Source organism: Mesoplodon bidens, assembly GCF_964165515.1.
Source record: "Mesoplodon bidens genome assembly, chromosome: 8".
In the NCBI taxonomy this organism is placed as follows: Eukaryota; Metazoa; Chordata; class Mammalia; order Artiodactyla; family Ziphiidae; genus Mesoplodon; species Mesoplodon bidens.
In genome coordinates this window covers 90,050,818-90,122,906 of record NC_138165.1, presented here as the reverse complement: position 1 = coordinate 90,122,906, position 72,089 = coordinate 90,050,818, and the positions used below count along the sequence as shown (strand labels likewise).

Genomic DNA, 72,089 nt, shown 5'->3' with positions numbered 1-72,089 from the left:
CTTCGACATCCCAGTTCTACTCTAAAAACAACACCAAAAATTCTGTCCAGTTTTGTAGTTCATTACAGTGGACAGCTAGTCCAGTACCAGCTGGAGAGCTAGCTTTATACCACTTATTCTTATATGACTCAAAGCAGAAGTCTCCCAAAATAATTTTACATTTGTTTTTATTAAAAAATTAAAATAGTAGTCCTCATTTTATAAAATATTTTCATGAATATATTTATGAAAGCCATTGATTTATAAATCATATTTCTCAAGATAATTTTGATTATAATTCATTGATGGCAGTAATAAAACCTAAGCATTAAAGTTATGATATATATTTATATTATATTATATATAATAATATGTATTTTATATATATGTTATACTGAGTGTGTATTAATTTAGTCACACTCAGAAAAGCAAGAGAGAGTAATAAAATAAAAGATATAAGTAGTATATATAATTTCATTCCCTATTCTACTTAATGTACTTAGCATATATACATTTTGCTATATACTATACACTTCTAGGGATATTTATACATTTGTAAACACATACTCAGGTACAGAGTTATATACACAAAACATTGTGTGCTGAGTTTGTGAGCAATTGAAGTATAAACATTATTGATGATTTTGGCATCTACTCATTCATGAGACATGACTGGATTATCCTCTGTGCAAAGAATTAGCAACACATAAATACCAATAAGATATAACAAGGAAACAACATTCACAGAAATCTTCTGTTTAATCAGACTGAAGGAGTGTGACTGTTTTATAAATTCCATAAGAACCTCATAATTCATCCACTTATAAGTTCTAATTGTTAGTATTAAAAATTCTGAAAATAAGTACATTCATAATAAGTCACTCATGTTAAACAGGAAATTCTGAAAACTTGACAGGTAAAAGCAACAAATTACAAATTAGTTGAACAATTTAGAGAAAACATTAAGGTTAACATTTTGTGGTTTATGATAAAAAGACACATCATTGAAATATTTGGGTAAAATATGACACAGAGAACTCAGACCCTAACTTATACTGGAATCAAAAACCCTCTTCCCTATAGCTGATTTATTATGCAACGGTGCAATTACAAGAGAAGGTGTTCACTGCTGACTGATTAACTTCATTGGTGATTGATTAACTTCATGACTAGTTTTTTTGTGACTTTCAGGTCATCAATGAAATTTTGTTTTAGGTCCTTAGAAAAAATATATTAGTGATTTATCCAGATGGTTCAATGGAGACATTATTCTTACTGATTAAATATGGAAATAAAGGCTATCTGAATATACACTAAGTGTAGTTATATTCCAATGTAATGTGGATTTCTTCTGGGGCCCCTAAGGATTACAAAAAGTATAATCTGAAAATACTGAATTTTTACATGAAATAAATTATAATAGTATTCTCTTTAAACATTCTAGGAAATTTAACAAGCATGATATATTTTACACATAGGCTAGAAGTCTCAAAAAAATAATTTAAAACAAAAACTCAATTTACCATGAACAGAACATCAGCAACAGTGAAAAATCATATTTCAGCTGCCACAGCTGGATACAAAGGTGCTCTGAGACTGTTATCAACCCAAGTAACTGAAGTACTGAAGCCTGCTTGTATCAGCACAGAGGGTGAGAATGGACTCAAACCTGAGATCTTTCCCATGAAGAACGTACTGTGATTCAAACTCACGTATATGTATGTGTATATATGCACACACACACACACACACACACACAACTACTAAAATACCTTTGGGCTTTTCCTCTGGGCAAATGGGTACCTCACCCTGATGAAGGCACAGCAATTAGTTATCTTTTTTTTTTTTTTTTTTTTTGCGGTACGCGGCCCTCTCACTGTTGTGGCCTCTCCCATTGCGGAGCACAGGCTCTGGACGCGCAGGCTCAGCGGCCATGGCTCACGGGCCCAGCCACTCCGCAGCATGTGGGATCCTCCCAGACCGGGGCACAAACCCGTGTCCCCTGCATCGGCAGGCGGACTCTCAACCACTGCGCCACTAGGGAAGCCTCAATTAGTTATCTTTGTACAAGAAAAAGCTTCACTACCTTTATAGACTTCTACATGACTTCAGAAGAGCCACAGGCCTCTTTATTGTCCTGAGAGTAGAATAATTCCCAAATATAAAAGATATAAAATTAATTCCCAAATATTAAAATATAAAAATTTTTAAAACAAAATACATAATTCAAAAAGAGACAATAATTCAAAAAAAAAAAAGAGACATGTACCAAAATGTTCATTGCAGCTCTATTCACAATAGCCCGGAGCTGGAAACAACCTAAGTGTCCATCATCGGATGAATGGATAAAGAAGATGTGGCACATATATACAATGGAATATTACTCAGCCATAAAAAGAAACGAAACTGAGCTATTTGTAATGAGGTGGATAGACCTAGAGTCTGTCATACAGAGTGAAGTTAGTCAGAAAGAGAAAGACAAATACCGTATGCTAACACATATATACGGAATTTAAAAAAAAAAAATGTCATGAAGAACCTAGGGGCAAAACGGGAATGAAGACGCAGACCTACTTGAGAATGGACTTGAGGATATGGGGAGGGGGAAGGGTGGGCTGTGACAAGGCGAAAGAGAGGCATGGACGTGTATACACTACCAAACGTAAGGTAGATAGATAGTGGGAAGCAGCCGCAGAGCACAGGGAGATCAGCTCGGTGCTTTGTGACCGCCTGGAGGGGTGGGATGGGGAGGGTGGGAGGGAGGGAGATGCATGAGGGAAGGGATGTGGGAACAGATGTATATGTATGACTGATTCACTTTGTTATAAAGCAGAAACTAATTAAAAAAATAAATAAATAAACTTTATAAAAAAAAAAAAAATACAACATACAGTTCTAAAAAGAGACCTGTATAAAAATGCAAAAGGGAAATCTACATGAAATAGTATATATTTAGCACATACTTTCAATGTTAGGGTATGTGCAAAGTACTTACTATCTATTATGTTCCAGACACTATATTAGGTACTTTTCTTATGACAGTTTTTACAGATAAGAAACAGAATTACAATGAGCACACAAAGGTAAGTAGTGGAGCCAGGCTTCCAATGTTTAATTGACTCCAAAATCCAAGCTCTTTCCATTACATTGTACTGCTTTTCAATTAATGTTTTTGTTAAGAAGAAAACAAATCATTTCAAAGAGTTTTTTCTGAATTTTTCTGGACTTGGAACAATTTTATGAACAAAAAAATAATTTAGACCAAAATATGAAACCAAAAGCATTGATCAAAGGCAATGAATAAACACTCTCAAGGCCTTTTTTTCAAGTTAATGCAATCTCTCTTTCACTAAACTGGTGTTTGATTTCTATAGAGATTCAATTAAGAAAAATCAGAAAAACGCTAACTTCTAATATATTGCTAAGTTAGAAGGTACATTGATTCTTTCGAGACCGCCTATAATTAAGAAATCATAATAGCCATAATGACCATAATCACAACTAAAGACAGCAATTATCCTGACCACCCCTAAGCTATGTTGTTCAATACAGTAGCCACTAGCCAAATGTGGCTATTTAAATTTAAACTGAAATTAATTAAAATTAAATAAAATCAGCAATTTAATTCATCACTTGTACTAGCCACACTGAAAGTGCTTAGTAGAGGATGTGATGAATGGCTACCATATGGGGGAGTGCAGATATAAAATATTTATAACATTACAGAAAGTTCTATTGGGCAGCACTGCCCTAGAACAAGCAAAGGAGAATTTTAGTTAGAGATTATAAATTATTTTCTTACTTGGCGGGGAAGGGGAGGTCAGGGAGAGGAGGAGGGCAGAGGGAAGTGAATCTGAGTATCATTAGAGTAATTTCTAAAAGCCTTAGGATAAATTCAAGGTTATGCAGTATGTGGCGCCCTCCACCTTGCCCTTGTCAAGCTGCTTCTGCACTTTGCTCTCCATTCTTACAATTTGGTGAATATGTCTTGTTCCTCCAGTGACTTGGTGCCTTTGCACAGGATGCTGACCCCACTCCCTCACTCTGTTAACTCATACGTTAGAATTCATTTCCTTTACAAATAGGTCCCTGAACCATCTAACTCTCTAATCTGGTTGGGGTGACCACCTCTTGGCTTGCATAAATACAATGCAGTATATTTCACTATATTTCTGTTTAACTCCTCCCCCATCACACAACTTAATAGTCTCTGGGAACCTCAACAGCAAGGACCTAAACTTGCTCATCTTTGTATCAAACACATGGCACACAGTAGATGCTCAATAAATGCTGAGTGAATAACTTTACCTGGAACCTTCTTCCATGGCCAAATGGCTTAACACAAATTAAATAGGTCTTTAATAAATATGCCAACAAATACTAGCAGCTTACCCTTTGAGGTCATTAATTAACTTGTCTTTCTCCTGGACTGTTCTCTTGTGGTGCATTCGATGAAAATCACGTTCTTTCTGAGTTTTCAGCAGATCTTCTCTAGCCTTGCTGAAAAATAAAAATAACAACTTTAAAAATCACTGCTAATTATTTTCTGAAAAAAATATTTACTTATCAGTTCAAATCCAGTACTAAGCAATTCAAAAGATTATTGAAAAGCAAAGATTCCACTATAATTCTCATTGAAATATCCCAACCAACATAACATATATGGGGGTGGGGAATGAACAGGCTAAAACCTATAGTTTCAAAAATATCATTTATTCACGTTTCATTTAAATAAAGGAAAATTAAAGGTATGCTGCCACAATAACACATAATCCATCTATTTTCAAAGACAATTTGTTTATAAAATTGAAATACATATAAAATAGGATAATTCAAAATAATTACAAATAAAGAAAAAGACTTTACAAAATTTAATTCTGAACTTGCTTGAATATATGGTTAAGTGGGCTACTTAGTTCTGATAATCATAAAAAAGAAAGTGTATAAATTCTAGAAAACCAAGATTTCATTCTGGTAAGGCATGTGAAAAATATATACCACCTACAGATCATATTACTAAAATAATTGGTAACTTAATGAAAAAAGTCTTCAATATCAGTGTTGTGATACAGAAGCATTCTTCAACTGGATATATCTTCTGTAGATCCCCGGCATAAAGCAAGTGAGACTATTCTTTCTCAGCCTAAGTCGTATGTGAAAAATTAATGGGAATGTTTCCCCCACCTCTACAATGTAAGTTAGTTTCAATGTAATAATGTAAAATATAATTTATAATGTAAAAGTGGTTATCTACAGTCTTAGTTAACTGACAAAGTGCTACTGCACTGAGATTCTAACATTCTGAAGAATGGATGGACTAAATTAGAGTACTGACAGCTCGCAAAAAGATCAGAATGGAATAAATCTGCCTCTCATATTTCAAAATTCAGATTATATGAAATAAATGCATACAATAGATTTCTGCTTTAGGAGCTATGTCAGAGCAATCATTGAGGAATGGTGGCTGGGATACTGCCAGAGCAGTGGTATGAGTTTAGGTTTTCAGACTTCTGATGACACATGTTATGAGTAGTGAGACTTCTTGCTGCAAGATCAAGCCACACATGACATATGGTGAAAATGTCTTTTCCATTCTTCCAAGTTTCTTTCTTTCTCCCCACCATCTCCCACTTATTGTGGATGACCTGTGTTGTTCTTCATTCTACTGTCAATGTTGTAGTTTTGACCACATGTAAATAAACATTGTGTCACAGTACTTCATGGTCTAACCATCTAACCCTCAACTTCATTTCCATGCCAACAATCTTGAAGGCACAAGAAAATGTTGATTAAAATATTGAGACTTGAAAAATCAACTGTGGAATATTCCAACTATTAGATAAACAAACAGTTTATTCTTTCCAGGTTTTAACTCTGTGTGTATGTATGAGAGAAGATGGACCAAAAAACAGAGAGAACCCCTCTGCCACCAAAATGTGCCTAATGAGTGGAGAAGTGAGTGAAAAGGAGGAGAGAGTTTAAATAGAATGACTAGAAAAGATAAATGGCTGAGTTGGCAATTTGTTGTGAAAAAACAAGAACATCACTTGAATTCATATTCACTTATAAGAAAAGTATGTAAAGTGTCTTATATATTATCTTGCACATAGAAAATATTCAATAAATATTACTGTAATCATCATCATCATCATATTACTATTTAGTATAGTAGAACAGATATATTCAATTCCTCAAACACCTATATTTATCTATCTAAAATAGGGGGCATGCCAGTAGGTAAATATCCTCTAAGGGATCCAAAATATCAGGATACATGATTATTAGTAACACTGATCTTTATGTATATCTTTATAAAAGAATTTAAACTTTATGAACATCTATTTTGAGTCTACTAAAACTCCAGTTTGAGTCTACAACAACTTGACGAATTATTTCATGGGCTTATCTTTTATTTATCTTATCTGAAATGTAAACCCATAATAGGTTAAATAAAACTTAGAAAAATAATATTGCGGTTTCTTAAGCAGAACCACAAATGTACAGCACTGCATCAACTCACTTTTTAAATATACACTTTAAGTCCTATTTGTACTCATCCCAGGAAAGAAAGCATAGGAATTGATTGAAGTATTGTACTTTATAAAGTGTTTCTGACCATTAACTTGGTTTTCAGAGACTTGCTTTCTGTTTTCACAAATGAAGTCTACTCAGTGAAACAATTTAAATTCATTTCATGGTGATACATCTCCTATTATGACCTTCCTGACGCCCATTTGCTTAATAAAAGGAAAATAAAATTTGTACTAAAAAATAAAGTTTGAAATATTCATATAAGCAATTAATATTTAAACTATATAGTATTTTCTCATTATATTAGTAGAGCATCGTTTTCTTTAAGAAACACTTTTATTAAGACAGACACCAAATATATAAATTCTATTTCAAGTACAATGAAGTAAGTTATTCAGTGAAACATTCTATTTAGATTCGTATATCATAAAGAACACACTACTTAAATGCTTTTCCTTAATGAGATGGCAGAGCGACTAACTTCCCCATTTCAGGAAAGCAGCATATCAAAATATATAATTAAATTATAAAATATCAAGATACTCATATTTTTCATACTATAAAAGCACTGTCCCCAAAACTCCATGTTTAACGTATTAACATAATTTAATAATGTACTCTAAAAAATTATTTTTAACTGAATGCTCCAAGTAAAATAATTGTTATTAACTGAATAGTTTTTACTAAGCTTTTATAATAGATTTACTGAGTTATTCTGTTATCATAATTTGGCAAAAGGTATCATATAAACATTTTCTTGTTTACATGCACCAAAGTAGGCCATCTTTGTCATGTATTTTTTCGTGTGCAAACTTGAATCAAAGTAATTTCTGATAACAGTACTGTATAATTACCAACTATTTCATTCTCTTCAATTGGTTATAAATAAATTTGTTTAACCCACTACAATTATTATTGGAATAATTGTCAGATAGCCAAAATACTACTCAGCTAGATTAGATGCAAACTTTCATTATATTCTTAACCAAAAAAGAAAGGGGTATACCCATGTCTGGAAAAAAATACCTTCTTAATTTAACAAGCAATTACCTAAACACTAAAGCATGAAATTTTATGGGCCTCATTATTATCTTTATCCACAGTGTGTGTTTCTGAAAGTCATTAAATTAAATGGGTCTTTGGAAATGCTGGGTACTCTTTGACCTTTCATAGAAGTGAATTTTGTAAGTGAAATTAGGGCCTATTAGTAAAGCACCTAATTTTTTCTCAGTATTAACAGCCATTTAATTTTCGTTATGCCTATATTTTCCGGCAGGAGATAAAATTAAGTATTTCATTATTTTTAAGATGGTACACTTTAATCTTCTATTTAGTAATCCTAGTCAGTATTATTTCCTGCCTAATCTTCAGGACTCTCAATAAAACTTTTCTGGTCTGCATTACATTTATTTACTATAAAAGCTCAGCAAAGGAAGACAGTACTCTAAATGGGGCAAGACGGAGCTTCAGAGAAAATTATTTAAATTCCCATCATAAAAGGAAAACGATGCCTTATCCTAAGGAATACTATAAAAGAGGCAAAAATCATGAATTAACTACTCTAAAAATTATTAAAAGCTTAATTAAAGAGCCAAAATGGGTTTTTTATTAATTTTTATTGTAGTATAGTTGCTTTATAATAGTTTCTTGCAGTACAGCAAATTGAATCAGTCATATGTACACATATAACCACTCTTTCTTCCATTTCCTTCCAATTTAGGTCATCACAGAGCACTGAGTAGAGTTCCCTGTGCTATACAGTAGGTTCTCTTTAGTTATCTGTTTTATACACAGTAGTGTATATATGTCAGTCCCAATCTCCCAATTCATTCCAACCCCCCTTTCTCCCTTGGTAACCAAAAATTTGTTCTATACATCTGTGACTCTATTTCTGCTTTGCAATAAGTTCATCTCTACCATTTTTCAAGATTCCACATATAAGCAATATTATATTTGTTTTTCTCTTTCTGACTTACTTCACTCTGTATGACAGTTGCTAGGTCCATCCATGTCTCTGAAAATGAGACTATTTCACTCCTTTTTATGGCTGAGTAATATCCCATTGTATATATGTACTACATCTTCTTTACCCATTCCTCTGTCAATGGACATTTAGGTTGCTTCCATGTCCTGGCTATTGTAAATAGTGCCACAATGAACATCAGTGTGCATGCATCCTTTCTAATTACAGTTTTCTCCTGATATATGCCTAGCAGTGGGATTGCTGGGTCATATGGTAGCTCTATTTTTAGTTTTTTAAGGAACCTCCATACTCTTCTCATAGTGGCTGTACCAATTTACATTTCCACCAACAGTGTAGGAGTATTCCATTTTCTCCACACCCTCTCCAGCATTTATTGTTTCTAGATTTTTTTATGACGGCTATTCTGACTGGTGTGGAGTGATACTCATTGTAGTGTTGATTTGCATTTCTCTAATAATTAGTAATGTTGAGCATTTTTTCACGTGTTCGTTGGCCATCTGTATGTGTTCTTTGGAGAAATGTCTATTTAGGTCTTCTGCCCATTTTTTCATTGGGTGTTTTTTTTTTTTTTTTATATTGAGCTTCACAAGCTGCTTGTATATTTTGGAGATTAATCCCTGGTCAGTTGCTTCGTTTACAAATATTTTCTCCCATTCTGAGGTTGTCTTTTCAATTTGTTTATGGTTTCCTTTGCTGGAAAAAGCTAAAGTTTCATTAGGTCCCATTTGCTCATTTTTGTTTTTATTTTCATTACTCTAGGAGGTGGGTCAAAGAAGACCTTGCTGTGATTTATGTCAAAGAGTGTTCTGCCCATACTTTCCTCTAAGAGTTTTATAGTATCTGGCCTTACATTTAGGTCTTTAATCCATTTTGAGTTTATTTTTGTTTATGGTGTTAGGGAGTGTTCTAATTTCATTCTTTTACAGGTAGTTGTCCAATTTTCCCAGCAGCACTTATGGAAGAGACTGTCTTTTCTCCATTGTATATTCTCGCCCCCTTAGTCATAGATTAGGTGGCCATATGTGCATGGGTTTATCTCTGAACTTTCTATTCTGTTCCATTGATCTATAATTCTGTTTCTTTGCCAGTACTATACTGTTTTGATTACTGTAGATTTGCAGTATAGTCTGAAGTCTGAGAGCCTGATTCCTCCAGCTCCATTTTTCTTTCTCAAGATTGCTTTCAATCTCTGGAGTCTTTTGGTCAAAGTGTAAAAAATTTCATTCTAAGTCTGTGAAAATTACCCTTGGTAATTTGATAGGGATTGCATTGAATCTGTAGATTGCTTTGGGTAGTACAATCATTTTCACAATATTGATTCTTCCAATCCAAGAACATGGTATATTTCTCCAACTATTTGAGGTATCTTTGATTTCTTTCATCAGTATCTTATAGTTTTCTGCGTAGAGGTCTTTTGCCTCCTTAGGTAAGTTTATTCCTCAGAATTTTATTCTTTTGATGCGATGGTAAATGGGATTGTTTCCTTAATCTCTCTTTCTGATCTTTCATTGTTAGTGTATAGAAATGCAAGAGATTTCTGTGTATTAAAAAATAATGTACACACTGCTATATTTAAAATGTATAACCAACAAGGACCTACTGCATAACATAGGGAACCCTGCTCAATATTATGTAACAACCTAAATAGGAAAAGAATTTGGAAAAGAATAGATACATGTAAATGTATAACTGAATTACTTTGCTGTAAGCCTGAAACTATCAACACTGTTAAATCAACTATACTCCAATATAAAATAAAAAGTATTTTAAAAAACATATTTCTCTGTATTAATTTTGTATCCTGCAACTTTACCAAATTCTTTGATGAGCCTTAGTAGTTTTCTGGTAGCATCTTTAGGATTTTCTATGTATAGTATCATGTCATTTGCAAACAGTAACAGTTTACTTCTTTTTTTCCAATTTGGATTCCTTTTATTTCTTTTTCTTCTCCAACAGCCATGGCTAGGACTTCCAAAACTATGTTGAATAAAAGTGGTGAGAGTGGGCATCCTTGTCTTGTTCCTGATCTTAGAGGAAATGCTTTCAGCTTTTCACCATTGCGTATGATGTTAGCTGTAGGTTTGTCATATATGGCCTTTATTATGCTGAAGTAGGTTCCCTCTAAGCCCACTTTCTGAAGAGCTTTTATCATAAATGGGTGTTGAACTTTGTCAGAAGCTTTTTAAAAAGCCAAAATGTTAATAGCACACATTCACATAAGTCCCTCCTATTTGCCAGGCACAGCTACAGGCCCTGAGGATATACTGAACACAAGACAAGTCCCTATTATATGGAGTTCACAATGTAACAAAAATGTATACATTAGAAAATTAGATGTAAAGGGCACAAATTTCGAGCTCCTTCACAAATATACAGCATTAAATTAAAGATAACCTAATAACTGGAAAGAGATACCATACAAATAGAAGACTAAAACTTATAAATATATCAATCCTTCCCCCCAAAAAAAGTATGTATGTATAAATATATGTACACACACACACACACACAAACACACACATTCTTCCCAAATTGTTATAGATTCAACTCAATCTTAATTCTAATCCCACCCCTGTCTTTCTATAGAAATAGACAAAGTGATTCTTAAATTTGTATGAAAATGCAAAGGATCTAGGATAGTCAAACTGTCTTTAAAAAAGAAAAACAAAGCTGGAAGACTAACTCTATCCACTTTAAGGACTTAATTAAACTTACGGTAATCAAGAGTGTGGTATTAGTATAAGGATAAACAAATAGGTTAATGGAACAGAATAGAGTATAGAAATAGACCCACAATTACAGGGTCAATTGATTTTCAACAAAAATGCCAAAGAAATTCAATGAAGGATGAAAAATCTTTTTAAGAATGGTGCTGGAACAACTGACTATTCCTATAGGAAAGAAAATTAACCTCTAGCTCCTACCTCACACAGTATACAAAAATTAAAGATAGACCACAGGCTGAAATACAAATTCTAAATCTGTAAAGTTTTAGAAGAAAACAGAATATTTCTGTGACCTGGGAGTAGGCAATGGTATCTTAGCCAAAATATCAAAAGCAATATTGTAAAAAAGATACATTAGACTTCCTCAAAATTTAAAACTTCTGCTCACCCAAAGACACCATTAAGAAATTGAAGAATCAAGCCATAAACTGGAAGAAAATATTCACAATATTCTGACAAAGGATTTGTAACCAGAATATATAAAGAACTCTTACAACTCAAAAATAAGACAAATAATTCAACCAACAACAGGCAAAAGATTTAAACAGAAAGCAGGATCAATGAATGGCCAATAAGCACACACACACACACACAAAATGTTCACAATATCATTAGTTATCAGGAAAATGTATATCAAAACTACAAGAAGCTGCTACCATACAACCACTAAAATAGCTGAAATTTAAAAGACTAACAAAACTCAGTGATGGTGACAATATGGAGCAATTGGAACTCTCATATATTGCTCTTGAGATTGTAAAATGACTCAACTTGAATGTTAGAAAATGGACTAGCAGTTTCTTATACAACTACCCTTCATAAATTCCATTCCTAAGTTTTTATCCAAAAGAAAGAAAGCACATCCTCACAAAAAGACTTGTACACAAATGTTCATAGCAGTATCACTCATAATAACCACAGTTGGAAACAACTCAATAGAAAAAGGGTAAACAAATTGTGGTATACACTACACAATAGAGTACTACTTAGCAATAAAAGGGAACAAATTATTGATAAATGCAAAAATCACATATAAACTTTACAGATTTTAGCTGAGTGGAAGATGTCAAACACAAAGAAATGAATACTCTGTGATTCCATTTATGAAGTCCTCAAACTGGCAAAGCTAACCTAAGGTGGAAAATAAAATCAGAACAGTGATTGCCAGGGGAGGGAATGACTGAGAAGGGACACAAAAGAAATTCCTGGATAGATAGAAATGTTCTATAGTAACATGAGTATGGAGGTTACAAGACTTCATCTGTTTGTCAAAATTATGTAGCTAAGACTTGTACATTTCAAGTTATGTAAATTATAACACAAAAAAAGAACTGTAAAAAATAATATAAGGGCTTCTATTATGTCTCTTTGCCTCCAATATTAACAATTTCTAACCCATCCCCATTTCTAAAGTGTATGCCATCACATCAGTTCCTTTCTTAAAATCCATCAGTAACTCCAAGTTAAATTTACAAAGTTCAGGGCTTCCCTGGTGGCGCAGTGGTTGACAGTCTGCCTGCAGATGCAGGGAACACGGGATCATGTCCCGGTCTGGGAAGATCCCACATCCCACATGCCGTGGAGCGGCGGGGCCCGTGAGCTATGGCCGCTGAGCCTGCATGTCCGGAGCCTGTGCTCCGCAACGGGAGAGGCCACAACAGTGAGAGGCCCGCGTACCGCAAAAAAAAATAATAATAATATAATAGGGGCTTCCCCGGTGGCACAGTGGTTGAGAGTCCGCCTGCCGATGCAGGGGACACGGGTTCGTGCCCCGGTCTGGGAAGATCCCACATGCCGCAGAGTGGCTAGGCCCGTGAGCCATGGCCACTGAGCCTGCGCGTCCAGGGCCTGTGCTCCGCAATGGGAGAGACCACAACAGTGACAGGCCCGTGTACCGCAAAAAAATAAAATTAAAAAAATAATAATATAATAAACAGGATGTGGGGTAGGGTGTGGGTGGAGATAGAAATGAAATAAGAATGGCAGAAAGTTGATAAGTGTTGAAACTGTGTGACAGGCCCAAGAAGTTCATTATTTTATTTTGTTTACTTTCTATATGCTTGGTATTTGTTTAGAATTAAAAAGTTAAAAAGTTAAATATTTTTGGTTAAAATAACAATTGGTCTATATTTCAATATACAAGTACAGTTACATTCTAGTCTTCCAAGAAAGAATGTCAAACTACTACTTTTATCATTCCTCTCCAGTATCTAGTATGTATTGGGTTGGTCAAAAACTTCACTCAGGTTTTGCCATAAGATGTTCTGAACGAACTTTTTGGCCAACCCAATAATATATTTAATGTAACTATAAATCTTTTTAATAATGCCGTTTTTCCCTTAAAAACATCCATAAAGAAATTTTCCAAGCAGTTTTTTCCCAACCTTTTTTTAATCAAGATTTAATTGACATGTAACATTATATCAGTTTCAGGTGTACAACATACTGATTGGATGTATGTTTGTATATATTGCAAAATAATCACAATAAGTCTGGCTAACACCCATCACGAAACATACAGATATACCATACACTAAATTTTATATTTTAGAAGATAATCTACATTTGCAGCAAATATAGGGAAACCTCTGTTCTAAAATTGGCATTACTTACAGCAGAGAAAAAGACAATTTCTTTTTTAATTATAGCAATTCAGATATTTTATAGTGAAATATTTTCCCTTTTCATCTCTTCCTCATGCTTCATCATTGCTGAATTTCAAAAATAATGATATGATAATCTAGGGATGACAGCCTTTAGAGATATTGATAATAATAGCTGACATTTTCACAGCACTTTGTGATTTACACAGCTCTTTTTTTTTCTTTTTTTTCTTTCTTTTTTTTTTTTTTGCGGTACGCGGGCCTCTCACTGCTGTGGCCTCTCCCGTTGCGGAACACAGGCTCCCGATGCGCAGGCTCAGCGGCCATGGCTCACGGACCTAGCCACTCCGCGGCATGTGGGATCTTCCCGGACCGGGGCACAAACCCGTGTCCCCTGCATCGGCATGCGGACTCTCAAGCACTGCGCCACCAGGGAAGCCCTACACAGCTCTTTAATATAGATTGTCTTATTTAGTTATCACATCACTCCCTAGGAGTTAATAATATTATGCATAATTATTCCCAGTATAACAATAAGGGAACTGAGTGAATAAGTAGCAGAATATTGGAAGCTAGGTATTTGAACGTTAAGTTCAGTACTCTTTCCATGGCAAAGCTTCCCTATATAAATAATAAGCTTACAGCTATATGATTTCACTGATTTTTCTAGATTCATCACTAAATGCTACCAGTTTAATTAAGATTATATATAATACATCTGTAACCTGACTCTTTTTATGTATTAAATATTAATTATTATTAGAAAAGTATTTGACATCTACATTTATCTTGCTTTAAGAAACAGCCCTAATCCTAAAAAAGAAAACTTTAATGTAAATTCCTTAAAGGGAATCCCATGTTTATCACTAATTCCTACTGGGAAAATAACCTCACAAGTCAAATTGAAAAACCTGTGTGATGAAACTTACAATTTGGGGCAAACTTGTAGCATGACAGAGGTAGTTTGGGGAATTCTTTACAAAATTTCAGTCTCCATTTTCTGGGAATGTATCCAACAAAATTAGGCCACAGGGACATCCTTCATCAAAAGGGGCTGTGAAGCACAATTTGCTTAATATTCATTCAATGATATAAATATTAGGCATTTACTAAGGGTCAAGCAGCTTTCCTTCAAATTTTCCATGTCAGGTAGATTAAACTAAATAAATATTTTCCTTTTCTAATTTGTATAAGTTTAATTATATCAAGTAAGATAGATTTGAGAGCTACCATAAGCCCATTGAAACTAAAACTATATTTTAGTAAATACAGTAAATTTTAAAAACATTTAGTAATCTGATATTTTAGTAAACATGAACAAGAGACAGATTTCATTTGAGTGATATCTGTTTGAATTATGGTTTCTTTTAACATTAAGCTAATAATTTGCAACAGTTTATATGGTTTTGATTATAGTTATTAAATATAATATTCAATAAACAACCAGTAATAAAAATGATAATTTCATAGCACTGGAGCAAAACTCATTGCAGAAAGAGGCTCTACCTATTCAAAAGAAATTAGCAAACTCAAGCAATAATTCAAAGGAGATCAGGAACTGAAACAGTATGCCAGGCAGCACTCTGAAAAATTTGCTGTGTCAAATTCCCAGTGCATCCATTAGGTGTCTATACAAAATCACAGTGAGTGTCAGGGCCAACAGTGCAAACCACTTCTGAGAAATGGAACTGAGGATAAAGAGGATGCTGATTCTAGTACTATCATTCTGTGGATCATCATACACTTCCGTCTAAAATGTAAAATCCCAAATAGTACATCCATAGATAATATGAAAGTTGTATAACTTGCAAAATACATTTCTGTAAGTGCACATAGTAACTGAATAAACAATCGTACAAATTATTATTTATTTACCACCACCATTCAAAAGCAGAAGCTTATTTTAAATGTTTCCTTCACCTGGCAATACAGTCTCGTTTCTTTACATTAAAGTCTTTTACAAAGATCTTAGAAATATTATGTTCCTTTATGGTAGTTCTGTTTATCTAATTTTTGTTTTAATATGATTCTTTAACAGAGAAAGCCCCTCTTCAAATGTTTAATAAAAATTAATGAACAAAGCATAAACTGTCTACTCCATATCTACGCATTGATTTTTCATCTAACACTGTCTTAGGTGAGTATGTTCACCCCAAGTCAACACATTCACATATTTGTCTTTGCCAGAATGACACTGTCTATTTATCTAAATTTGTTTGCCAAAAATTGCATGTCTTTCATTAATTTAGAAAGAAAGAAACATGCAGAGATATTTGGTTTCTGTTACGTTTCTCTTCTGTGCATAAATTCATGCCATGAAATTATAAAATAACAGCTTTCTTTGGGCAACTTTCAAATACTGAAATTGCTCTACTAACAATATACTAGCTCCTTCCTTCCTCTAGCTTTCTATAATTTTATTATTATTTCAGAAATCAGCTTACTCTCATAGGGGAAGATTTCCACAAGCCATGATAAGACTATCAAAATACATAAGGAAGCGAATGTTACATAACAAATTAACAACCTCCTGCACAACCCCCTGCATTCCACTCTTGTTGGTGAATTACAGTTGTGAGTGGTCTGCTCATCTGTTCAATTAATTTGCTGGTGAAGCCTTTCGTATTCTTTCCAACTAGAACTGACATATAATTCATTTCTCCAGAGTTAAAGCTCTGTTGCATTAACCACCATCCACCTATTAGCTAATTCAATGCCTTACTTTTATTTAGTCCAAAATAAAAAGAAGTCATTAAAAAATAACATACTCAGCTGCTTGTTTACAGTGCTTCAAGTCTTTCTTCAAAATTTTGTTCTCATTTTCTAAAAGCATATTCTGGGTGTAGACATCTGGAACATGCCCACCACCTCTAAGTTCAGTTACTCCCTTCTGTATTAACTCATACCTAGGATAAAATCAAACAAAAGACTTTATATTGTTTCTTTCTACTACATTGGCTTAATTTATGTACATTTCAAAAAGTTAAATCACTTTTTAAAATTTTATTTATTTTTGGCTGCATCGGGTCTTCATTGCTGCACAGGGCTTTCTCCAGTTGCGACAAGTGGGGGCTACTTTTCATTGCGGTGTGCAGGCTTCTCATTGTGGTAGCTCCTCTTGCTGCTCTTGTTGCGGAACACGGGCTTTAGGCACGTGGGCTTCAGCAGTTGCAGCGCTCAGGCTTAGCTGCTCCACGGCATGTGGGGTCTTCCTGGACCAGGGCTCGAACCCATGTCTCCTGCATTGGCAGGCAGATTCTTAACCACTGCATCACCAGGGAAGCCCAAAAAGTTAAGTCTTAGGGAATGTTTATAGTGATAAGTTGCAATATAACTTTTTAAATTTAAAATGTCAATATTCATAAGATTTTTAAAATAAAATATTAATGAATTGCTAAGTACTAATATCATCATGGTGCATAAAATATAACTGAACATCTCCTATGCTCCAGGCACTAGTCCAGACACTGGTGAAATTAACCAAAATGTCCAAGTCCCTACCTATCTAATGGAATTTCCATTCTAGTGTGGATGGTGATATATTCTATGAAGTAAAATAAAGCAAGATAAGAGAAACAGAGAGACTGAAGAAGAGAATGATGGGGGGTGTTTGTGATATTTTATATAAGGTGGCCAGAGAAAGCATAACTGACAAAGTGATATTTGAGCACGGAACTGAAGGAAATGAGAGACTAAGCCATGTGGATATGTGGGAGAGGAGCATTCTTGGCTGATAGAAAAGTAAATGTAAAGGCTCTGAGACAAGGAGGCGTTTGACAAATACAATACAAAGCAAAAAGCCAGTACATCTGTAGTATTTGGGAATGGAGCCAACTAAGTGAGCAGGAAAGAGAAGGGTGAGAGATAAGTCAGGAAGACAGCAGGGAGCCAAAGAGAGGAATGGGATTTTACTCTGAATCAGAAGCCATCAGAATGCTTTAAGAGACAAGTGATGCTGATCAGATTTCTGTTTTAAAAGGATTAGTCTGGCATGTGTTTGAAGAAACTGACTCTAGAGAAGCAAGAGTAGAACCAGAGAGTCTAGTTAGGAGGCTGCTGCAATAGTTCAGGAGAGAAAGATTGGTGGCTTAGACAAAGTTGGGAACAGTAAAGATTGTGAGGAATGGGTATCTTCTGGACATGCTGTAAAGATGGAGCCAACAGGATTCTCCTACAGATCAGATGTCAGGTGTTGGTTAAAAAAGAAAAGCCAAGGATGACTCCAAGGATTTTGGCTGAGAAACAGACAGACATTTAGTGAAGTGGGGACAAATGCAGTAGGAATTGGGTGCTTAGAGAAATCATGGAACTGTTTCTATCCGTGTTAAATGCAATATGTCTGCTGGGCAATTAAGTGAAAATGAGCATTATAAGTACATGTCCAGAGTTCAGGGAAAAAGTTAGGACATGCAGTTTAAATCTGGGAATGATCAGTAAATAGATACACTTTCAAGTCACAAGATTGGATGAGGCCAGTTAGGAAGTGAATGTAAAGAGAGAAGTAAGGAAGACCTAGGACTGTTTCAAGATTGGGAAGAGAAGGAAATACTACCAAAGAGAGACTAAGAAAGAGAGGGGGCAGTGAAGTAGTGAAAGAATAGAAGAGTGCTTTGGTCAGGGACCAAGTGAAGAAAGTGTTGCAAGAAATAAGGAATGGGTAACAGTGACAAATGATGCAAGGAGAATGAATAGGAGGAGTACTGAGGATCGATCACTGAATTTGGCAATGTGAACTCACTGAAAAAAGTTTCAGTAGAGTCATGTATATGAAAGTGGAACTAGAGTAGGAATGAGAGAGTAGGAAATGAGGAAGTAGCAACAAACTCTTTCAAGGAGATAAGCTATAAAGCAGAGCCCAGGAAATCAAGATGAACCTAGAAGAGAAAGTGGAGTCCAGGGTGTTTTGTTTTCTTCTATTTTTTAGTATATGGCATATTATTGTACATCTCTATGCTTATGTGAGTGATTCAGCAGAGAAGGAAAAAGTTTACAGTGCAGGAAAGAGAGGGAACAATTGCAGGAGTCATGTGCTTGAGTAGGTGAGAGGAGCTGGGATCCAGTAGAGGAGAGCTGGCCTCAGCTGACAGTGTATATGGCTCAGCCACTGTGACAGGAGAGAGGGAGAATGTTGACAACAGAGGTGGCAGGTTGGTAGAGAGGAAGCAAGAGTTGTGGAACTTCCATTTTCTCAGTGAAATAAGACGGAACATCAGAAAATCATTTGTAAATCTGTAAATAAGTACAATTTTAATCATTATATGTAACAATTAATAAAGTTAAATAAAAAACAACCAGAGCATAGAAAAACATTTCAAGTAATATAGTTATTAACAAAGAAATCCCTACAAAGTTTGCTATAGATGAGCTAAATATTAGTTTAAAAATGTTTAATTTTCAGCATTTTCATATTTTAAATCTTAACTTTATTAATATATTACACATTAGTAGTCATATGTTTTGTGTTATATATATATATCTTATCTGATAGCAAAAAATAGCAAGAAAACCCCTGTAAAATATCCAAAAGTTTAAGATAATTGAATCAATATTAAATGATATTTGCCACAACTTACAAAACAACAAATAGATAACCATTTAAGCATAAAATCACTTTTCTATGCATATTTGGAATGTGGTTTATACTTATCTCAAAAGAGAAGACATAAGGATTGACTTAAGTATTGGACCATAAAGTTTTTCTGACCATAAAATTGGTTTTCAGTAACTTGCTTTATTTAATGCACAAAAAAAAATCACTAAAGAAATTATTTCGGGCTTCCCTGGTGGCGCAGTGGTTGACAGTCCGCCTGCCAATGCAGAGGACACGGGTTCGTGCCCCAGTCTGGGAAGATCCCACATGCCGCAGAGCGACTGGGCCCGTGAGCCATGGCAATTGAGCCTGCGTGTCTGGAGCCTGTGCTCCGCGACAGGAGAGGCCACAACAGTGAGAGGCCCACATACTGCAAAAAAAAAAAAAAAAAAAAAGGAAATTATTTCAAGCAGAAAAAAAAAGTGATATGAAGGCCACTAAAATAAATGCTATGTAAATAAATTAATATGTGGTAAAAGTTTTAACTGCACTACCCACATTTTTTTTTTTTTTACTTTTTATTTTATATTGGAGTATAGCCGATTAACAATGTTGTGATAGTTTCAGATGCACAGCAAAGGGACTCGGCTATACATATGCATGTACCCATTCACTACCCACATTTGAGTAATTATGTATTATGCCAAATTTTACTGGCTAAAAGCAGCGATATTTACACTTTTGTGAAAATTAAAGGAATATACTAATTTATAATTTCTTCTAAAATTAAGAAAAAATTAAAATAGCAATTAAGTATTATAAATAATTGCACTATTACATTTGATGGCATTTTTACTACCATCCAACCTTCAGCAGAATGGTAGGAACAGAAGCCAAACTGGAGAGAACCAAGGATGTAAAAGAGTAAAGAAAGAAAGAAAATAAAGAGCCTGTTTGCAAAACATTTGGCTGTAAAGGGAAGAAGAGTTGGAGTGAGTTACAGATAAAAAGAGGAAAAGGCAAAGAGCAAGAATGTACATTTCGCGTGAGTCCGGACCTTGTTAAGAGCCAGAAAAACAATCCAGTGGAGGAAAGGAGATGGTTGATGTATGCTCAGTAAGGGTATATAAAATGCACTACCATAATTTCTCCATTTTAACCCTTTTTTAAATTTTGCCCCCAGGGAAATTATAATTGTCCACAGAGCACTTCTAAAGGGTCATAAAATATCATTGACTAAAGCAGACTTTTTGTGGTTCATAGAATATTATGAATATGTATAATCTTTTCTGTGTGTGTTAATGGTCAGAAAATAAATATTTAGAATTTGGAGAAAAAAAAAAGGTTTCTGGGCCATATGGTCTCTGCTGTGACTAATTAACGTTGCCATTAAATGTAATAGTGTGAAAGCAACCAGAGACAAATAGACAATACCTAAAAGATAGATCATGGCTGTGTTCCAATAAAATTTTATTTACCAGAATAGGAGACATGTTAGATTTGGCCCCAGAGCCTTAGTTTGCTGACCCCAGATTCAATGGATTTACTGCAATTACTGTTTGAGGAATGAAAGAACATAAGTCAAATTTTACTGCCCAGGTTTTTTGGTTTTTGGAGTTTTTGTTTGTTTTTTGTGGGTTGTTTTGTTTTTTTTTTTACAACCCAACAATAGAGAAACCTTGCTTCACCCCCTTTTGTAAAATTAAATCAATTTACAGCAATTATATATTACAAGTGTTTTTCTCTATAATAAGAAATTATAAAAATAATATATATAATATTCCTACAGTCTTACTATGCATAATAAGTAAAGGTTTCTGATCAAAGTAAAAAATGTTTCATTTGAAATAAAAATATCCAATACAGTATAATCTCATTACAAATTATTTGTAATCTCATTACAAACTGGCTGCTAGGGATAAGGATAAAATAATTTGAACCACAGTATTACTAAGCTCATATAATGAAGAGTTATTTATACAAATTTTACATTATGATTATAATATTATGCTAAATGGAATGCTTACTTAGGGGTTCTATAAATCTTAATACTATTGTACTTTTCTGAAATTTCATCTCAATTCAAATTGCTAAATCTAAAAGGATAATACGGCAACAAGCACCTAATTAAGAGCATACTTGGTTCCAGATTTCTCTAAGGGGATCATTTCATACTTTGGACTGCCAAACATTTAAGCACTACATGTCCTAACACATATCTTTAGAAGCAAAAAAGGAAACTGAACCACATTAATCTTTCATTAGCACTGCAAATTAACCAACTACCTACTTTTATAAAAATGTATTTTCTAATACATTTGTAATTATTTCTTAGGGACATTTTTATAAAAATTATTCACACAACTTCCAGATTTCATAGGAAGAGTATTATTTTTTCTACCATCAAACTTGTTCTTTTTCCTAAACCATATTAATCAAAAATGGTTCTCCAGGGCTTCCCTGGTGGCACAGTGGTTGAGAGTCCGCCTGCCGATGCAGGGGACACGGGTTCGCGCCCCGGTCCGGGAGGATACCACATGCCGCGGAGCAGCTGGGCCCGTGAGCCATGGCTGCTGAGCCTGTGCATCCGGAGCCTGTGCTCCGCAACGGGAGAGGCCACAACAGTGAGAAGCGGGCATATCACAAAAAAAAAAAAAAAAAAAAAAGGTTCTCCTAGTTAAATTTATTAATATTAGACATGCAATTTAAAATAATGAAACTGATTTCTTCTATGTGCATGGTCTCTGTAGATGAGAATGAAAAAAAGCAGAATATAAAAATTAAATCAAAGTTGGATTAGTAGAAATTACAAATCGCACCTATATTTAAAATTAGGATTGAACTCCAAAACACTATAAACAACTTTATATATCATATTATTCCTTCTTTCTATAATATCAATGGCTTTTAAAAATCAAACATTTTATTATCCAATTATTTAATAATATTTTGTTAACAAATGTTAGGACTCTGAAAACGTGCCTGGTGACATTACCACCACAGCAAAGGAATAAAGACAGTATGCCTGCTGATTTTCATAACCAATAAGCTATTAAATTTTCAATTATAACAAGAAAAAGGTATCGTTTGACAATGTAATTCCACTTACTTCTAAATGAAGGGATATTTGTAGAAAAAAAATTAGTTGTGTGAGTAGAGAAAAGCAGGTCATTACACTCTAAGTAAAACAAGCAAAGTAGTACTGTTAGTAGGATGTCTTAATACAGGAAATTATACCATTATAATTATTCAAAAGACATTTTAAAAATATTTTATCAAATAGCTTCAATTATATAACTACAGGAGACATTCCATTTTATTGATTCTTGAAAATCACCTAAACTTGTATATTTAGAAAAGATATTTATTAAAAATTTCTTTGAAATTGATATCCTGATTGTGTGTGTATGTGTGTTGTGGTTTCAGTGGTGGTGATGGGAAAAGTTTCTATCCAGTTCATTCATTTTACATAAGCCGAGTCACTCAAAGTCTTTTAAGATGATTAAAAGTACACATGTTAAATAATGTTAGTATTTCCAGAGAACTATTTACTTAATTGTTTACCATTCAGACTGAAAGCAATCAAGAGTTCTGGTCATTCCCATTTTGATCAGAAAATTGCAGAGAAAGTCTTCTATTGCTTCAGGTACTGCATGCTTTGAAGATAGGACTGTTTTCTGCTCCTAAAATTTAAATGTGTAATTACTTATTTTGAAAATATCAAAGCTTTCATTAATTGTACACATAGGCCTTACATTCATTCATTCATTCATTCACTTTTTAAAGAATTTTGTTGACTATTATGTCCAGGAACTATTTTAATCACTAGGGATAAAGCAGTGATGAAAACAGACAAAACTCAGTCCTCATAACTAATAGTCAAGAATGTGGGGACAGAAAATGAATAACTAAATTAAAAATATATAGTATGGTAGATGGTACTAAGTGCCTGGGGGTACAAACAGAGGGTTGAAGTGAGCGAAAGCCAGGTAGGGAGCAGATATGTGTGTGGAGCTGGGCTGCTATGTACATAGGGTGATGAAGGAAGATTTCATTGAGAAAGCGGCATCTGAACATAAATCTAGAGAAGAGGGAGAGTCATGTTCCAGATACAGCATTAGCAAGTACAAAGGCAGGCAAGACTGTGATTGGATTGTTTGAAAAACAATAAGGAGGTCAGCTTGCCCTAACAATAGTATATAACAAATTTTAAAAAAGAAAAAAAAATATGTATAGATCGTTTAATTATTTTAATTTTTATCATTATAAAAAGAAATGTGGTTTGGGTGCCTTGATTTCTAGAAACACTATGGAAGAAATTATGTGCAATAGAGGGCTCTTGTACTACTATTTCATAATGGAAATAAATAAGTCTATCAACTAGATTAGGGGTCAGCTAACTGTTCTCATAAACAAAGTTTATTAGAACCCCACCATGCCCACTTATTTACATATTGTCTATGGCTGTTTTTGCACTACACTTGAGCAGTTGCAACAGAGAACTTATGCCCTTCAAAACACAAAATATTTTCTATGTGACCCTTGTGAGAACAAGTTTAGAGATCCTTAAACTAAATGGGGATATTTCAGCAAGTGAGATATGAAATTAGGACAGTCATAACAACTACCATATCACATATCACTGTATAAAATAAATCAAGTAACGGGTAGATTCTTAATATCAACAGCATCATTGTCTCCAGAGTACATTCATTTTCTTCTCATTGGTAAGAACTCAGTAATCTCACTGCAGAATATTTGGATAGTCAGATCTATTTTCACCTATAGAAACCCAGCAATGGACTTTTCTTCCTACTTCTCCTTCCCAACTTGGTAATGGTTACAGACAGGTTATAAAGAATGTACACAACGGTTACACAGAAATGCACTGAAGAAAAAATCTTTCTTGCTACAAAAAGTCCTTTAAAAGTTCTATAAATACTTTAATACTGGTGTTAATTACTAGTGGCTATTATGACAATCAAAATAGTGATGAGTTTAAGCAAATTTAGGGGGCTACAGAAAATTCCTAACAAGTGATGGGGTTTTAAAATAAAATTTTTTAAAGCTCATGCAGAATAACTTCTCTTTCCTAAGATCATTAAAAAAGATATCATATAACAATGATGATTATGTGTAGGACCCTATATCAAACATCATGGGAGATGTCAAAGTAGCAGAGTACAGCATGCCTGTCATCCATGAAGTTGTTGAATTTTGGTAGAAGATTTTATATTTATAACTGTTAGGTAAGGGCATAATATAGCTCAAAGCAAACATTCATTATACTTAATAAATGCTACCTCTGATTTTGGGTCAGTAAATTTGAACATGATATTTTAAGACGAGAAGGGTGATAGTTGAAGGAATCAGGAACATAGGAGAAAAGGGAAGACAGACTGTACCTACTCTACTTTCTAAAGATGCTTATGCACTGCTTGCTTACAAGATGCTTGTGTGTATGGTTGCAACACACAAGATTCCTGCCTTCTCAAATAAATGTTTTCTCTTCCTGAATGCATCTTGTACACACACCTTGAAGCATCCAAAACAGAAATCCAACCACTTTAAACTGCCATAGTTCTTACTTATACATTGAGATTTATAATCCTGACAATATATTTATGTATCTATAGTCCTTCAGCATTATACACCACACACACACACACACACACACACACACACACACACGTTCCAAGCTGTAATGTGATCATTAATGTCTCTTTTATCTTTACAAATAATATTAACTTAACATATATTTGCTGAATATCACCCATATGCCAGGCACTGTGTGAAAAGTGCTAGGAATTAAATATGAATAAGACACCATCTCTGTCTCAAGGAACTGAAAGATCAGTTGAGTAAAAAACAAAACATGTAAACAAATAACAGTATAGAAGCTCTACTATTTGTGATTAGTTTTGATTATAAAGGCCTGTTTTTAAGTCTACACAGAACATCATACATACAGACAATAGGTACATTTATGTAATTTTAAGTTGTATTTTTATCTCAATTATACAATAGATACAACTCTCATTACAGCTTTAAAACTAATTTAATGATGGTGTTAATAAAGCACCTCAGAATAAGGACAAAAAGAACCAAGGCTCTAAAAACTAGCAAATATGCCTCACTTTACAAAATGCTGAATTATTAAAAAATCCATCCACATGTGACCCAGAAATCTGTTGGAGACAAAAGTGGCTCTACCACGTTGCTTAGTTTTCTCTATGAAAGTTATAAAGGTGAAATTTTCTAATTAGAGAGGTTTCTAAATAGTGTCCTGTGTAAAAAAATAGAGGTCGTCTTGGTAAAGTGATAGATAAAGGTGGAAAGTATTTCACTTGTCTTGGGTAGGTAAAAGGCTTTGTTAAGACTCTTAAGTTGGAATTTATAGAAGAGGAAGTTCAATGGGTGAAGAAGGATGGAAGGAAATTCAAGGCAAGAAAAACATCAGAGACAAAGACAAGGAACGAGAGTTCAGTCCATTCAAGCTCAAGGTCTTATGGAGAAAGGACCAAAGAGAAAGTTGGAAAGCCAGACAGAAAGCACATCAAGAAGGTCAAGGCAGATGGAAGAATGGAGACATTGCTGATTTAAGTAGAGGAGTGATAAATTCAAATTTGTGTTTAAAATCTCCTTTACATGCAAGTAGAAGGAGGCACAGTATCAGCAGCATGACAGTAGCTCTGATGAGAGAAGACAGAAGGTGAAACTGAGATGAACTAAGTAAGGGATGAAAGCAAAGAGAAGGATATGAGATATGTTGAGAACAAAATCAGAGAGGACTTAAGAATTAATTAAATGTTGAATAGCAAAGAATTACTGGACCATATATCAAAACTGTCTTGATATAGTTTGAACTATTCCAGTCAGTGAGTTCCTTTGAAAACTGTTTTTTTGACTCCTGAGAATCAACTCTTTAATTCAAATTAAGTCAAAGATACTAGTTTGGAGAATGTATAGGCAAGGCTCGGGGTAAAAGTAGCCTGGTTCTTTAACTGAAATTAAATGTGTACATCAAGGGACTAGGAACTCAATAATGGCAAACAGCTCTTTTTATTGTGATTTAATCATTGAACGTGTAAAAGTAATGAAAATTATTTTATGTATTTATTTCATTAGCATTTATGATATGTAAGATTTAAAATGAACTTTAATGAAACCAAAGTCTAAATAAAAGGAGGAGACCTTCAAGATGGCAGAAGAGTAAGACGTGGAGATCACCTTCCTCCCCACAAATACATCAGAAATAACATCTACATGTGGAACAGCTCCTAGAGAACATCTACTGAACGCTGGCAGAAGACCTCAGACCTCTCAAAAGGCAAGAAACTCCCCACATACCTGGGTAGGGAAAAAGAAAAAAGAAAAAACAGACATAAAAGAATAGGGACGGGACCTGTACCAGTGGGAGGGAGCTGTGAAGAAGGAAAAGTTTCCACACAAAAGGAAGCCCCTAAACTGGCGGAGACGGGAGGTGGCGTGGGGGAGCTTTGGAGCCACTGAGGAGAGCGCAGCAACAGGGGTGTGGAGGGCAAAGCGGAGAGATTCCCACACAGAGGATCGGTGCCAACCAGCACTCACCAGACCGAGAGGCTTGTCTGCTCACCCGCCGGGGCAGGCGGGGGCTGGGAGCTGAGGCTCGGGCTTCGGGGGGCGGATCCCAGGGAGAGGACTGGGGTTGGCTGCGTGAACACAGCCTGCTGGGGGTTAGTGCCCCACGGCTAGCCGGGAGGGAGTCCGGGAAAAAGTCTGGACCTGCCGAAGAGGCAAGAGACTTTTTGTAGCCTCTTTGTTTCCTGGTGTGTGAGGAGAGGGGATTAAGAGCGCTGCTTAAAGGAGCTCCAGAGACGGGCGCGAGCTGCGGCTAAAAGCGCGGACCCCAGAGACGGGCATGAGACGCTAAGGCTGCTGCTGCCGCCACCAAGAAGCCTGTGTGCAAGCACAGGTCACTATTCACACCTCCCCTCCCAGGAGCCTGTGCATCTCACCACCGCCAGGGTACCGTGATCCAGGGACAACTTCCCTGGGAGAACACAAGGCACCTCGGGCTGGTGCAACGTCACGCTGGCCTCTGCCGCCGCAGGCTCGCCCCGCATCCATACCCCTGCCTTCCCCTGGCCTGAGTGAGCCAGAGCCCCCCGAATCACCTGCTCCTTTAACCCTGTCCTGTCTGAGCGGGAAGAGACGCCCTCAGGTGACCTACATGCAGAGGCGGGGCCAAATCCAAAGCTGAACCCCAGGAGCTGTGCAAACAAAGAAGAGAAAGGGAAATTTCTCCCAGCAGCCTCAGGAGCAGTGGAGTAAATCTCCACAATCAACTTGATGTACCCTGCATCTGTGGAATACCTGAGTAGACAATGAATCATCCCAAAATTGAGGCGGTGGACTTTCGGAGCAACAATATATATTTTTTTCCTTTTTCTCTTTTTGTGACTGTGTATGTGTATGCTTCTTTGTTTGATCTTGTCTATAGCTTTGTTTTTACCATTTGTCCTAGGGTCCTGTCCTTTATTTTTTTTTAGTATAGTTTTTAGTACTTGTTATCATTGGTGGATTTGTTTTTTGGTTTGGTTGTTCTCTTCTTTCTTTCTTTCCTTTTTTTTTCTTTTTTTTATTACTTTTTAAATTTATTTTATTGTCAATACTTATTTATTATTTTTAAAACTTTATTTTATTTTATTTTTTTCTTTCTGTCTTTCATTTATTCTTCCATTTCTTTTAAGCCATGTGGCTGACAGGGTCTCGGTGCTCCGGCCCGGTATCAGGCCTGTGCCTCTGAGGTGGGAGAGCCAAGTTCAGGACATTGATCCACCAGAGACCTTAGGCCCCATGTAATATCAAACAGCAGAAGCTCTCCCAGAGATCTCCATCTCAATGTTAAGACCCAGCTCCACTCAACGACCAGCAAGCTACAGTGCTGGACACCCTATGCCAAACAACTAGCAAGACAGGAACACAACACCACCCATTAGCAGAGAGGCTGTCTAAAATCATAATAAGGCCACAAACATCCCAAAACACACCAACAGATGTAGTCCTGCCCGCCAGAAAGACAAGATCCAGCCTCATCCACCAGAACACAGGCACTAGTCCCCTCCACCAGGAAGCCTATAAAACCCACTGAACCAACCTTAGCCATGGGGGGCAGACACCAAAAACAATGGGGACTATGAACCTGCAGCCTATGGAAAGGAGACCCCTAACACAGTAAGTTAAGCAAAATGAGAAGACACAGAAACACAGAGCAGATGAAGGAGCAAGGTAAAAATGCACCAGATGAAACAAATGAAGAGGACATAGGCAGTCTCCCTGAAAAAGAATTCAGAGTAATGATAGTAAAGGTGTTCCAAAATCTTGGAAATAGAATGAAGAAAATACAAAAAATGTTTCATAAGGACCTGGAAGAACTAAACAGCAAACAAACAATGATGAACAACACAATAAATGAAATTTAAAATTCTCAGGAAGGAATCAATAGCTGAATACTTGAGGCAGAAGAACAGATAAGTGACCTGGAAGATAAAATAGTGGAAATAACTACTGCAGAGCAGAATAAAGAAAAAACAATGAAAAGATTGAGGACAGTGTCAGAGGAATCTGCGACAACATTAAACTCACCAAGATTCAAATAATAGGGGTCCCAGAAGAAGAAGTGAAAAAGAAAGGGACTGAGAAAATATTTGAAGAAATTATAGTTGAAAACTTCCCTAAAATGGGAAAGGGAATAGTCAGTCAACTCCAGGAAGTGCAGAGAGTCCCATATAGGATAAAAACAAGGAAAAACATGCCAAGACACATATTAATCAAACTATCGAAACATAAATACAAAGAAAGAATATTAAAAGCAGCAAGGGTAAAACAACAAATATCATACAGGGGAATCCCCATAAGGTTAACAGCTGATATTTCAGCAGAAACTCTGCAAGGCAGAAGGGTGTGGCAGGACATATTTTAAGTGATGAAAGGGAAAAACTACAACCAAGATTACTCTACCCAGAAAGTATCTCATTCAGATTTGACAGGGAAATTAAAACCTTTACAGACAAGCAAAAGGTAAGAGAATTCAGCACTACCAAACCAGCTTTACAACAAATGCTAAAGGAACTTCTCTAGGCAGGAAACCCAAGAGAAGAAAAGATCTACAATAACAAACCCAAAACAATTAAGAAAATGGAAATAGGAGCATACATATTGATAACAACCTTAAATGTAAATGGATTAAATGCTCCAACCAAAAGACATAGACTGGCTGAATGGATATAAAAACAAGACCCGTATATATGCTGTCTACAAAATACACACTTCAGACCTAGGGACACATACAGACTGAAAGTGAGGGGATGGAAAAAGATATTCCATGCAAATGGAAAGCAAAAGAAAGCTGCAGTAGAGTAGCAATTCTCATATCAGACAAAATAGACTTTAAAATAAAGACTATTACAAGAGACAAAGAAGGACACTACATAATGATCAAGGGATCAAACCAAGAAGAAAATATAACAATTGTAAATATTTATGCACCCAACATAGGAGCACCTCAATACATAAAGCAAATGCTAACAGCCATAAAAGGGGAAATGGACATTAACACAGTCATAGTAGGGAACCCTAACACCCCACTTTCACCAGGGGACAGATCATCCAAAATGAAAATAAATAAGGAAACACAAGTTTAAATGACACATTAAACGAGAGAGACTTAATTGATATTTATAGGACATTCCATGCAAAAACAACAGAATACACTTTCTTCTCAAGTGCTCATGGAACATTCTCCAGGATAGATCATATCTTGGGTCACAAATCAAGCCTTTGTAAATTTAAGAAAATTGAAATCATATCAAGTATCTTTTCTGACCACATCGCTATGAGATTAGATATCAATTACAAGAAAAAATCTGGAAAAATATAAACACATGGAGGCTAAACAATATACTACTTAATAACCAAGAGATCACTGAAGAAATCAAAAAGGAAATAAAAAAATACCTAGAAACAAATGACAATGAAAACATGATGACCCAAAACCTATGGGATGCAGCAAAAGCAGTTCTAAGAGGGAAGTTTATAGCAATAAAATCCTACCTCAAGAAACAAGAAACATATCAAATAAACAACCTAACCTTACACCTAAAGCAATTAGAGAAAGAAGAACAAAAACACCCCAAAGTTAGCAGAGGGAAAGAAATCATAAGATCAGATCAGAAATAAATGAAATGAAGGAAACAGTAGCTAAGCTCAATAAAACTAAAAGCTGGTTCTTTGAAAAGATAAACAAAATTGATAAACCACTAGCCAGACTCATCAAGAAAAAAAGGGTGAAGACTCAAATCAACTGAGAGAGAAATGAAAAAGGAGAAATTACAGCTAACACTGCAGAAATAAAAAGAATCATGAGACATTACTACAAGCAACTATATGCCAATGAAATGGACAACCTGGAAGAGATGGACACATTCTTAGAAAAGCACAACCTCCCGAAACTGAACCAGGATGAAATAGAAAATATAAACAGACCTATCACAATCACTGCAATTGAGACTGTGTTTAAAAATCTTCCAACAAACAAAAGCCCAGGGCCATATAGCTTCACAATTGAATTCTATCAAACATTTAGAGAAGAGCTAACACCTATCCTTCTCAAACTCTTCCAAAATACAGCAGAGAGAGGAACACTCCCCATCTCATTCTAAAAGGCAACCATCAAAACCAGATACAAAAACCAGACAAAGATGTCACAAAGAAAGAAAACTACAGGCCAATTTCACTGAAGAACATAGATGCAAAACTCCTCAACAAAATACTAGCAAACAGAATCCAACAACACATTAAAAGGATCATACACCATGATCAAGTGGGGTTTAACCCAGGAATGCAAGGATTCTTTAATATACGCAAATCAATCAATGTGATATACCATATTAACAAATTGAAGGATAAAATCCATATGATCATCTCAATAGATGCAGAAAAAGCTTATGACAAAATTCAACACCCATTTATGATAAATAAAAAACCCAGAAAGTAGGCATAGAGGGAACTCACCTTAACATAATAAAGACCATATATAACAAACCCACAGCCAACATCGTTCTCAATGGTGAAAAACTGAAACCATTTCCACTAACATCAGGAACAAGACAAGGTTGCCCACTCTCACTACGATTATTCAACATAGTTTGGAAGGTTTTATCCACAGCAATCATAGAAGAAAAAGAAATAAAAGGAATCCAAATTGGAAAAGAAGAAGTAAAACTGTAACTATACATAATACTATACATAGAGACATGATACTATATATGATAGTATATATGGAGACATGCAGATGACATAATACTATACACAGAGAATCCTAAAGACTCTACCAGAAAACTACAAGAGCTAATCAATGAATTTGGTAAAGTAACAGCGTACAAAATTAATGCACAGAAATCTCCTGCATTCCTATACACTAATGATTAAAAATCTGAAAGAGAAATTAAGGAAACACTCCCATTTACCACTGCAACAAAAAGAATAAAATACCTAAGAATAAACCTACCTAAGGAGACAAAAGACCTGTATGCAGAAAACTATAAAACACTGATGACAGAAATTAAAGATGATACAAAGAGATGGAGACATATACCATGTTCTTGGATTGGAAGAATCAACATTGTGAAAATGACTATAGTACCCAAAGTAATCTACAGATTCAGTGCAATCGCTATCAAACTATCAATGGCATTTATCACAGAACTAGAGCAAAAAATTTCACAATTTGTATGGAAACACAAAAGACCCCGAAAGGCCAAAACAATCTTGAGAAAGAAAAACGGAGTTGGAGGAATCAGGTTCCCTGAATTCAGGCTGTACTACAAAGCTACACTAATCAAGACAGTATGGTACTTTCACAAAAACAGAAATATTGATCAATGGAGCAGGATAGAAAGCCCAGAGATAAACCTATGGACATATGGTCATCTTATTTTTGATAAAGGAGGAAAGAATATACAATGAAGAAAAGACAGCCTCTTCAATAAGTGGTGCTGGAAAAACTGGACAGCTAAAAGTAAAAGAATGAAATTACAACACTCCCTGGCACCATACACAAAAATAAACTCCAAATGGATTAAAGACTTAAATGTAATGCCAGAAATTATAAAACTCTTAGAGGAAAACATAGGCAGAACACTCTATGACATAAATGACAGCAAGATTCTTTTTGACCCACCTCCTAGAGAAATGGAAATAAAAACAAAAAATAAACAAATGGGACCTAATGAAACTTCAAAGCTTTTGCATAGCAAAGGAAACCATAAACAAGACGAAAAGACAACCCTCAGAATGGGAGAAAATATTTGCAAATGAAGTAACTGACAAAGGATTAATCTCCAATATTTACAAGCAGCTCAATATAAAAAAAACAAACAATCCAATCCAAAAATGGGCAGAAGGCCTAAATAGACATTTCTCCAAAGAAGATATACATATTGCCAACAAACACATGAAAGAATACTCAATATCACTTATCTTTAGAGAAATGCAAAGCAAAACTACAATGAGGTATCATCTCACACCAGTCAGAAGGGCCATCATCAAAAAATCTACAAACAATAAATGCTGGAGAGGGTGTGGAGAAAAGGGAACCCTCTTGCACTCTTGGTGGGAATGTAAATTGATACAGCCACTATGGAGAACAGTATGAAGTTTCCTTAAAAAACTAAAAATAGAATTACCATACGACCCAGAAATCCCACTACTGGGCATGTACCCTGAGAAAACCATAATTCAAAAAGAGTCATGTACCACAATGTTCATTGCAGCTCTATCTGCAATAGCCAGGACATGGAAGCAACCTAAGTGTCCACTGACAGATGAATGGATAAAGAAGATGTGTCACATATATACAATGGAACATTACTCAGCCATAAAAAGAAACGAAACTGAGTTATTTGTAGTGAGTGGATGGACGTAGAGTCTGTCATACAGGATGAAGTAAGTCAGAAAGAGAAAAACAAATAACATATTGTAACAAATATATATGGAATCTAAAAAAAAGAAAATGATTCTGAAGAACCTAGGGGCAGGACAGGAATAAAGACGGAGACGTAGAGAATGGACACAGGGAGGGGGTAGGGTAAACTGGGACAAAGTGAGAAAGTGGCATGGACTTATATATAGTACCAAATGTAAAATAGGTAGCTAGTGGGAAGCAGCTGCATAGCACAGGGAGATCAGCTCGGTGCTTTGTGACCACCTAGAGGGGTGGGATAGGGAGGATCGGAGGGAGACGCAAGAGGGAGGAGATATGGGGATATATGTATATGTATAGCTGATTCACTTTGTTATAAAGCAGAAACTAACACACCACTGCAAAGCATTATACTCCAATAAAGATGTTAAAAATAAATAAATAAATGAAAGGAATACAAACTTACTAATCCTGAGCTACTTTTTTCTTATAAGAACATAACTTTAATATGAAAATATTTGATAGTACTTCTTAATAAATATGTAGGAAAATATCTTAGAGTAAAATTCTTTGAGAACTACTGATTAATACGTTAAACAGTATGGTAGTTTTGTTCAGTTATCAATTCATCTTCTCCAGAAACACCTGACTATTTCAAAGAAATGCCTTACATTCTTAGAGGAGGAGGTGGAGAGAAGATGTCAGGAAATTTAACAGTTATATGATTTAGGTACTCTGCTACTGTTATCTTTAAAGATCAAACTTATAAGTTTATTAATATTATATTATTATGGCAATACATGGACCTTTAAGATTGCACCTCCAAAATTTGCAAAACAAAAAAAACACAAACCAAAACAGCTAAAGAATTACCTCCCAAAATGGCAATAATATGCTCACAGTGTAGAGGGGAAAACCCAGCTTGAATATAAGTAGACTTTTTTTCATAAAATTACATACAAGTATTTCTAAGGAATATGTGTGTGTATATGTGTCTGTGCCTGTATTCCTATTTATACTTACATTTATACTTAGAAAAAAGACTTCAGTTTCAAGAAACAATGGACAGTACAACCAAACCACACATTTGTCACAGATTAATAACATTTCCTACATTAATTTTTTCATTAATCACTTTAAATATGATAAAACTATATTTTATTTCAGAGTTCTGAAACATTGCACCTATCAAGGAAACATATTTTACAGCATAAAAAGTTTAAAATTTATGAAATAAAACATGCATCAATTCTCAGATTTTTCATATATATTATCAAGGTTTAAAGAAAATTATAAAAATTCATTTAAATGTCAACTCTTATATAAATAGTCCTTGTTAATTTTTTAACCAATAAAACTACTTACATTATTTCTAACTTTCAACTTTTCAATAATTTCAACTATATTCAACATTCCTAATGTAATGATGATCTTTTTTACTTGCAGTCTTTAATGAATTTTCTAAAAGTCCCTGTTCAATTGAGACTATTACTATCCTCTAACATAGAAGAAAATATATCTTGCTCATAAACAGATGTAATAAAATCATAACAAAAGGAAGTGGGTTTCATAAGTAATAAATATTCTTAAAACAGAAAGCCCATGGCACAACTCAAAGCTAGATTTGGAAGATAAAAATACTATAGAAACAAAAACCAAATTAGAAATACATAACTGAAATGCTTATTATAAAATGAATTCATATTTAATTTTAAAAGCTAAAGGGAAACTTTTGTGAATTTTCTGCATAGCACTGTTCCTCCAAAGAACTCAAAAAACAGATAAAAACTTAAATGAGAGTCAACAAGCTATAAATATGTCATAAATCTAGAAAGTTAACTCTCGCGAGCTTATGATAAAAGAAAGCTTCGAGAAACTGATGAGAGAAGAATTACTGATACTTGGTTCAGAAGATATGACTGCTACTATGTTGAATTTATTCACCAATTGCCCTTCTTGGATTTATCTTTGGATTTACAAGCACCTTCTAGCATGATACCACATACAAAGATGCAATTACAGTTTGGTCATAATTTTTTCATTCAATGATTCATTTATCCACTCATTTATTTAACTGCTATTCATTTAGTGCCTACTATGTGCCAAGCATTGTGTTAGGCATATCTATGTTACCAAGAACCAATATAAATGAGTGGTACATAAAGTATTTTTTTAATCCTCTTTACTTAATGATGTAAAACAAGAAGGAAGATGATGAGTAATACATGTAATGCAACTGATACGTTTATTCACTGCTCATCATTCAAAATGCTATGTTTTAAAACCTTCCTATAAATTACTGCATTGAGATATCCAACAGACTAATAAAGTCTGCATGGTAGACTTCACTTTACGTCTACGTAGAAGGAACTATATCCATAGGATATATTAGAGAATAGAGTTTACTATGAGCTAAAGTCCTCCACTTAGAATATAATCAATTCTGAATTCAAAAAATCCTCGTCTTCAGCATTTTTCAATTTTGAATGGACAGATATTTTGGAAAGGAGTAACTAGATTTCTGAACCAAGGAAATCTGCAAAATATGGAAAGACTGACAAAGGGCAGAATATGGAGTGAAGTCTATCACATACTATTTTGCACTGAGGAAGCCAAATCTGCACCTAAATAAGAGTATAATAATTTCCTTCATATTTCACAGTAAAGGTTTCATTTTTGAAGAAAAGCAACCTTTTTAAGTAGTATTGGTATGACTTCAGTGTTAATTAGTATTGGCAGCACTTTAAAAATATTTTTGCTATCATCATTATTGTCAATTTTTAATTGAGCTTGCAATTTTACAGGAATGCCATCATTCCATGTACTGTTAATTGGTGGTATTATAATCAGAAAGCATCCCCACCATATTTTCTAGTGAAATTAGTTAATTAGCCTCACAAGAAAAAAGCATAATATATTAAGCATTTCCTGTGATGTAAATACTTCCATGAAAAACAAAAAACACAGATGCTTACAAAACAGACTGTAGAATATGCATACAATACCAAGTTCTGTACAAGTACTGAAAATCCTTGTTTAAACTCCATTGAGATTAAAGAGAGTTCTGAGAGAAAGTGTCATCTGTTGCAAAGTCATGCAAAAGTGAACACCATGTGGAAAATGATGATCCAAGGCAAGGTAAATATGACTACTTACTAAAAGTGAAGGATAGATGATAAACAAATAGAAGCGAAAAAGACGTCAAGTGATAGAGCTGCATCTAGTAAGTGAAGTACTTATAGTTTAAATGACTTTTAAAACTTCGTATAGAAAGTATCACTGTTAAACTATAGGCTACGGCTGTGTTCAAAATTCTCACCAAAATTTGAGTATCTGTAGCCTGTTCTTGGACCATCTGAACTGCTTTTGCCAGATCTTCTTCACCTTCTGGAATGCTATAATTGTCATCTGGTATCTAAATCACAGAGAAAGAGAATGATAGGAAGAGTTAGCAGGAATACAAAAATACCTTATTTCATTTCAGAAATAAATTTTCCTCACAAAACAAAGGACAAAGAAATACACTTTATGTAAGACACCATGTCATTCTGAGATCTATGAAACATAAACTAACAAGTAGGCAGCCCTCTGACTTCCTTATAAACATCACTCAATGTTACTACTGATGAACTTGAGGTTAGCTTACGGGCAACTGCTTTTACCTATACTGACAAATGTAGTCTAACAACTCTGCTGAAAAAAAAAGAATGTTAGGCCATCTAAATGTCACCATTCTCTCCGCATCCCAGATTTTCTCCACTATTACTTTTCATAACTACTAGCAACTGCAAATATCTAATAAATTATGTCTAATATTAAAAAGCAAAACAAAACTCATTGCCTGAACGTTAAGTTCTTGGAAGAATGCAACTGACTCTAGTTATGACATTAATGAGAGTGAACACTTACTGCATGCTTCTTATGTGCTGATCACAGCTTTAAGCCTGTTACATTTATTAACTCATTTCATGTGGTATGTATTAATATTATCTCCATTTTACCAGTAGTAATACAAAGCCTATCTTCTGTGTTTGTCCTGTCTCTTGTTTGCCTAGGCCACAAATGCCAGGCTTGCTTCCACAGTTTCATTCACAGCTTCTGTCATCTTGGAATGACTCTGCCTTCCAAGTCTCAGATGTAATGATAGGTTCCCTTGGAACAATGAATTAAAGGACAGGTTTGAGACAGTAACTATATTAGACTAAAGTATTGCTAAGTTGAAGGGAACCATAGGATCTGAGCTCCAGCTAGGTAGTAGGAATCTGGGCAACCTAGACTGGATGATTGGGAACACCTGTTGGACAGAGACGACAGACTATAGTGTGGATCCACAAGACAGGTGATGAGAAGCTGACTCTGAAGGACAATTAACAAGAAAATCAAAAGATCCAGATGTGTTAACCAATCTAAATTTTTAAATAGAATTTTCAAACCTCACTCTTAACCAGCTGATTAGCTAAATTCAGTTGAAAAAGTAGCATCACTTAAGAAAAAAATTTTTAAGAAAAAATAAAATGAATATTTCACAGGAATGACTGTAATGAATTCATAGAATACGTAAAATGAAATTACCTCTTCATATTCATAACCATCTTCAGATGCTTCAGTTATGGTGACCTCTAAATGTACTGTTAAGTTTGAATCTCAAAATAATGGAATAACATTATTATATTTAAAAATTGAGATAACCTTAAAATACAGTATTATATCCAAGAATCTCACCAAGTTAGTAAATACATGTAAATTAAGCTGTTTTTTAAAATTTCTCTTCCTCATACAGCCTACAATTATAGATGTTTTAAGACAAAATATCTTAATTGTTATTTTAAATGATTATTCAAACAACCCAAACTCATGAAAAACTTTTTTAATATATTTACTATCTAATGATTTCCAGTTTGATTCTAAGAAGGCTTACAAAAATGTACATGGTATCATAACATAAATTAGAAAGAGATAAGAAAAATGATGGACAGGAAAACTATGACAGTAAATTTTCAAACACATCTCAAACCACAGTGAATTTTCCGGAGTTTCTTAGTCATTCACAATGCAGTGTGACTTCTTTATTTGGTTTAAAGTATTGTGAATGAAAAAAACAAAGCACAGTAAGATTTAAATATAAGTAAAATATAGATTTCAATGTTTTCATCAATAAAAGATACTTACATCTCCACTCTCTTTCTTACATATCTCAATTTTAAAATTAAATTATCTTCTCAGAAAAAGCAGCCTAATGTTTAAGCAAATATAAACTACTTAATAATCATAACTCAGCAGTTCATAAATTATCAAGATATATCAGTATTAAAATATCAGTGGAAATGATTCTAATAAAAATTCTAATAGCATTGCTCTAAGACCTTCAAAAATTACAAGTTAGTCTAATTACAAATGAAAACTTCAAGACAACATTTAATTTTAAAAGAAATCAAAATACATGCCAGTAATGCTATTTTGTTGATTGGTCAGTAGGTTTACATTTTTTTTCAAATGCACAGACTTTATTAGGCCAAGTTTAAAAGGTATAAAATTAAACACTTTAGTGCACAGCAATGGTTATGAAAATCAAAGATTAGATTATCCTAGTTTTCATTTTGCTGCTGGTTATAAGAAATTTTTCTGTCATCCCATCCTGCAAGAGTAACCTGACAGTGTGTATAACAAATTATTTTGCTTGTAATAAGAACTGATAACACACACATAGTATTTAACAGGAGCCAGGCACTGTCCTAAGGGTTTTACATGTATTAACTCATTTCATCCTCATCCTACCAATGAGGCTGGACTATTATTATCTCTGTTAGACAGATCAGGACTCAAATGCACAGTTACACAATCAGGACATAACAGAGTTGGGAATCAGCCCCAGAAGCTTAGGTTCCACTATACTATACTACCTCTCTTGTTAACACAAATTAACATATGTAAATCATTTAGAATGGTGCCTGGCTTATAATAAATATTATACAAGTGTTTGTTGTTATCTTCCCTGTTCTGGAAAGAGATGAGTACCTGTGGAGAAGTCTCCTAAGTCTCCCATGATCTAGTGTTAAGATGAATGGATACATAAAAGACATTCTGAATCTTCCTCCTTTTCTAGATTTATATTTTTCTGACACATGTTCACTTAATGATATAAAATTTCCTTAGGTTCAGCTACAGGAAGTTCAGCCTCTTTTTTATGGAAAAATATGTCCCCTTCTGAGAAACAACTATTAGAAGTTGATTTTGTAGGCAGTCACTGGCCTGTAAGTCTCCAGAAAAGTAATGCTATCCTTCATCCCTTCTTATACCATAATAAATTTCACAAAGAAGTTAACATTCTAAAATGATCTGGATAGAGTTTATAATTGTAAATAAACCAACTGCTTATTTATTGTGAGGAAGAAACATCAAAGCAAAGCTTCTTGAACATGGCTCTATAGAGGAAAAAGTGATTTGTCCTCAAAGCTTTGGAAATATAAAACAATACTTGTATACTGCTACCAAAAAAAAAATATTCTAGGGAACGGATTATAATCACTAATAATATATTCTGTTTCCCTTAATCAAAAAAGAGTAAAAGAAAAATAACTACCATTTTATAAAGCTTAAAGAGTATTGTCACATGGATCATAACCATATGTACTCTTAAAACCCTGTGAGATTGAATGGCACAGATACAGTAATCTCTAAATTGAAAAAAATAAAGGAAACTAAGTCAGGAAGATGAATAGATTTGGCCAAAATCAAAGATATGAGTGACAAAGACAAGTTTCTTAAATATAAATGCCATGAATTTTCAACTACACAGTGCTGTTTCTAGTGACACAATAGCAATGTGCAATTTTTACCAATATCCTCAATAATGAATTCTCATCTATTTGTTTTCCAAACTCTCGTGTCATATTACAAACAGATAAATCAAATCCTTTAAACAGCTCAATCTGAAGACCCTAAAGGAAGGAGAAATACAAAAGAGCTACAGGGCTATTGACCCAAAGATTCAATAAACCAAGGGCAAGAGATTAACCAAACAAAAGACCAGGAAGAGTACAAATACCCAAAACAGGAACCAGGATCCTCCTTAATTGATACTGTTAGTACCCACAATATGATGTGAACAGAAAATCTTCCTTTTCAGAAGCAACTTAGTTGAAATGTGATGTTGCAGCATTACTAAAGAAGGAGATGTACTTTCGCATGTATCTGTCTAGCTGCCTAGCCGGCTCGCAACACATGGACAAATGCACAAACAAATCCCAAAACAATTCTGTGGCAGTTTACAGACATGCATACAGCTACAGGGAGATAAAAATAAATGAATATGGAAATTAGCGGAGAAAGGGAAACAGTAGAAGTAAGGTACAGTACAGGCCATAAGGTCTCATGAGCTTTGTTATATGTCACAGGTTTGACTCTAAGCTTCCCAGCAGTCAGGGTAAAAAGGGAAATGTAATCAGATACCAATTCAGTATCCATCCAATGAAAACAGATGAGTTTCTCAGCAGGTGTACAGCAATCTCTGATTCTGAAGCCTGAGAGAAATCACGCTCTTAGGTTTTCATAAAGAGGACACTCTACAGATATTGATCTCCTTGGCCCTTGGGACAGCCAGAAAGACAGAAAGACAGAGTGAAGCAGGATCTGATGGAGCATCGTGTGTGAAAAAGGTTGGAAGGCACTGCTTTAGAAGCAATATTGGTAGGGTAGAAATGCACAGTTCGTCAAGAATTGCCTGAAAAATAAAACCTTTAATTTTGATTCTACTTTTACTGGGCAACTTTCTCATCTGTAATTTAATCTCTTAGGTGATCCTATTCTCCAGGAAATGTTCATACAATTAAGCTGGTCACAATTTTCATACAAAGTTATTTTTCCACTGCAGAATAATAAACTGGCATTCTGGCTTAATATCAGTTTCTTCTTGCCAAGCTGACTCTGAGCCCCTACAAAACTCCCTTCCCATTACCTGCCTAGTTTTCCTTCAAAAAGCATCATTGAACTCCAGTTCCAAAATTCATTTTTTTCTACTCTGACTATTCCACTCAGGTATGGTCCTACATTTCTAGAGCTTGAGCTTGACTTGACACTTAATTTTGTGCCTGGTTTTCTAGTCTGATCTTGCCCAGGGTACTATCTGTGGCCCTCTTTTCTCCCTGGCCTGTACCCACAGTCCACAGCACCGCCCCCTTCCAGGCCAGGTACTATATCCTATAGTCATGGCCTGGTCTCAGACTAAGGGTCATTCTCCACATCTCCACTTGCTGAGTTTGCATACTATGAATTAGTTCCCTGGTACTTCATCACCACCAGTGCACTAGTGGTTTCTACACGAACAGAATCTGCACCAGATCCTGACCCTGCAGATCTTGTCAGAAAACAGGCCAATATACACCCACAATGAAACTGCCAGGAAGCCCTAAATCCACCAAGTACTACAGAAGATACAACTGCAAGAAGCTTCAGAGAAGCATTTCAGCTGGCCTAATGGAGCAGTTTGATGTGACAGCTGGTATGATGGGGTCACAAACAAGGTTGTGCAAATGGACCACAGCCAGAAGGAAGTGAACAATTTTCAGATGAGAGCAGCATACAAAGTTCCTCACACACTGGTCTCCTCCACTACTGCATCTGTAGGTAGTGATCACTGCCAGTAGCACCAGCTTTATAAAGAACTGGAGTGAAACATAAAGCTAATTATATTTTACATGATTTCCCAAAGCTAATATAGACAGAAATTGCTTTGTAATCTTTGATATCACTGCAGAATCAATGTACACAAAGGCAATCTAAAGTCTAGCCTGGATCCTCCATGATCAACATTTTACTCACTAAATTGAAATAAAAGAAATGTATTGTAAATACCAAACATTATAGTCATGTTCCCTTTCTTAGGAAAGCCAGTTTAGATACAGTAAGTTAACTGAAAATAGACCAAAGATGGCAAATAACTGGCACACTTGCTGTCATAATCCCCTTTGCAGTTTGCTTCCTTCAGTCTTTCCTACCAAGTCTTAATACCACATACCACAGAACCACTACCAATTCAATAGAATTGGCAAATGTGGAAATTTATTGGCCACTCCTGCCTAAGACAGCTGTTGCCCATCTTCTGCCTCAGAACCTGGAAAATAATTTTCTTTCAACGTATAAGACTGATGGTTCTCATAGTGGATGGTGGTGTAAGTTTTTCCAACTTCTAAACCAGGAGACCCAAAGATATGGGGTCTATATATTATACTTCTATCTGAAAACATAAAGGCTAGAGGTTAAGATATTTGTCTACAGCCTTGCTGCTCCAATTATAGTCCTTAGATCAGCCACACCAGCAGCACCTGGGAGCCTGTTAATGATGCAGAATCTCAACCCCTGAAACCCGCACTTACTGAATTAGAATCTTCATTTCAAGATCCATATCTTGGATTCATATACACAGTAACATCTGCCTAGTCTAGAAGACACAGAACAAAATATAATTTTTTCTCTCCAAATAATCTATGACTTTTGTGTATGTAAAATTCAGCACTCCAGGTTTAGTAACATGCCTCTACATTCTACATTCAAATTGTCTGTCCTTTTTATTTGAATATATGTAGGATGCAATTAAGCACCCATGAGCAAATCCAGTTTTCCAATGATAATAAGAAATACACTACTTGAGAACATATGATTATTAAGGATTTTAATAACATCTTCTTACTTAATATGATAAATATTCTAGAGAAGTAACATCTTAGAGGAAAAAAAATAACTAAGTGTTAAAAGCAATAAATAACAAAATAACTTTTAAAAATAACAAAAGTTCTGCTTTAATTAAACAAAGTTATCAGGAAACATTACCACTGCAGTGAGATACTGGCTAAGGATATTACTTAAGATGAAAAGCATGCATCTTAGATGGGGTATTGGTTTAGTGTGACCACCATATTTCAGGGTCTGGAATCCTTAATTTGCATTTTTGAAACAGTTGACTTTGGGACTGCATCCAGAGTTGGTTAGCCTCAAAGGACTGGCTTAAACTCAGTCAACCCTCACAAACTGCTGTTGGGGCCAAAGGAGACCTGTTCAGGGGTCAGCAAATGTATGTCCATGATCTAAGTCAAATTCTTAGCATTAAAATGTCTAGAAAGTTAAAATAATAATCAAAAGCCAGTTAGGGGAGCAGAGAATCAGCACAAAGGGAGGTAGGTATCAAAAACAATACTACTTTGGGGGCTCTACTTCCCTGGAGTCCATGCATTTCATTACTCTTCCTTGAATAAGGTCTTTCTTTAGACAAGTAGCAAAAAAATCAATTAAGCATTAGCTTTCTTAATACAATTCATTCCAGCCTGCATCTCTCAGCTGGAATAGGCACTCTTAAATGTCTGCAGCCACACATTAAAAGGCAACCCCTGATCACTACTATGAGTGAAAACCTCTCTCAAGTTGTATTGATTTTTAATAGAGCATTCATTCACGAAAGACGACCAATCTTCTTTACAATTACTAGAGATACCTACTTGCCCATTTACAGATCACATAGTTAAAATCTAGCCTTATATTTTACAAAGCTGCAAATATCTTTCTAAAAAAGAGTTCACTAGAGGATTCATATATTCCATGATTAGATTTCTTAAAGTTCTGGATATAGCTAAGTAAGATAAGAACTATGTCGTGTAAGTGTGCATCTCGCCCTATACAAGTTTAAAAATTAAAAGCAGTGATATCATGGAGTGCTTCAGAAGAGATACAGGTGGCACCACTATAGCTAGGAGGTTACAAGGGAGGGGTGTTTCAAGGGTAATAATTCTATTTCCTGGACACATTCTCTAAACTGTCATAAAGAATGTGAGGTTTCTCTTAATGAAGCCACTCACCCTCATGGTGGATCCTGGATATGTTTCTGGTTCGGACCACACTAACCTTTACATGTTCTTTATGTCTGAATGTTTAAGAGCAAAGAAACGGGTGATTTCCTGGAGAATTTGAGTCAAGCCCTTTCATAAGCCTTGCTCAATATTAACAGCTCATTGTCTAGTGTTCTGGGAGCATCTATTCAGTCATAAATAAGGGAAGTCCAGGACCAAATGGATTAGAAATGATTAAGTATATGTGCAAAGTACAGATCAGATTTCTGATTCATTAGTGCATATTATAATTTTTATTTATCCACTGCAATAGCTCAATTAAATTACCTGAAAACTAAAGACTTTAAACCCAAGAAAGTCTCACTTCAGCAACTATCATAATCACCTTGAGAAACAATGTCAAATAAAACTACACAGTCAACTCGTAATAATGCATGTTAAGAGAGCTCAGGATACAGGGATAATTGTCATTCAAAAGTAATCCTCAAACTTCATTTAACTAAGAGTTAAAGGCTCTCACATGACTAAATCTCTTACCTGAAGACTGAATGTAGGAAAACTGATTGGTTAAATGCTTAGTAACTACTGACTACCCTGTGGTTGAAACCAAAAATAGTCAACAAAATACAAAAGGAGGAAAAGCAGAGTGACTAGATAATTCACAAAGAGGATAATAAAATCCTCAAAGAAGGGTGGGATCAAAATGGCAGAGTAAGAAGAACTTGAGCTCACCTCCTCCCATGGACACACCAAAACTACAACTACATATAAAGCAACTCTCTCTGAGAACGCCCTGAAGACTAGTAAGATGGGTAGGAGGGGTAGAGGTGTGATCTGGTCACCCACATCCCCAGTGTGGCGACCCACAAGCAAGAGGGGATATCATAACCATGGAAGCCCTTGCTAAAGAGCAAGGGGTTCAAGTCCCACATTGGTAACCCCAGGCCAGGGGACCTACATGAGAAATATGAGCCCCCATAAGGTCTGACTTTGAAAACCAGTGGGGCTTACATACCGTAGAGCTAGAGAGCTCTTACAAGAAACAAAAACTCTACCCTTAAAGGGCTCATGCACAAACTCACTCACTCTGAGTCCCAGCACATAGACAGAAGACTGAATAATGCCTGGCTTCTAGCTGACCTACCAAAGCCACCCCAGCATGTCTCTGGCCTGTGCCCACTTCACCTCTAGCTTCCCTGACAAGGCAGCCCTCACTGAGCATGGCCCAGGACCCTCCCTCTTTCCCAGCCCATGCCATTTCAGTTCCAGCCAGCCTACCAAAGCGAACCAGCACATGCAATCTATAGAGGGAATGCTCCTACACAAGGCCATGATGTCAATACTAGGGAAAATGACTGTTTTGCCTAATTCATAGAAACAAACACAGAAAGTAAAACAAAATGAGGATGCAGATAAATATGTTCCATATGAAAGAACTTGATAAAACCTCAGAAAAAAAAACAACTAATGAAATGGAGATAAATAATTTGCCTGATAAAGACTTCAAAGTAATGGTCATAAAAATGCTCACCGAATTCAAAAGAATGGATGAACACAGTGAGAACTTCAATAAAGAGTTAGAAAATATAAGAAAGACCCAACCAGAGCTGAAGAATAAAATAACTGAAATGAAAAATACACTATAGGGAATAACAACAGGTTGGATGATACAGAAGAATACATAAGCAATCTGGAAAACAGAATAGTGGAAATTACCCAATCTAAACAGCAAAAATAAACGAAGAACTAAAAAATGAGGATAATTTAAGGAACCTCTAAAACAACATCAAGCATGCTAATATTCATATTATAGGGGCCCCAGAAGGAAAAAAGCAAGAAGGATGGGTCAAAAAACCTATTTGAAGAAATAATAACTGAAAACTTCCCTAACTTGGAAATGGAAACATATCTAAGTCCAGGAAGCACAAAGAATCCCAAATAAGATAAACCCAGAGACAGCCACACCAAGACACACTATAACTAAGATGGAAAAATTTAAAGATAAAGAGAGAATTTTAAAGGCAGCAAGAAAAAAACAACTAGTCACATACAAGGAAGCCCCTATAAGACTATAGGCTAATTTTTTCAGCAGAAACTTTGCAGGCCAGAAGAGAGTGGCATGATGTGTTAAAAGAAAAAACTTACAACCAAGAATACTCTAGCTGGCAAGGTTATCATTCAGAATTGGAAGAGAGATAAAGAATTTCCCAGACAAGCAAAAACTAAGAGTTCACCACTACTAAACCAGTTTTACAAGAAATGTTAAAGGGGCTTCTTTAAGTGGAATAAAAGGCCATAACTAGAAATAAGAAAATATACAAAAGAAAAAATTTCACTGGTAAAAGCAAATATATAGTAAAGCCAGTGGATCAGACATTTAAAAAGTTAGTATGAAGGTTAAAGACAAAAGTCATAAAGTCAACTATAACTACAATAAGCAGTTAAGGAATACACAAAGTAAAAAGATGTAAACTATGTCATCGAAAACATAAAACATTGGGGGGGGGAGTATAAATGTAGTGCTTTTACAATGCATTCAAACTTAAGCAACTTTCAAGTATACTGCTGTATAGCTGTCACCTACAAGAGACTCACTTCAGATCTAAAGACACATACAGACTGAAAGTGAGGGGATAGAAAAAGATATTCCATGCAAAAAGAAAAAAAAAGAAAGAAAGCTGGCTTAGCAACACTCATATCAGACAAAATAGACTTTAAAATAAAGACTGTAACAGAAGACACAAAAGGGCATCATATAATTCTAAAGATGTCAATCCAAGAAGAGGATATAACATTCATAAATATTTATGCACCCAATAAAGGAGCACCTAAATATATAAAGCAAATAATAACAGACATAAAGGGATAAATTGACAGTAGTAAAATAATAGTAGGGAACTTTAGCACACCACTAACATCACTGGATAGATCATCCTGATAGAAAAACCAATAAAGAAACATTGACCTTAAATGGCACATTAGGCCAGATAAACTTTATACAAATATACAGTACATTCCACCCATAACCTGCAGAATACACATTATCTTCAAGCACTCTTGGAACATTCTCAATGAAAGATCATGTACGGCCACAAAGCCAGTCTCAATAAATTTAAGAATACTAAAATCATAGAAAGCATCTTTTCCAACCGCAACAGTATGCAACTAGATACCAATAACAAAAAGAAAACTGGAAAAAAACTCAAAAACACATGGAGGCTAAACAACACACTACTAATCAACCAATGGGCCAATGAAGAAATCAAAGAGGAAATTAAAATATACCTTGAGACAAATGAAAATAGAAATACAATCTTCCAAAATCAATGGGCTGTAGCAAAAGCAATTCTAAGAGGGAAGTTTCCACTGATACAGGCCTCCCTCAAGAAACTAGAAAAATCTCAAATAAACAACCTAAATTATACCTAAAGGACTAGAAAAAGAAGAACAAACAAAGCCTAAAATTAGTAGAAAGAAGTAAATGAGAAAGATCAGAACAGAAATAAATGAAATAGAGACTAAAAAAAACAATAGAAAAGATCACTGAAACAAAGAGCTGTTTCTTTGAAAAGGTAAACAAGATTGATAAAACTTCAGCCTGACTATTCAAGAAAAAAAGAGAGTGCCCAAATAAATAAAATCAGAAATGAAAGCATAGTTACAACCAATACCACAGAAATACAATCAAAATAGACTACTACAATTATATACCAACAAACTAGATAACCTGGAAGAAATATACAAATCTCTAGAAACATATAATCTTCTGTGACTGAATAAGGAAGAAATAGGTAATCTGAACAGACTGATTATTAATAACAAAAATTGAATCAGCAATCAAAAAACTCCCAGCAAACAAAAGTACAGGACCAGACAGCTTCGCATGGTGATTTACCAAACATTTATACAAAAGTTAATACCAATTCCAAAAAATTGAAGAAGGAACACATCCAAACTCATTCTATGAGGCCAGGGATATCATGATACCAAAACCAGACAAAGACACTACAAAAAATGAAAGTACAGGCCAATATCCCTGATTAACATAGATGCAAAAATCCTTAACAAAATATTAGCAAACCAAATTCAACAATACATTTAAAGGGATCATATATCATAATCAACTGGAACTTATTCCAGGAATGTAAGGATGGTTCAATATCCATAAATCAATCAATGTGATACACCACATTAACAAAAAATAAAAATCACATCATGATCTCAATAGATGCAGAAAAAGCATTTGACAAATTTCAATATAAACCTATGATAAAAACTCTCAACAAAGTGAGTATAGAGGGAATACACCTCAGCACAATAAAGGCCATAGATCACAAACACACAGCTAACACCAAGCTCAATGGTGAAAAGCTTGAGGCTTTTCCTCTAAGATTAGAAACAAGATAAGGATTCCCAATCTCACCACTTTTATTCAACATATTACTGGAAGTTCTAGCCACAGCAATCAAACAAGAAAAAGAAAAGACATACAAATCAGAAAGGAAGAAAACTGTCACTATTTACAGATGACATGATACTATTTATAGAAAACTCCAAAGACTCCACCAAAAATTTTCAGAAATTATAAATGAATTCAATAAAGTTTCAGGATACAAAATTAGTATACAGAAATCTGTTGTCTTTCTCTACACTAATAACAAACTATCAAAAAGCAATATAAAGAAAACAATCTCATTTACAATTGCATCAAAAAGAGTAAAATAGCTATGAATAAATTTCACCAAGGAGATGAAACACCTATACTCTGAAAATGGTAAGATATTGATGAAGGAAATTGAAGCAACACAAATGAATGAAAAAACATACTGTGCTCATAGACAGGAAGAAAAAATATTGTTAAAATATCCATACTACTCAAAGCAATCTACAGATTCAATGAAACCCTATCAAAATACCAATGGCATTTTTCACAGAACTGGAACAAATAATCCTAAAATTTGTATGGAAACACAAAATACCCTGAATATCAAAGCAATCTTAAGAAATAAAAAAAAGCTGGAGTTATCACACTCCCTGACTTCAAACAATGCTACAAAGCTATAGTAAGCAAAACTGTAAGGTACTAGCACAGAAACAGATACATAGATCAATGGAACAAAACAGATGGCCCAAAAATAAACTCTTATTTATATGGTCAAGTAATCTACAAGGAAGTGAGAATATACAATGGAGAAAAGACAGCCACTTTAATAAATGGTGCTGGGAAAACTAGACAGTCACAAGCAAAAGAATGAAACAGGACCATTTTCTTTTACCATATACAAAAATAAAATCAAAATGGATTAAAGAATTAAATATAAGACATTAACCATAAAACTTCTGGAAGAAAACATAGGCAGTATGCTCTTTGATTTTTTTGGATCTGTTGCCTCAGGCAAAAGAAACAAAAGCAAAAATAAATGAGACTACACCAAACTAGAAAGCTTTCACATAACAAAACAAACCAACAAAATGAAAAGGGAAAGAGCAATCTATTGAATGGGAAAAGATATTTACAAATGATATACCTGATAAGGGGTTAATATCCAAAATATATAAAGAACTCACACAATTCAACATCAAAAAAGTCAACAATCCAATTAAAAGTGGGCAGATGACTTGAATAGACATTTTTCCAAGGAATATATATAGTTGGCCAACAGACACATGAAAAGGTTCTCAACATCTTTAATCATCAGGGAAATGCAAATCAAAACCACAGTGAGATATCACCTCACACCTGTCAGCATAGCTATTATCAAAAGCCAAGAAATAACAAGTGTTGGTGAGGATGTAAAGAAAAGGGAACCCTCCTGCACTGTTGGTGGGAATGTAAATTGGTGCAGCCACTACGGAAAACAGTACAGAAGTTCCTCAAAAAATTTAAGAGAACTACAATATGATCCAGCAATTCCACTTCTGGGTACTTATCCAAAGAAAACAAAACATTAATTTGAAAAGATATATGCACTGTATGTTTACTGCAGCATTATTTAAAATAGTCAACATATGGAAGTAATCTAAGTGTCCATCAACAGATGAGTGGAGAAAGAAAATGTGGTACAGATATATACAATAGAATATTACTCAGCCATAAAAAAACCAAAAAAATGAAATCTTGCCATTTGCAACAACATGAATGACCTTGACGGTATCATGCTAAGTAAAATAGTCAAACACTGTATGATTTCACTTATATGTGGAATCTAAAAGAAAACAAACAAGCTCAGGAGTAGTTTCATAGATATAGAGAAAAAATTAATGGATGTCAGAGAAGAGGGAGATGGGGGCTGCATGAAAGAGATGAAAGGAATTAAGAGGTACAATCTCCCACTTATAAAATAAATATATCATGGTGTTGTAACATACAGCATAGGGACCATAATCAATAATAATGCAATAACTTTGTATGGTGACTTACAGTAACTAGTCTTATACTGGTGATCATTTCATAATGTATAAAAATGTTGAATCACTATGTTGTACCCCTGAAACTAATATAATATTGTAAGTCAGTTATACTTCAATTTTAAAAATCCTGAAAAGTTATAGTTGCTTATATTTGTAAATGTGATTACTTGGAGAAGTCTTTGCAAGATAGGTTTTTTGCAAACTGCTATATGTTGGCAGCTGTAATTTGGTGATCTCCCTGCAAATTAAGTAAACCAGGTTTTCATTAGTGAAAGTTGTGCTGTATTGCAGTCTCACCACTTATTTCACAAAGATGTTTGCAAAAAAAGTTACCTATGTTTGTCTCATGTTAACAATTAAACTATTGTGATAGAAATCATTTTAATGCTGACAGATATAAGATGCCTGGTTATCACTAGTATGGACATTGGATAACTTTATACTTTGATGTAGATCAGCACTGAAAGAGTCGTTGAATTGTTTTTGAATTTAAAAAGGAAGATTACTGGAAAAGACAGCTTGTTAAGAGCTAGGAAAACAGAGTATAAAACCTCACTTAACACACTAGAGCACCCACATATTTCATTCAAATTTATTTCAAACTATTTGAACATATTCCTGTAAAAATCATGTTTGCACTGAATGAAATACTATATATTTTCTTTGAGCTTTTCAACCAAGTTCTTCAAAGCTCCCGGTAGCAGGGATGTATACTGGGCCTGAGTCAGGACAGGTTAGTCAGTTTAAAAGCCTACAAAATGAATCATTGCTGGATCTCTGGAATCTTAAATTAAATCCGGGGGGATTATATTTGGACAAAAAAATAAGGTAGATTTTGCAGTTTCCTTGATACCTTTAAGAATAAATCAGATTACCCATCTCTCTCCTATCTGCCTGAAGAATGGAGTAGTTATCTTTTTCTCATGAACCTTCCCCCTCTCCTCAGTACCATTAATTTAGAGGAGGGGAGCTCAAAAGCTTTACACAAGAAATAGTGAACCTAATTACCCACATATGGCTATTCAATTTTTCTGGTTATTTCCAATGATAATCGCTCATCACTGTCTGATCTTGTTTCTTCCTAACATCTCTGAGCCTTGTCAGGTCACGAGGTTACCACTTAGTTGCTGGGGGGGGTGGTATTTTTACCATTAAGTAGCCCAAATTGAAACTACCCAGTTAAGTAGATGCTACCAAAACAAATCACTTAAGCATTGGACAATTGGACCATCTACAGGATCCGGCTGGATATTCTGAGCTTCCTCCTTCCTCTCCTTAAAGCCTAGAGGTAGCGGTCTTTTCCTTAACCTCCTGATGTTGCCTACGGATTTATTTTCACGGCATTCTGAAGGTTTGGGGGCTTAAGAAAACCCCTGAGCTAAGGGGGGGGGGGGTTGGATTAATTTGTTGTGCTACTTTAAAATAAAATTGCAAAGTTTACTGAGTGGTGACTACTAACTTTTTCCAACAGGAACACATCAGCTTACAACTACTACAAGGCGAAAAATTACAGTGGGTAGGTATCAGGGTGTCGCGGTGGCGTTTAAACCACCTAGAGGTCCAATAGGCGTCTCTACCGGCTGGGTGACCGCAAGCTTCACAGGGCACCCAGAGCGGGAAGCCCGCGCCCTCGCCCCCAACACCCGTTACCGCGGCCAGCGTTTGGGTGCCGCGCCTACTCGGGAAGGATACGCTCCAGGTAGTAGGCGCCCTCGGCGGCCACCGTCTCCGCGGTGTCCCCGGCAGCCGTCGAGCCCATGCCCAACGCTTCTTCCAGAACCCTCAGGGCCGAGGAGGGCATCCCTTTCTGAGAAGCCATCTGAAGCCCTCCGGGTGCCTGCACCCGGTCACCACACCGCTTCCCTAAGGGCAACCGCGAAGACGCTTCAGTACGAACACACGCAGCTCTCGCGAGAGCCTGGCATCCTTCACCCCTCCCACCGCGCGGGCTCCGGGCCCGGAAGGGCTGCCCCGAGCCCTAAATGGGGGTGTCCTTCTTGCTTCCTACGTTACTGGGGCAACCTCGTTGCCTAGTTACCCTGAGCCTTCGGGATGCAGTTCCTGGACTGGGCGAGATAAAATGAAGCAGTGGACTTGGTTTGCACACCTTTTCTTACCGAGGTGGCTTGGTTTTCTTCAGTTTTGACCCTAGCATTGGTTTTTCACTTTGTTTTCTTCTCTAAATTGTCTTTCTGTTGGTTCTTACGTGCCAATCATCAGTCCCCAGATTTTTAGGTATGTGTAGAGTCCTAGTTGTCCCCAGGGAAAACTAATGGAAAAGAGGAATATCCTCAGTACCTGGAGAAAAAAAAAGTCCTAGAAATCATAATTGAGAGATTGGCCCAGGGGAACTACCAATAAAGAACTAGGATGGTCACCCTAGTCAATTCCATTCTCGTACTCATTCAAAGTATTTATCTGGACGTCTGTTTTCTCTTTGGTTTTATATTCTGGGACTTGGACTTGGACCTTAGTTGTAACGTTGATTCTTACCAAAGTAAAGCCATTTCCATAAGAATTTTGAGGTACAAATTGTCCTAACATAATGTATAATAAATGATATTTGCCCAATCATGTGCAGTCCTTTTGCTATGGCAGAATCTTCCTCGGGTTCATATTGTGTATGTATCAGAACCATCTACAGGGCCCTTTTATTTACGGATTCTTTTTCATCCTATATTCTAATGAAAATTGGTTGCCAAACAGCACCTCATTATAAAAATTCCCATTTATTACCAAAAAAAGCATAGTGGCAACTTCTAATGAGGTGATTAAGAGCTTCAATGTTGGAACCAGAGAGGCTGCATTCAGAGCCTGGCTCCACCATTACTAGCTATGAAACCTTGGGCAAACCACTTAATGCCTCCACTTAAGGCCCCAGTTTCCTCATTTTTAAAATGGGGATATTATTACCTACCTCAAAGTATTGTTGCAAGAGGTAAAACAACATAAAGAGTTGAGAACTCACCAGTCACATGGTAGACACTAAGAAATAGCTGTTATTTGTACTTAATTGTTTGGTTTGGTTTGGGAATTTTTTTTTTTTAGCATACTCAAGCATCACAATTAGATGTAATAGAGAATTCATCCCTAGTAGTATTTATTCTTTTAATAACTTACTTCTTGTCATTGACTTCTCATATCAAACATATCCTGAGTGCTCATTAAGATGCAAGGAAGAATTATAAGGGGCTAAAAATCCATGGAACTCTGAAATTGGCGAATCCACTGCTTTTCTCGAAAGCCTGCTCTTCCTTCCAAAGGGAGGAATTTCCTCATCCCTCAAGGTTGTTTCCTGTAAGCACAAGCCTAAGATATGACCTGGGTGGGGAGTGTCAGGGCCTTGCACACTCAGCAAGACATGTAGAAACATGAGAGAACCATAGAGGAGGGTATCTCTGAACAATTAACGTATACTTTGATTTTTTTGTCTGTTATAACAGCTCTTCTCTTAATTTTTAGAGGTAGTATGTCATGTTCTACAGATAGGTTTGAATCCTGGCACTTCTGTATGACCTTAAGTAACTTAAGCTCTGCGAGCCTTAGTTTCCTCTTCTCTAAAACAGAGACTTTAATATCCACCTTACTAAAATATAGATTAAATGAAATAAAATATGTAAGACGCACTGAAGATCATGAAGAAGCAAAGCCTCTACCTACAAAAGTGAATCTTGCTCATTCAGAAATTTGAGCTTTTTTTTTTAAAGAAAAGTGTGATAGACATCTAAATTTCCATTCCTCATAGAGCTTTTTAAAATGGTTACATTGGATATAGGGCTTAAAAATCACTATTAAATGCAAATAAAGTTACCCCCCCAAAAAATGTCCAGTATATTAAATATTTTCAATAAATGTCAATAAAATTTACTTAAATTATTGAGAGAATATGCCAGTCTCAAATTGGATATTATATTTATAAGGAACTTATATATATAGAAAAATTTTTAAGACAAAACTTAAATATTTTTAGAAATGTCCAGAATTCAAAAATGGAGACATTAAGAAAACAGATAAATTATGACCAGTATCCACTATTTAAGGCAGAGAAGAAGTGGAAAAGATTCTTGTCAGAAGAGCTAAAAAAAAAAAAATCTTATAACTTAAAGAAGTATCATTAATCCACTCCTCAAAAAAATGTTTTTTTAATTCTGTAAGTCTCATTTTTAAGTGTTACAAATAACCAAAGTTTTAACTCAGAACTACCAGTTTGATTACATCCATTTCATGACATTCAAATTTAGATGTCACCAAGATGTTTTTGGCTTCCCTACAATTTAAACACATTTCACAGGACCAGAGCAGCAGTGCATTTAAAAATTCAAATTAGTAGTGTCTTTAATATCTTACTTTGTAAACCTTTAGATTTCTACAATGGATGAGTAATATTTTTTAAAGCAATTAAATAAAAGCAAAAGTAATCTTAACAAATACAAACAGAACCAATAATTTCCTTCAGATAAAAATTGGGATGCAACCTGCTGTAGTGATTGCTAATATCTTAAAACCAGAATGTCTTTGCAATGGATGAATTTGAAAATAATCCTTTTACATTGGAATTCTTGTTCCATTAATTGCTGGATTAATTTAAAAGAAGTGTGAAAGCCTTACTAAGAAAAAGCAAAAACTTCAGATCACAGTAGTGGTTTCAGTTCTAATGCTATCCTATAGTCCTTCTATTCTATAGTCCTTACTTTTTAAAATATTTTACAATATTTTAAGTGTAAAAAAAAAAGAAAATTGCCTTAACATTTTGATAAATGAGCAGCAAGCCATCTAGTTTCCCTTTGAATATGCTCCTGAAAGAGGTAAATAAAGAAAACCAATGGAGACAGTCAAAATGAAGCAACAACCACAAAGGTCAACAGTTTTTATTTCCTCCCAGACTAAATGCTCCATTATTGTAAAAGTGAAATTATTTTTAAAAGCAAAACCAGAAAAGAATCTGACAATGGATTTACTCTTCACATTTATAGTTTCAAAGGAGAAAATACTCATATGTAAAGGTATAGTAAATTACTATTTAATTTTCAGAAGTTGAGTGTTCATTTGCTACCAATAGAGCCCAAGCCATATACTGATGCATCTTTTTATGAAAGTAACTATCTTATTTTCTTTCAAAAGCTCACAGTAAGTGGTAGTCAGTTTTAGAATTTCAGAATTCATAGAAGTAGTGGTAATTGACTGTGGTCAGCCATACTGCTATATTTTCCCTTTTTTCACTAACAACTGTTCACAAATTCATATCTCTTGTGTTCTTAGCCCATGTAGTTCAAATAGGATCAATCCTCTGACTTTAGTGATGAGCACATGACCCAAGTTTAGCATAATAAGATTTCATTTCTCTTGGCTACAGTGATCAGCTGCCAAGTTGGCATGTGACCTAAGAAGAGCCAATGAGACATGGTGGGAAATTGGAGATTCTGGCAAAAAGGTTTATTTCATCCCTTGGAATTTAAGTTCTAGAGTTGCTAGTCACTTTGCAAATATGAAGAAAATTTCTATCTAAGACTTGAGTAAAACTGGAGGACCAAGGTGAAAGAAACAGAAAACCTGAGTCCAGATAAAGTCACTTGAACCTCTAGTATATACATATATATTTCCTTGCTCTGTCAGCTGATAGGGTCTAGAAGCAAAAACACCCCCATAACCAATGATCAGACCTACCACCCAGATCTTGGTTTATTAATACCATTTTCCGATAAAAAGAAGAGTCAATGGAGAAATGGCTGGATATAGGGCTGGTCTGGAAATGTGCAGGACAAGACTGGAACATCTTATAGTGCCAGAAAGTAAAAAAGTGCCCCCCAACTAAAAATCCCACAAAAATGGAGTATAGCAAAGGGACACAGGAGCTAAGTAAAAGAGCTCCCCAAAATGTACAAAGCTAGAACAATTTGAGCAACAAAATTAATAAAGTAGTATTGGAAAATAACCCAAAGTATAAAATAAACATCTATAATTTCATACTGATATAAAGAAATGATTTCATAAATAAATAAATAAATAGAAGAGAATGGACACATCTCCTGTGAAGAAGAATTCCAGATAATGGATGTAGATACACCACATTCAAGGAATGGAGCATAACTCACCAATCCTTAAGTGTGCACTGCACATGATGATGACTTCCTTCTAAAGAGTAGAATATGGAAAGTGGGGAAAAAAATAAATTTACAGTGAAGAAGCCTGACAAACACTACCTCAGAAACCCATAAACCCAGACTAATCATGAGAAAAACATGAAATAAATCACAACTGAGGAACAGTCTACAAAATACTGGTACCGCTCAAAACAGTCAGCATCATGAAAAACAGAGAAAGTGTGAGCCAAGAAGCTCCTAAGGAGGCCGATGATTAAATGTAATGTGGGATCCTAGAATAAAATATGGACATTAGGTAAAAACTAAGAACATCTGAATAAAGTTTGGACTTTAACTAATAATAATGTATCAATATTGCTTCAATAATGTGATAATAATAATGTATCAATATTGCTTCAATAATGTGATAATAATAATGTATCAATATTGCTTCAATAATGTGATAAAAATGTACCATATTAATATTAGATGTTAATAATAAGGGAAACTGGATGTGGCTATATGAGGACTTTCTATACTATCTTTGCAACTCCTTGGTAAACCTAAAACTATTCTTAAAAAGTTTATTTTTAAAAGATTACTTGAATCTTGATTCTAGTGTTGCCTTAAACAAAACTCATCCCTTGACCCTTCTCTTATTTGGAACCATAAATTCTTTTTCCCTTAGCAAGTTTCTGTTGGGTTTTCTGTCACTTGCAATTCAACAAGGCCTAGCTGATGTATTGATTCTATAGAGAATCTTTTTTATATATACATTTGAAGATATATTTTACTGCCAAGGGTGTTTTTCTAAAACTGTCTGATATGACATACCTTTATGCATTTAGACCTGAAAGAACTTTTCTTTTTCCCACACAGGTGGAAGAAATACAGTTTGCTTTCACACATAGGAAAAGAACTGAATGGCCTATTTTAGAAGGCACTCTCCTCTATCTTGTCCACTTGTCAAGCACTTCCTCATCTACAGACTGAGAAAAGAAAGATAAAAAGAAATGGTGAAGTTAGAGGGAAGAAAAATGGCAGTGGTTGGAAGGAGAGAGGAATGGCACGGAGAGCAGTGAGGGGTTGGAGGTGGAAGTTGAAGAAGGGGTAGGTAGAAGAGGAAGTCTCACTTGGAGAGCATCACAAAAACAAACAAAACAAAGCAAAACTCATGATACAGAGAAAACAACAGTGGTTGCCATGGGGGAGAGGGTTTGGAGGGTGGGTGAAATGGATGAAGGGGGTCAAGAGGTACAAACTTTCAGTTATAAAATAAAGAAGTCATGAGAAAGTAATGTAGAGCATGTGACTAGATTCAATAATACTGTAGTGCATATTTGAAAGTTGTCAAGAGAGTAAATCTTAAAAAGCTCTCATCAGAAGGAAAAAACCTTGTAATTTTGTATGGAGACTGATGGTAACTAGACTTATCATGGTGATTATTTCATAGTATAAATAAATATTGAATCATTACACTGTACACCTGAAACTAATATAATGTTATATGTCAATCATACCACAGTAATAAAAAATGATACATTTCCTTAACAGTATATTTCGGACATTGACCCACATCAGTAGATAGAGAAATGGCACATTCTTTTTAGTGGCTATATAGTACTTCTCTATATAGCTATATGATAATTTGTATAAGCAGACTTCAGGGCATTTTCTGCTTTTATTTCAAGCCTTGACACTTCACCCAAGCTGGGAAAGAGAACAATCATCTTCTGTTTGTTCTTACCAAATCTGACTAGAGTGGAAAGCTCAGGAATATACCATATGCATGCAAGGAAATGTTCTTCCTCTCATTTTCTACTTCTGGTATTCCTTCAGTCAATTCACCATTGAGTATTATATGGAAGCTCCTCCTACGCACATAAAATATTTAACATTTAAAGTTTTCATAATTAGGCTGTGTTTGTAAATGTTTTTTTTAAGATTAATTGCAACACAATTAAAGGTTCAGAGAGAGTTCTAAATTTCTTTCTTCTGACAAAATTTCCCCACTTGTTTTCTTGTTGTTGGTATTCATGGGTGTATTTCTTCAAATTAACAAAAAAATAAAACTCACTAAATTTTAAAAAGCTAATGCTTAGGTTGTGGTGATTGGTCAGTTTTAATAAACAGAAGTGTTAGAATTATTTGCACATTCAGCAGAGCTCATTTTGTACCATTATTTGTAACATTAAAGAAACTGCAAAATTGTAAGAAGGGAAGACATATAGCTTCTCAAGGTCACCTTTCTAAATCAACTATAATACCACTAAAGGTTAGCAAATCAATGAGTGAACATGTGACTTTTCTTCAATTGATGTAACTAAACATGAGGATGCAGTGTGTAGCAGGAATTATATATGTGACTATAGCCCATATCAAGATATTTGGACATCATCCTAAAATTAATAGGAGGCCACTAAGGGATTTAAATAAGAGAGAAAAATGACCAGATTTTAGGGTTTATGACCTCTTAAAAAACTATTTGTAACTTATGCTTTTAATTAAATATATAATCATAAATAAATGCATTTATATGTACATATATACACATATATGTGATTATGTGTATATTAAATACAGCCTTTTTCATTTATTTTTTGTTGGCATCATCCTTCCCCATCCCCTCACACTTCTACCATATCTGCTCATTCCCACCAAGATTATCCATGTTAAAAATATGATGTCTGTCTATATTTTTCTCATTTATAGCCCACCATGGCCTCTAAGCCTCACTTAATATCCTTGCTGAGTGTGCCAGATTACAAGGTTTATCGCGGTCTCCTTATACTGAGGAGTTTCTCTAGTTATACATGTAACTAAGTAGGTCAAGAAGCCCACAACTTGATTACAAACCACAACTTGACCACCAGGTAACTGCTTGCTCTCCAGAGGGAGAGAGGCTAGATTATTCGTATAAATAAAGTTCACTTTTTTAGTGGATGTACATTATTCCTTAATGTACATATAATACTATGTATTTATTATAATACTATTTATTTATTTAACTTTCCACCATAAAATGCAACCATGAGCAATAATAAATAAAATCCATGTACATGTAACCTTAAGTAATATTGCTTTGATTTCTGTGGTATAGATTCTGTAGAATGGTAGAAGATCTGCCTCAAAGGTATATTTATTTTTAGTTTCAGTAGTTGTTGCCAGATTATTTTTGCCCAACATTTTAAAACCTCACTTTTACATCTGCAGTACGTACATGTATAGATTTCCTTTAATTTTTGACTCTGCTGGGGGTAACATGATATTTCAATATTACATTAATTTTCACTCCCTGACAACTAGTGAACTGTAGTGTCTCATGTCTGTTGCCATTTCAATTTGCAATATTGTAAAGTGTCTTTTACCCTTTACCTCTTTTCTATGTTTTTTGTCAAATTGTGAGAGCTGCTTGTAAAAGATTGACATTAGGTCTTAGCCTATCAATTTTGTTACAAATATTTGTCCACATTTATCATCTTGCTATTGGCGTCATTTATAATATATTTTAAAATGAAAAAACTTTCGATTTTCTTATAGTCAGTTATGGCTATATTTTTTGTCTTCTGGGTTTACAGTTTTGATTAAGAATATTTTGCCAGAATTTAGCTTTAGTAAACACTCTCTTAAAGTCTTAAAACTCTCAAGTTTTTACTTCTTTATTTTCATTTTTAAGTCTTTAATTCATTTAGAGTTTATTTTTGTGTAGGAGATAAATAGATTCCAATTTTATTTCTTCCAGGTGGATAGCCAGTAATACCAGAGCAAAAAATACCAGAAAAAAATTTTTTCTTTTCATTTGAATACGTAATTTTATACATTAAATTCTCATTTTTGCTGAGATTTATTTGTGAAATATTTTTCTATTCCCGTAACTTGTTTGTTTCTTTACCAATACTGTATTTATTTGTGTTTAGTGGTTTTTCCATTTTGCTGTTCTGGTAGCTGGAATGTCAAGTCCCTTTTCAGGTTTCTCTTTTATTCTTAGATCTTTTGGGGCAATAAATATTAATATTGTTTTATACATGCTCCTCCCCCTAAAAAACCACATTGGGATTCTAATTAGAACTGCATTAAATATATATATTTAGGAGAATTGACTTCCTAATAATAACATCTTCCTGACTAAGGACATAGTAGTCCTTTCCATTTGTTCAATTTTGTTTTATGTCTTTCAATAAGATTTTATATTTTTATATCAAAATATTTCAAACATACATAAAAGTATGACAAATCATTTAATCTGTACCTTTTACAGAGATTAAATATTTTCACTTGGGAAAATATTTTATATATAGCAATTCCCAGTTATGATGAGTTCCTTGATTTAAATCAGTTCATTTTGTCCTGTGAAGCATTTTTTATGATTTCATTTCATTTGACTTATTTAATAGTCACTGAATTTAATCAGTGTCCTCTAAAACTATTTTCAGGTAAAATTCTATTTAGTTTTTTTGTTCTAACTCATTTTTGATCAATATCTGTATTGATTGATTCCTCTTGATATTTTGCACTATAAAACACCAAGTAAATAATAAAGAAACATGGAACATTCAAATAAAAAATTTAATAAGTTAAAATCCCAATTGATTCAAGTTTAATTATTGCATAAAACCTTCTATTTCTACAGACTCCTTTTGCCTTCTGTTCATCCCTTCCTCCTTTTTTTTGCCTTTCTCATATTTAAATTACAGGCTATCTGGAACTCTATATGTGAATGTTTTGGTCTTTAGAAGAAAGAAGTTGAGTCAAGGATGTAATACAAGAATGTACTCAACACAATACATATGTATTGATTTCTTCTATGTAGAGTGCTCAGGACTAGGCATCAGTGATAAGAGGGGAGTAGGAATTTAAAAATGAATAGCCCCACAGACATAGAAAACAAATTTATTGTTACCAAAGGGGAAAGGGTGGGTGGGTGGAGGGATAAATTAGGAGTTTGGGACTAACAATACACACAACTATATGTAAAATAGATATACATATACACACACACACACACACACACACATATATATATATATATATATATACTATATATATACATATATATCTGAATCACTGTGCTGTACACCTGAAACTAACACATTATAAATCAACTATACCTCAATAAAAAAAAAATTTTAATGAATAGCAGACAGTTCCTTCTTCTGAAAGTTGACAATCTAATAGCTGATTCCAATTTGAAAAATTACTCAAGAAAGAATGGCTTTTATAGCAACATATAATAGCATAAAATTGGAAAATATTACCAAAACAAAAAGGGGGCAGAAGGGAAATACAGCTTGGGTTAAGAATATAACAAAGACTAACAAGAAGAAAAAAATCCAAAATTTAAAAGAGAAAAAGTACATCATATAATACATGATGGTATGTAACCATATTGAATATATTATGAAGATAAGCTTAAAAATGTACCCTGTCATGACTGAGTTTCTATTTAAAACTGTAAACTGATCATATAATTTCAAGGTACAAAACAAGCATCCTTGCAAACGGTTCTCGAAGTATAGTGCTCAGACCAGGAGCACAGCATTACTTGGGAACTTGTTAGAAATGCAAGTTCTAAGGCCCAATACAGACTTACTGAATCAGAATTTCTGAGATGAAGCCTAGTAATCTGTTTTAACAAGCAGTCCAGCTGATTATTATGGACACTGAAGTTTAAGAACCATTGCCTTACCACATTTTTCTATTAGTTTTCCAACAGGTGACTTCAATGTATCTGGATGTAAAGTATGCAAAAAAAAGTGTTTGTAAACGTGTTTGGTACAGTGCTTTTGAGTGGTTAACAGATACAGGTGTTGTCTCTGGACACAGAAGTAGTTGGTGGGGTCTCCAGCATCTTCAGGTTACCTCCTTAACAAACTTTGATCTCTAGATAATCCAGTCCATCCTTTACTTCCCAAACACAAAAGCTTTCCCCAGTAGATAACTATGCCCACTGTTACTTTAATTACTATCCAAAAGGGGTCAGGTGACATTGCCTACAAAATGTAACAATGACATTAATTCCACCTCCAAAATGGTTACTATTTACAATGTCCTGGGGAATATCTGTAAAAGAGAAGAATAGTACTAAGTTGTCTCCAAAACAAAGCAAAACATAATAAAACAAAAAATACACAGAGAGAATACATTTCAACAGCCCTCTATGACACTTCCTAAGTATCTGAGAAGACAAATGAGAGAACTAATGAAATCCAAACCCTGCTTTTGCTACTGAAGTGATACACATGAGTGCATAGGGAGTATTTGAATGGATTTTATCCAGTTAAGACTTGCATGTATGTTAAGTAAAATAATACAACCCTTAAGGCTAAAAAATTCTTATATATAAATATACACAATTTTGTCTATTAATTTTCCTGACTCTTACATAAAAGTGTCACGAGCATATTATGCCTCTTAACCTCTTAACTGATAATAAGCCTCAATATCAGTACTAGAGTTTCATCATCATCACCTGGCAGGACAAAGGCAGGTGAAGACCTAGAAACAGATTTTTGAACCGAGAGTTGATGCCTGTCAGAGTTGTAAGACATAGAATTGAGGAAAAACCCAAGGACAAAAAGAGAATATGAATGATTCCAGGCAATATATCATAGTCATAAACACTGCAAGCTCTGGAGCAAACATTTACCAGCAGAGTGACATTGAAAAAGTTACTTAAGCTTTGTGAGCTTCAACTACTCATCCATAAAATGGGATTACAAAATAACTTATATGGAGTCGTAGCAAAGTTTCTGGAACATTGTAAGAGCTCAATAAATCTTGTATATTATTAATTATTTTTAGAGACTAATCTAAGACCAGTATGCCTCCTGGGCTTAGCAGATCTGCCAAATTGCAACTACTGGCATAATGATAAAGCCGAGCACACTTTCTCTGAAGCATTTGCAGATGTCTCTCCCTGGATTTCTGTTGCCCTAGATTTTCTGTTTCAACATTTTAAGGAATCGAGCAAGAACACAAAGCCTGAGGGCATTAATTCTCAAAGTGTGTTCCAGCCATCCATAAGGTAAATTTCACTAAAATAATTCCTATATTTCTATTTATATCTGTTTTACTATAGAAGGTAGATCTCCCCAGTACAGCAAAAACCTTAGTGAGGAAATAACAGGTTGTCCAGGGAAATGACAGTCCCACAACTTCTCAAATAAACTTCTCCAAATTTAGTGAAATTGATAATGAATTATCAAATGAACTGAATTTAACCTGGATTTCATCATACTCAAAATATTTGGAAACACCTATTATCTAATCACCGAATTAGAAATGTGAGTTATAATGTTGAAGTTAATCAACTCACAGTCTTGAGTTCCTGAGACCTCAGGAAACATCCATTTCCCTTTCTGATAGTCAAATTCTAAAACCAAATTATTTCTACTTCACCTCAATTTGACAACTAAATGCATGAGCACAAACAAAATTTGTTATAAAAAGGACACAGTATACTTATATAAGGAAAATGGCATAGTATGACACTATTCAAAAATGGGAATTAGTGATTAATTTTGTAGAAGTTTTTATGTTGTTTCATTTCTTTAAAAATATATTTGCTCTCAAACTAGTTCAACAATATACCTATAGAGCTACTGAACTGGGACTTATACCATTATTTTTTGGCCTGTCAGAAAATATTTTATAATTGTAGAGAATTCAAAAAATAAATCAATTGCCCAAACCATTGTAAATTGAATAAAAAGTCAAGAAGTAAATCAGCATCATGTCAGAAGTATAACAACATTTTGGGGGGTTGATGGATTTTTCCTCTTGACATAACCATCATTATTGTGCTAGGAAAATGCCATTTGTAAATTCAGAAATATAACTTTTCTTTCTCATTCACATCCTCTATCATCCAATTGAGTGTTCAATATTTTTCTTTACCGACCCTTTCATCCATTTCTTTATTCATTTACACAGTGCTAAGTTAAGCAGCAAAAAGTTCGAGTGCTCACTATTTAAAAGTTTCTGATAAGTTGTATAAACACCCGAGTTATTTCACATATGAAAGATACTGCAGTTCAGCTGCCACAACTGTTAACAAAGGCCAACATCTGACTTTAAAGTTACCTTCTATTGTGACCTCCCTCCAAAGAGATTGGACTATTTTCTGCTAAGACTATGGAATCATTACAACTGAATCACAAGGTTTAATCAATCTATATCTTATTTATAAGAAATGAAAGTTTTTGACTTTAGAAGAAAAAAATCTCTCACAATTGAATTTACTTCCACACCAAAAAAAAAAAAAAAGGTTAAATCAAAAGTGTAACAATTTCCTATTTAGAGTTGACCTTTACTCAGTGAATCACATATAAGATCCTGCTGATATACTTGAAATAATGAGTTTTGAAAGGAAAATAATAGGGAGAAATAAAACTCGTGGTGGAACAATAAGTAAAAGACAAAGTTTGATTCTTGCCAATGTGAAAATGTAAATTGTTCATAAAATATTGAAGGAATATATATTATAAATAAAATCTTGAAATGAAATCTGGTATAAAACTAAGAGAGAACAAATCAGAAAATACTAGAGAACATTTCAAAAAGACAAGTATTGTAAAACCCCAACTATCTAGAACTCTTTGAATAATTAGTTATTTTGGTTGGTCAGATTTTTACAGGCATATGATGCTTTACCTCCAAAAGGTAAAAAGTAAAATTTTGGTACATGAATGTTTCTAAAAGGTATTGTACTTTTCTCTGAATTCTTTAAAAAATTCTCTGATTTTGCTGAAACTCTAAGTCACTTTCCAGATGATGGGGCACCATTGTTATGAACATCTGCTATTTCACTATCCATAAATCAAAGGTATGTAAGACTGACTATTAATGTCTCTAGGCTTTGTACTTTGTGATCATATAGCTGCTTTCAAATAATTATGTGTTTTCCTCCACTGTAAACTGTTCTCTTACTTCTACATGCTCTCAGTATGCCTACATATAAGGACCTCTCTAGAGTTTTATTGTTTCTAATCTGTAGAGGACATGTTAGAATTGTGCAATAATAAATGTCTTCCAAAAGAAGACCAAATGAGGGAATTCCCTGGTGGTCCAGTGGTTAGGACTCTGTGCTTTCACTGTGGAGGGCTCGGGTTCATAGAACTTCTATTCAGGATAAGTAATATAGTTTGCCAGTGAATTCTAAATGTGTGAAATGTTATAATTTGAGGAGAATACAATTAGCATCAGAAAATTATATATTTGGATTCAGACTTTTAATGTAAACCAATTTATATAAGCAAAGAAACCCTTTAATTTAAACGATAAATAATATCAGTGTTTTTAAAGATGTTTATCATGGACAAAAAATAAATAGATAAATTATAGAGTAATCATTTTAAATTGTTACAATTTGTGCACTTATTAAGAGAGATCAAGAACAAACAAAAATTTGTTTCAGTAATTTTTTTACATATGTGTTTGAAAACCTCAGAAGCTTAGAATCATAGTTTTAGACATAGAAACTTTCTCCTTTCCTTTATAGATGTCAGTCTGATGCATGGACCAATGTGTAAGTTAAAGGGGAAGCAAAGAGAACTGGAAGCCAATAAACTCTTTAGGTTTTTGCTATTCTCATTAGTGTATGGATTAATTACTTCTCAACAGACTAATTCTAATGTGTGTCAACTGTCAACTCTTACACAAAAACCACCTAAAACACTGTTGATCAAGCAATGCCAAGTGCATTAAATTTACTTCAGCCAAGGAGATTATCATCTTGACAGTCTGAGTAATATTTCAAAAGTAGAGGTTAGGGAAGAATATTTAGAATGTTAGGAGTCTGCTTGCAAGTGGCTTAAAGTGGAAATTTTAAGAGGGAATCTGGCTAGAATTGAACAAAGTTAATGCCCTAATAGATTAGGATCAGAGGTGAAATTCTTAAAGGAAGTCTTGATAAACTAATTGATGTCCTAATAGGTGAGTTGTTTATTCAGCTGAGCAAACTGATGTTGTGAGGAGGAGATAGTTATTTGCCCAGATGAGCGACTTGTTTGCCCAGAAAAATTGCTTTGCAAGAATCTCTTGAAGCAAACAGCAAAGATGTTTATTGGTTTGGAGTCTGACTTAAAATTTCCTGGCTCAAACGAAAGTAATGTTGACATAGGTATCCTCAGATTACTGTGGGAGGTTTGGTCTGACCTCAGGAAAATAACCTAATCGCTTAGTCTCATTAACAAAATGAAGCCCAAACTCCTACTAGTCAACTAGAACATATTGAACAATTTATCAGTCAGCCATTGCCACAAAATTGTGGCCTTACAAACCACTCCAAAACACAGGAGCAGACACACAATCAGACATTCTTTCTTGCCTATGCATTTGTGAGTCAGTTGAGGTTCAGCTGGTCTAGACAGGGTTCAGTTAGGCTTGATCCCAAAGTTTGGTTAAATCCAGGCATTTTTCCAGTTGTCTTTCATCCTCCTTGACAAGAGGTTCCACAAGTATGTTCTTCTCTTGGCAAAAAGAAAGAGAACAATAGGGCAAATTCAACCCCACAAAAGCCATTTCAGGCTTTTGCACAAGTCTGTAGTGGAAGCTCTGACAGTTGGGTTGTCTCTTATTTTAGTGCAAGTGCCTGACTTAAGCTTTGATTTCCCAGGCATCCATTTCAAAGAGACCCCCACTTCAAAGATGGCTATGTTGAATAAATACATTGCCCATCACATGACTAGATAAAGAACCAGGTTTCACCATCCCCCTCCCTGCCCAGGCTCCTTTGTTTTAGAGATCTTGGTTGGTTTCAAAAACTGACCACTTGGGCCACTAATTTTTCTCTTCCAGTGCTTTAAATTCTTGCTCTTATGACTTAAATTCATCAATAAAGAGTGAGCCTTCAAAACCCCACTCTCAACAGAAACCTCTCTTTTCTTTCTCTCTCTCTCCCCTTCACTGTGTGACCCTAGGTGTGCCATGTAATTTCCAGGACTTGTAAGTAATAAACCCATTTGTTTGTTTGTTTTTTCAAAATTTCCTGATGACTATTGTTGAGAGCATCCTGAAATCACAATGAGAACCACAAGGGCTGAGCAAGGCCACATTTGTTATCTATAGGATGAGACCAGCACACAATAATGTCACCTCAACTAAAACCCCCATTGACCAAAATAAAACTCAAAAATCCAATCCAAACATTTATCCAAAATAAAGCTCAAAAATCAAGCCAAGAAAGCACCTGCCATGAGGCCGTATCAAGAACTGAAGAGTTGGAACCCAATAATTCAACCTACCAAATTTTTTGAAAGAAGCACTCTTAAATTTAGCCTTCAACCAGCCTCTGTCAGAGATGGTTTGACAAATTAGAAAGTCTCTGTGCAGGCATAGAAAAGTACTCAAATATAATTAACATGGATAGTTTCTCCCCTACATCATTCATTATATCATTCCCACAAATCAGTTTCTAGCCTTTTAGAATTAGAATCTGATGAAGTTTGGGGCATTGGACCGATTAAGAAAAATAGAAAATACTGAAGTACTGATTTCACATGAGATTGTTTCTATGTTAAATCACTTAAATGTACCCAATAAATCTATCAGCTTGTAATAAATATGTAAGAATCTTACAGAGTTTATATAACTCTATCTATGAGATAAAACAGCTTCAGTGCCCCTTGATTATTCAAGTAGCCCCAAAAGAGCTTTCACTGTTCAAGCTATATCCTTCCTTCTTTCTTGCCAAGCTCTCAATTGCTATTTCTAAAACTACCATGTTCTTTTGCTCTCATGACCATACACTATGTTTTTGGTATAATTATAACAAAACTAATGAGTACGGGGTGAATTATAACTACAGAATAATTATTTAAAATTCACATTAAAGTAATTAATAATTCAAGTCAAAGTTATCAATGTACAGTTATAGTTTGTTATTTCTAAGGAAGATAGTCCTGAAGTGGTTTTGGCCGCAAGTCCAAATATTAACCCCCAAAAGATGAGGGTGTCCAATTATTGTACTCACAGTTTACCTGCAGCCAAGACACACTACTAATATAACAAATGACCTGGTGATAAATCACTGTTTTCTAACTTTCTTGATAATATCAGTAATTTATTAACCCTAATTAATAAATGAATGATAAGTATAGATAGGCAAACTAGCAGTATTGCTGAGATACAATCTCATGTTAAGTAAATAACTATTCTGAAACTAAATTTTAATTCCAAAAAGTTCAGAAGAAGTCATTTGCTCTACAAACAATAACATCAATAGTCCCACATTATACCAGAATCTTCTATCATACACTTACAAACATTATTCATATTAAATGTAAAAACTCAGAAGTATATTGTATCACTCCTACTATTCACCTTCTCCACATTAACTGTTACTTTTAAAAACCTTATATAATATTTCTATTAAATTTTAATAATACATTAAACTAGTTCATTTATTTCAAATGATCCTGAACTCCTCCTTATGCCTGGTGATGTACTAGGCATCAGATATACAAAGTTGAAGAAAACTCACCTTGGGAATAATTGGAGTTTTACTGGAAAAGTGAACAGGTATATTTCTTTTATTCAATCATAGTGTGAGAACACCCCATAACACCAAGACTCTGCTAGGTACTGCCAACTGTCTAGGATGCATAAGACATGATTCCTGCCCTCTAGTAATCAAGTGGGAGGACAACAATTAGAATACACAGCAGAAAACAGATGCATAAACCAAATACTATGGGGAATTCAGAGGATGAACCTATCAGGCTTCATGAAGGATCCATTTTTTAACTTGTCTTAAAGAATGTAAAGTTTTCGGAAAACATGGGAAAAGAAAGAAACAATTGCTGGTAAAAAAAAAAAAGGCATTTAAGCAAAAGTAAGAAAACAGGAAAGAAAAGAATATTGTCAAAGAATAGTAAGTCATTTGGTTGAAACATTGGATTAATAGAGAGTGTCTTAGTCCATTTAAGCTGCTATAACAAAGTACCATAAACTGGGTGGTTTATGAACAACAGAAATTTATGTCTCACAGTTCTGGAGGCTGGGGGATCCAAGATCAAGGTGTCAGCATGGTCATGTTCTGATGAGGGCCCTCTTCCTGGTTCACAGCACTTTCTCGCTGTGTCCTCACATGGTGGAAGGGGCGAGGGAGCTCTTTAGAGCCTCCTGTATAAGGCACTAATCTCATTCATGCGGATTCTACCCTCATGACTTAAGCACCTTCCAAAGGCCCCACCTACTAATATTGTCACCATCAGGGGTTAGGATTTCAACAAATGAATATGCCAAGGACACAAACATTCAGATCATAGCAGAGATGAAGAATGAATAAGTAGTCGTAATAATTGTATTAAATACAGAAGGTTTTTCTTGTTATATATTTGCCACTCCACAATTTAACCCCTTTTCTACATCACCCCTCATATACTCCAAATTAGAGAGTTGTTTCTTTGCTGGTTTTAAGCTGTGTTGGGAAAGGTATCCACCATCCCATAATTCATGTAATCCAGCCTCAATGGCCTTCTTCTTGCTCCTCAGACAAAACCATCTCATTCTTGCCTAAGGTCTTTGTGCTGTTATGCCTTCCTCCAGGAAACCTACTACCCAGACAAACAACCTACATGCTGTTTTCTTTATACCTTTTATTTCTACTTGTGAATTGTATACATTCACTTTCTTATTGGTTTAGCGCCTGTTTTTTACCACCAAACAGGGATTTATCTTATTCATCCCTGTTGTTCAGAGCCTAAAATAGTGCCTCAATCTTGTTAGACCTTCAATAAGTATTCAGTGAATCAATGAAGGAATGAATTGGTGACTTTTATTCTCTAGCCTCTAAGAATCCCAAAACCAGGAATAAATTTCTCAATAACAGTCTTGAATAGTATCTTCAAAACCTAGTCACCAATCAAAATTAGAAGATTTTAATAATTTGTCAGACAAAATTAAGTTACTGAGTTTTATTATTGCATGTTCCTACTTAATTCATAAGATTATTAATAATCATTATTTTTAATTAAAATTAGCCAAAAATATTTTAATTTTATCTTATTTACAGAATAGAAAATGGAAGTACCATGATATCAAGATACAAAATGAAAATAGAGACACCCTGGCTTATAAAAGTGAAGGATATTTTGTTCACCTTGTGATCTCCAACAGCCTCCTTGGACCAGTTTATGCAGTGTGTCTATTCTTGCTAAAATAAATAATTTTCCATGAAAGCTTATATAAGCAAGGCCCTTTGTTTCAATATCACAGTAGCTCCTTGGTTTCCTGGTCAATCCAGCCCCTTCCAATACTATAGCCACCTATAATCAGGCATTACTAGGTGAGGTAGAATTCAAGCTTTTGATATTTTATGTGCTGCAGAAATTAGGCTATAAAAAACTCTAGATGCATCACAAGTCCTGACTGTTTCATGTCTGATAGTGCCATTCCAAGTCCATGTCCTCCCCTAGCTGTCAGGAACCTCATAACAAAATCCTAAATTACATAAATCTCACAGAGCAGCTAAGGATAAAAAGATCTCCATCAACATATTCCCATAAACACCAACCAGGTTGTAAAAAAAGAAAAATCTCCTTGAGGGAATGCTTTGATTGAGTGAAACAATGAAAACTGTAGGTTATAGGAGAAGGTATTCTCCTGCATGAGGACATTTTCAAGGAGGAAAAAAGGCTGACAGTTCATCACAGTTATAAAAAAAAAAAAAAAAAGTTACTAAGCAAATCAATCATCAAATGCAGTTTTACCCTCCTGTGTTTGAATATCAACCTATATGAAATCTGTTTGAACCATATACCTTCCCAATATAAGAGATTTCCTTTAAAGTCTGATACAATATGAACTACTATTACTAGAATATTAATAATAATACAGGATTTCCCCCAGCTTAACAAATGAGGAAAGTGTCCACAGAGAGATTAAGAATGTCCCTAAAAATGCCAAGCAACCAAGTGATGGTGCTGAATTACAGCCCTGACCATAGGCTCCAAGCAATTTGATTTTCCTTTTGCATTTAGCAGGCAACATACAGCCCCAGTTACTAGAGCCTCAATTTTCTTCAGTCCTAGAGAATGTCCTTATTTCATAATAACTCTCATCATCTCATGTCTTAAATGCTTACTGTCTACCAGATATAGTGCTAAATACTCTGTATAGATTACACTCAACATAGCCTATACAGTAGATACCAACTCTCCATCTTACAGTAACTGAGGTATAGAGAAATTAAGTAATTTGCCCATGATACTCCTTTAAACATATGCTTGTGGAATGATCCAATTTAGTTATTTACCCAATGAAATGGGTATATATAGCCACATCAGGACTTGTATATAAACATTCAAAGCAGTTTTACTTCTAATACCCAGGAATTGGAAATAAACCAAATGTCCATCAATAGATGAACAGATTAAAAAAATGATAGTACAACATTCAGTGAAATGCTATTCAGCTACAAAAGGAATATATGATTGATAGACCTGC

General features: G+C 34.8%; 1 protein-coding gene across 1 annotated transcript; it reads right to left on the bottom strand.

The window, feature by feature from the left end:
• Nucleotides 1-16,125: 16,125 nt before the first annotated feature.
• Nucleotides 16,126-52,412, bottom strand: SPAG16 (sperm associated antigen 16). Its single transcript, XM_081243281.1, has 5 exons — nucleotides 52,255-52,412; nucleotides 37,889-37,935; nucleotides 36,636-36,731; nucleotides 22,918-23,036; nucleotides 16,126-16,729 (listed from the first exon to the last, which is right to left on the bottom strand). The coding sequence occupies exons 1-5, from the start codon at nucleotides 52,379-52,381 to the stop codon at nucleotides 16,576-16,578; spliced, it is 543 nt and encodes a 180-aa protein (XP_081099407.1). The 5' UTR covers nucleotides 52,382-52,412; the 3' UTR covers nucleotides 16,126-16,575.
• Nucleotides 52,413-72,089: the final 19,677 nt, after the last annotated feature.

What these genes read in the sequence shown, in the direction of transcription:
- SPAG16 (XM_081243281.1), bottom strand. Translation starts at nt 52,381, where the DNA reads ATGGCTTCTCAGAAAGGGATGCCCTCCTCGGCCCTGAGGGTTCTGGAA. An exon ending in CTACAGATACTCAAATTTTG is followed by an intron (nt 23,037 to 36,635) that starts GTGAGAATTTTG and finishes TTTAAATTTTAG; the next exon opens with GAGCAGAAAACAGTCCTATC. An exon ending in GATTGCTTTCAGTCTGAATG is followed by an intron (nt 16,730 to 22,917) that starts GTAAACAATTAA and finishes ATTTTATCCTAG; the next exon opens with GTATGAGTTAATACAGAAGG.